The sequence below is a fragment of the Xiphophorus maculatus genome, chromosome 1, assembly GCF_002775205.1.
Source record: "Xiphophorus maculatus strain JP 163 A chromosome 1, X_maculatus-5.0-male, whole genome shotgun sequence".
Lineage (NCBI taxonomy): Eukaryota > Metazoa > Chordata > Actinopteri > Cyprinodontiformes > Poeciliidae > Xiphophorus > Xiphophorus maculatus.
This window is the reverse complement of record NC_036443.1, coordinates 25,679,802-25,751,890: the sequence shown is the minus strand read 5'-3', so window position 1 is coordinate 25,751,890 and position 72,089 is coordinate 25,679,802. Positions and strand designations below refer to the sequence as shown.

Below are 72,089 nucleotides of genomic sequence, written 5' to 3'. Positions count from 1 at the left end.
ACTTTTGCTCTGACATCTTCACTCACTGAGTTCTATAACTCAAAGCTGTTAAGGATAAGGGTAACATGATGCTAATGCTATCTAGCAAAAGAGCCATATGCCATCTGAAAAGCACAAAGCTACTGCCAAGTGCCACAAAATGACCTCAGAAATTTTAGCTTTGGTCCCCTTCATTTGCTTTGTCCATCTCTTGTGATATAAGTCTTAAATTTTATTCACATGGTCCGAAAAAAGTTTTTAATTTGAGTTGGTGAGACCTGCATAAACCCCGAAAATAATACATTTATCCCAAAGGAAGATTAAATGATTTAATGTCATCTAATAGCATGAAGAGGATTCTCTTAAATTTATTAATATAAAGTGGAGACCTTAAAATGTCTTAAATTGATTTTTTTTTTTTTTTAAATAAGTTGGCCTTAAATATGTAAATTGCAGGTCTTATTTTTTTGTGGCATTACTATTTAATCTCATTCAATGTAGTTTTATTTTTTCTTGCAGTATATTACTGCTACACAAACTGAGATGTGCACAGACATCTTCAGTGCATTATGATGATTCAAAGCAATTGCTAATAAGTAGCAACCATAAGTAGCTAATAGCTAGCTGCTAATAAGCTAGCTATCTTTTTTACATCCACTATGGGTACGTAGAAATTTATTTATTGGCAGTTGACTGGATGACGTTCGTCTTCGCCATTGGCTCACTTCTGTTGCCAACTGGTACAATTTATTTATTTGCCGTTTTCTTTTGTACATTTCTGTTGTGCTACAGGTCTTAAATTCCATTCATAATAGTCTTAAAAAGTCTCAAATTTGAGTTTGCGAAACACTGAACAAAAGTGGATTCTACAAAATCCTATTTTTAGAGCTGGCAGGTTTCTAAAATGATACCCACTTTACTTTTATATCACGGTAAAATATTTATTGTAAGCATGTAAATGCATGCTGGATTGAGTAGAAAAAAACGGATTGGTTTATAACTATGGCAAACAAACTCAGCTTTACACAGTTGCAGCCAGTGCAAATAAAAAGAAAAAAGGTGAACAAACATCACAAAGTAAAACCAGTGCATTTTTAACCTTCAAAAACACAAGCAACGGATCTTGTTTTGGTATGAGAAACACTTTGATGAAACAGTGCATTCAGTTTCTCCAGGCGTTCAGGGCACTCAGTTTTTATCTCCGTCTCCTCAAACTGTTACTCAAAAAACAGTTCAGCAGGAGCGGAGCAACCATAAGTCCAGTTTTTGTGGATAAAGCCCCAGTTTTAGGGTGCGTCAGTATTTGTTGATGCCAAATATCCGTACTCCGTGAAGCTGCGGCAGCTTTGGGATTAGGACGGTCATCAGGGAGCATGTGTTGATTAAAAAATGCGTTGCATCGTATTTCGTGTAGAAACTGGCAAGAATGTGCCTGCAAAGAGAAACACGGGTCAGAATTCACTCGAATGCAACGGCTTACAAAAATATTCATACCCCTTGAACTTTTCCAGCTTTTGTCACTGTCCTCCCACTCGCTTCAGTGTATGTTAGTGAGTTTTCGTGTCAACAGACCAACACAGTGCATTGTTGTGAATCAGAAGGAAAATTATGGATCATAAGTAAATAAGTAGGTAAAATGTATTTATACAGCATCTATCACAGACATTAAAATGACAAAATGCTCCAAAAAGACACAAACAAACAATCCACAATATAAAAACTGACATAAAACTTTATGTCTTTAGCTGCTTCTTCATAAAATGATGTGTTAGTAAAGGATGAAGTTTGTGGTTCTAACCTAAAGGAAACACAGAGAGGTCAATACGTTGGCATGTCAGGAAGCTTGGATTAGAAAGAATCACTTCAAAAATAAAATTCCTGATTCCTGATCTCAAACAGTCTTATTTAAAATCAGCAGCTTAATTTAATTTCCAAACAGAAGGCCAGTTATTCTGTCACGATAAAGTTTGCTGGACGACAAATTGTCCCAGTTATTACGATAAATGATGATATCGTTGTTTTGAGACCATTTTGCAAGAAGACATTCTCAAACATCAAGAGGCTTTTAGTTTCTAACAGATATTTGGAAGACATTTTAAATATCCAAAATAAACAAACAAAACAGCAGATGTCTTGATGACATCCTGTTTGCGCCCAGCGGCTCGCTGACTGTGACGTAGAGTCGGCTGATTTGCATTGAGCAGGTAACTCGGCACACGTGGGGGAGAATCTGAAAGCCAGGTGTGAACACAATCCGACAGCTGCCCACGTGTGATGACTGACCCAAACTGGGAACATTACACCAACACCTGATACGTCACAAAGCCACTGGACAAGGTGCATTCCCCTCTGTGTCTGGTAACTTCATGAATCCTCTTTAAATGACACTTTTTTTCTTGTACATTTGATGCAACCAAAAGTGTGTTTGATCTGTCATCTGCTGCCTTTTCCTCACAAAATGCACAGAATTTAAAGTTAAAAACAGCAGGTTGCTTTATTAGAAAATATAAAAGAGGAGGATATACAAATTAACCATTAAAAGGAAAAGGAAGCGCATTTTTATATTTTTGTCAAGGACTACGGAAGCGTTTCACTGCCAGAGATTTGACGTAAATTCAGGAGCCGTTTCTCATCCAAATGAGAAACTTTCTCGATTAAACAAGAAAGTTTAATCACATGATAAATTAAAATAAGCTCTATAATCTCCATTTTAATTATTAATATTTTTACAGATACATCATAATCCATTTTATTTGTGTTTTTTTATTTCCATTTGTTGTTTTTGGTTGTGTTTTATTTTGGAGATTTAAAATGTCTTCCAGTTCCCAGTGTATTGGTCTTTGAGAGCTTGCATTATTATGCCATTATAAATATATTACTAAATTGTCTCAAAACAACATTAATGTTTATGGCAATAATTTATGGAACAATGTATCGCGCAGTAAAATTTGTTCCTGACAGGCCTAGTGGACTAGAAGAAACCAGATGAGAAGGAATCGTAGTGATCAGTCTTATTGATTTTTAACAAGTCATAATCTATAAGCGTATTTCTATATCTATATGAAGCAAATCACAATCCCAACACTCTTGGCTCTGACTACACATTCAAACTAATTCCTCTACAGAAGCTGCAATCAATACTAAAGGCCGTTACTGTAAGTTGTGCTTTCTTTTTATTAGCTCTCCTTGTTTTGTTATGATGTTGTGACGATGCTGTTGGCTCCCTTTAAAACTGATCCGTTATTACTTCCGTAAACAGTGCGCTGCTGTGTGACGGCTACGTTCTTCCCCTGTGCATGTGGGTCACACAGAAGTCTGACTGCGGTCCAGTTTAATTAGTATGAACAACTAAAATATAACATCAGATTTTAGCAAAAAATTGTAAATGAGCAACAAGACCTGCTGTGTGAACGTAACTGAAAACATGCAGCATACTGGCTGTTGAACTAGACTTGTTCACCCCTGGTTTAGATTACAGATGCATGATAATTATCAGCCTATAACAATTATTATAATGATCGTCCACTAATTTATTAATCGATTAATCATTAACCAGTCAGAGATTCAAAAAAGGTCATTTGCTGAAAGAACAACAAATTCTGTGCGGATCTTAATCAAAAACTGTACAAATAAAAATTGTACAGTTAATTTTGTTAAGCACGATTTGCTGTCTAATTATTAAATTGATTAATCTAAAACACAGATCAAACCTACATTATATTGATAAGTTAAGCTTTTCACATGGTGATGTCAGAAGTACTTCTTGAAAGACTTGAGGCTGTAAAGTTTTACGCAAAGGCTGTGAAGTAATGAAACAATTAATCAGGTTAATCGCGATTAATGAATTATTGAAATAATCGTCAACTAATTTAGTAATCAATTAAGCATTAACTGGAGTTTTTGCTGAAAAAACAATATACTTAAATGAGTAAATGAGGCTAAAAGTTTCTAAAAATATAAACATTTTGCATTTAAGATTTTTAAAAAATATGTTTAAATATGTTCTACCCAAAACTGGAATAGTTTTAGGTTCACTTGGTTAAAAAGAATCAATTTAATCAAAAATTAATCGACAAATTAGCACTACACTGTATAGAGGCAACATGTTGATGTTTGAAGAATTTTTTTTGTTGTTGCAACAAATGTTCAAATATTCTGTTATTGCATTTTAGGCAATAAAATGTTTATTTTCCCATTTTAAAAAAAAGGAACTGAATTTGTTTATTTGCCTAAACATAAACATATCCAGTGACGTGCGGTCAGGGGAGGCAGGTGAGGCAGTGCCTCACCTGCCATCATGGAAAGAAAGAAAATATATAATCACAAAGTAATTTAAATTGTTATATTCATCCGGTGGTTTGTACTAAAAAATATTTATTTTTCATGTAGCTTCACCAATTTCGATTTTTATTTGTTCAAAATCGCTGAATTTTCTTATTTTCCCATTCAAATGCTTGGAAGCGATGCCGGTGAGGCAGCAGCGAGCTCTGCCTCACCTTGGATTGCGCAACCCCTGGCTCTGCGCTGGCTGCTAAGCGGAGAGAGCATGTTGCTGTACGGCGTCAATAAAATGGTTTAAACAAATTTAATATGTGAACTTATTTCCAATAATTTAGCTTATGTATATAATGTACAGTGCTTTTTGTCACCAACTGTGTTTGTGTAACGTGTTTCGTGTAATGAGCGATTATAAACGGCAGAGAACAGGTTCGAGGTGAGGCAGGCAGTTCTCTTGCCTCAAGGCAGGGGGCGCTCAAGATCCCAGACGTTCGTCTTGTTCACTCCTCAACTGCCGAGTAAGTGACAGAGAGCTAGGCTAAACGATTCGGGAAGCAAGTCAAGTGCAGCGATAGATTATAATAGAGATAGTGATTTTTTTCCTCTCGCTTATCCCGACTTTCGACATGGATGACTACATTACAACAATAAAAAAGTTTTCTCAAGTGGACTTTCAATCGAAGCAGGTAAGACAGTAATAACATTTGTTTTGTTTTGTTTTTTAAGGAAATGTGTGTTTTGTGAGCTACAGTTTGTATGTGTAAGGATGCAGAAGTGAAACATAACCTGTAAACTGCTGGCAATCTATGCATCTATTTGCAAATCTGATTCTGATGACGTCAGTGCCTCACCAGCTATGAACCTCACCGCACGTCACTGAACATATCATAATATGTACATATATTAAAATACGTATTTTAATATTGTAAAAAAAAAAATTGTTAAGCAGTTAAATGAAAACTCTGCCAAATGTGCCAATTTTTATCTGATTAACCACCAGAATTATCGATTACTAAAATAATTGTTAGCTAATTTTAATGTTGGTAAAATCCTCTCTCTTCTGGTTTTTTTCTGTTACTCATCTACTATCCAAGCTTCTTTAGGTCCCTACTTTCCCCTCCTGGTTTTCCCCAAAATTGTTCCCAGAATTTCAGAATTTTCCCAAGTTTAATTTAATCTCAACATCCCCATCAGTTAGCACACTGGCAGCCCTTTGTTGCGATACGTCCATTCAAGGAAACAATTAATAAAATAACCAACGGATTTGATTGGGTCGTCAAAACGAAAGCGAAATTGTGTCTGGCACAACAGACACATTTTTGCATTTTACCGGTAACAGATACTCACAGAACAATTGGTGAGATGGTGAGGAACTTGCGTGAAGAAGTGAACTGGACGCCGTAGTCCATCTGTTCCCAGTGCGTGAGCAGACGGGCTTTGCCCTGGTCTGGAGTTTCGAAGGGAGTGCCCTTCACTGTGTGTAGGAACAGGTACATCGCCTGGAGAAAGGAGCACAGGAGCGTCTATCACCCATCACAAACAGTTTTATGTTAAAACAGAGGCTCAGTTTGACTCCTGAGGGGGAAAAAACTGCATTTGTTTAATTGAACATTGAAAAACTGAGGAATTTCAATGTTATTAACCTGAGAGTTTCTGAGCTTAACTCACTCAGGAGCAAAAACTTTAAACATGCTGCAATTGCAATCGACTGTCCACCATCTTTACATGTAAATAACTCAATGCAATCTGCTGTTTCCTTTGATAAAAAACTTTAGCTACACTGTATTTAAAGGGGTTTGCATAGACGGTCAGGAACATGAAGGAGTCTTTATGAATGCTTACAACTGTTGTCATGAAGAGTCACTCAGTAAATAATGACACTATTAATGCAAAGTTGCACTAAAAGTTGCATTAAAAGTCCCTTATTTGGTCAATAATGACCCTTTTAATGCAAAGTTATATTAAAATTAGCAATAAAAGTCCATTAAAAGAGTCATTATTTACCAAATGACATGTCATGACAAGTCACCAAAACTTTTTAATTAATTTGAATAATAAACTCAATTTGACTACATTATTTGGTAACTAACATCAAATTGAAATATATGTAACTGACTTGAACTTATAGTGATTACAATATAAAGTATGATTTAATAAAACAAACTACTTTTTACTTATTTCTTTGGTGTTAAATTTAATTATTTTTTTAGATTTACTGATATTGATGCCTTCATAAGAAGAAAAAACTAAAAATAAGTTTTCCAATAACGCTCAGTTTTTGTTTTTTATTAACACTGATTGAAATTTATCGAGATGCTGAAATTTTTTTTATAATAAAAAATGTATATGGTACATTTCCACCCATACTGGGAATCTATCTCATTAAGCTGATTTTTTAAATAAAATGCCTCAAGATTAAATTTTGCTGGACCATAAATTGTCCCAGAAATTATTGTAATAAACAATATTTTCTTGAGACCATTTTCAACTAATAAAATAATAATAATGGAAAATTAATGCAAGTACACTCATACAGTACTTATTGTGCATAAACTTTAATATCCATTAAATGTGCATAAACTCTCCTTGAGCATCTACAAACAAATTCTAAAAGCCAGAAAATTTGCAGAAAGTGAAAACTTGTTTGCAGGAAAGTTGCCCCATAGATCATTTTTGGGGATTAAAAAAACATTCAGGGCCAAATTCCAATAAAAATTGTCAGCAGTTGTAGTTCAAGTCATTGACAATATTTATTTTTATTTGCGTTTGTAGCAGCGAGGGGGTTGCTGGTTCACCGCCACGCGCTGGCATCTGGTCTGAATGTGTGTGAAATAACAGAAGCGACAGGGAAACACCTGAAATAAAGGCTGGCTGTAAAAACAAAAGGTAACCGAGAAAATATAAACATAAACAAACCCGTTTAGATCTACGGTAAATATAAGCTCTATCTAGAAAAATTATTCAGTTTCATTTTTTCTCATGCAACAACCTAGAAGCTAACTGGAAGGAAAAGAATGCATAAATATCAACATCTGGACAAATAAAAAATAGGGAAAAAAAACCAGTAACTTCTGTGAAAGCTTCAAAAGGTTTGTTTGTGTTTCAAAACCAAATTTTTGTGTTACATGCAAAACGGATGGCAGAAACCTTAAATGCAAAATCAGCTGATTCTTCAAAGTATTGACTGACACAAACTAAATACAAATGCACACCACACTTATCAGATTTTATTTGTAAAGAATTTTGAAAACCCAGAAGCTTTCTTCTACAAAATCCCCACAAAAACAAATTAAAGTTTGTGGTTGTAACACGACAAAATGTAAAACGTTCAGCATAGCGATAGCATGTTGTGAAAGAAGCTGAAGTAAGGAAGGGAACGATGATTTTCACACAATAATCTATCAACAGATCAAATCATTTCTATTCTGTGCTCAGGTGTCAGTAGCTTTCAGACTGACCAGATTGTGGATGACGTTGGTGAGGGTCCAGACGAGCGGCACCGAGAAGAAAGGAATGCTGAGCAGAACAATGTGCAGAACCACGGTCAGTAAAAGATAGGTGAGCCATATTCCCCTGCTGTTCATCACCCGTGTGTTGGGGTTCACCTCACTGTGAGCTACGCCAACATTCATCTCTAATGGAAACAAAATAAAATTTAAAAAGCATGTAATAGTGTTTTAGATTTGAAGAACAGTTAGACTTCATGCTTTTTGTCTCTCTGCAGTCAGACTAGTTATCAAGCGAAGTGGAATTGGCCATTGGAAATGTTTTTATAGCTTTTTAAAAATTCTTCAAGGTATCAAGCTTCATAACTACAATGCACAACAACTGAATTAACAGCTACGGAAAGAAATCTCTTAGTTACAAAACATTAATTTTATAATAAACTATTAGGGTTGTGCAACAGCCTAGCAAATATGCACGGAAATTGTTCAATTCAGTTCAAATTGAGTTATTTTTATTTACATGTATTTTATTTTTACAAAAGCCATCTTCACGTCGCAAAACAAACACGTCCAATTCATATTCAGTCCCATGCAATCCAATTCAGTCCATTCATGGTCTTCCCCTTATTAGAACAGGCCTGAAACGACTAAATGTGATGAATCTATTATTTAAATATTTATGTGTAATAGAACACAAAAGCCCATAAATGTATGTATTGTATTAGCTTTAGGGTGTGTTTTTGTTTTGTTTTTTGGTTGTTGTTTTTGTTTTTTTACAGCGGGTACGACCCCGCCCGGTTAAATTGTTCTCGGTACTAAAAACACGCGCCTCCAAACAACCAAAGCTAACATAGTTAGCCGCAGTTTTCATCCGCTAACGGCTAACCACTAACCAGGCAGGTACAAACCACCGTAAATGAATCCGTACATTCAAGTATTATAGTTTCCTAACTATTCACACCGTAGCTGTACTTGTTAAACTCTGAACCGTTATAACATAAACGGAGACAACGTTCGTCAGATAACATCTACAGGTTTTTCCAGCTGTTTCATCAAACTTGTGTTAAGCGTAACCAGCTGCGGCCTACTTTATATTCACTCTAAGTAAGGTGACGCTGTGAGTTATTCTAATGATCCGGGCTGCATTTGGAGGGTTAAAACGTTACTTTTAACCGAAGCTAACTTTACCTTCCTGTGTTGTCGCAGGTCACCAGGAAACTTCTATTTTTCTTCTTCTTCTTCTTTATTAACCCCGCCCTCGCTGGTCGGGACTGGATCCTCTGGCTGCAGCGGTGAGAAGTGCTGCACTGTCCTGCCTGCACAGTTCCTGAAACACGTCGGATCAGCAGCAGGTCAGCAAGTTAAGAGGAGAAACAAAGCAGAAATACATCGTTACAACTGATACAACTAACCCAGGATGCACCCCAGTGGGAGCAAGAAATACTTTTACTTCATCGTAAATTCCCAAAGAGACACAAGGGGTTTGTGCCTGGTGCTGCTTTCAGGGACCTCAAAATCTTAACACATTTTGTGTTTGTATTCCATCTGGAAATACATAAAATACATTATACATAATAATTGTATACGTAAAGTAGTTTATTAAGGTTTCCCATTGCATTTAACAGTAAAACATACTTCTTCTGCAGCACTTTAAGGCGATTAAATCAAAATACAACAGTACAGTGTCACAAATAACCTTGTTTATTGCCTTGTGAAACGTATATCCTTAAGATATTTGTCACATTAAAATTACATATAGATTGGATTTTATTTGGATTTAATGTTGGGTCACGAAGTCCAGTCCTGAAAAGAATACGGAGAGATAGAAATTTATTTTATTGTCCCTCAGCAGGAAAATTCAGGTGACAAGCAAGCCGAAGCATTTACACAACAATAAAAATATAGAAAAATAGAGGAAGCCTGTCTTAATAAGCAATAAACGTATTAATCTCAGAATAAATTAAAACAAGCTTGATCATTTCAATTTGCATGATTGTTTGGTTTTTCGTTTCTCTCTTCCAAAGACAGGATGGAAATGGCCCTCTTTTTAAATTGCAGTTGTATTTACAGAGACTTTAGTATCCATTTTATTTGTTGTTTTGGTTGTTCTGTTTATTTATTTATTTTTATATATTTAAAATGTCTTCCAGTTCCAATATTAAATGTTTGTGAGAAATTAAAGTTTATAGATCTTTGAGACGGTGTACTTGCATTATTATGCCAATACTCTTAAAACAACATTATTATTGTTTATTGCCATAACTTCTGATAACAAATTTTGTTATCAGGCCTAAATAGAAGTAATAATATCTTACTGCACAGTAATTTAAAGAAAAAAGTGTGCAGTTATTAAAAATAACACACTACAATTCAAAGAAATGTACAACTATGATAATTTAAAATGATGTGCAACATGTGCATGTATATTTGTGCATAAATATACATGCACATACTACTTACAAGAAGCGGAAAAAGCTCTACAAGCAACAAGGATGATTATTTGAAATCAGAAAAATTGTACAAATATCAGCAGGAGGTAAACACTTGTTGAGTTGAGTAAAAATTTTGTAATGCAGTTCCCAAAAAAAGTGCAGATGTGAAAATAAAACAAAAACCTTTTTCAGTCAGAATTTAACCAGCAGTCCTACCACTAACTGCAGCAATGCTCCGTAATATAAAACTTTTGACAAATAATCAGAAAGAAATGAAATTGCGAAGACTATAATGGCTGTGTTTCTGCATCCTGAAAACTGTAAAGTTGTTTTCACACTAACAGGAACACAATAAAGCATGAGCTCAGTCTACAGTAAACAATAACGTTTCATGTAATGCCAGAATAATGCTGAGAAGACTATTTCACCAGGTGATCTCATACAACAGCTGATTTCCCCATCGATTCTATGAAAAGCAGAAATACAATAACATAGAAAACAACAATGCAAAATAAAACAAAGACAACAAAGAAGTTTAATTCAATAGTAAAGCAACAGCGTCTCATTCTCGGCGAAGGAAGAATCTACTTGAAACAAAGAAGAAAACATACAATTTCCGACACTATGAGGAAATTATTTCTCGTAACATGTAAAACAAATGATGTAATGTAGGAACTAACTGCAATGATCACTTCTGAGGTATGAGAAACGTCTCCGTTTATGTCACAACGGTTCAAAGTTTAGCTACGGTGTTAATAGTTAGTCTGCTGAGTCCTGCATTTTTACAATTATTTAATTTGATGCAGCTTATTAATACAGCAACCATTGCCTCAATGCGATTTAAAAGAAAAACTCAAATAGTTCATTTCCAATTATATGCAAAACAAATGAAACTCACACAAATCCACTCCAACCGTATAATTTATTGACATACAGTTCTACGTAATCCTAAATATAAATGTAGTCTCTATCCGCAGTCATTCATTTTGCAGCTATTCCTCCTGCTGCAAGCATGTGGGGATTGTGGAGAGGAATGAGTCTTTCTTAAAAAAAAGAAAAAATACAGATATTTATGAGCAGTAATGAAATTGTTTCCCAGTAGCACATAACAATAAAACTAATAAGGTAATTAGGAAGTGTGAGCCATCAAATGATGTAATGTAGGAACTAATTGTAGTGATCTGTTGTTTACATTTGCAGGAACTCGAGAGACACAGGCTTGCTGACTCTTGCATTTTTATATTTATGCAATTTCACAAAAGCTGTTTTTAATATAACCTCTAACTTTGTGTGAGCTGCCATCTGGGGTTTTATTGAGTAAACTGATGCATTTTCCTTTCCTTTTCAAATTCACTTTATGCACTTTAATGTATTGAACACATTTTTTATTTTTTTATAAAAGACACTCAGGATGCTCTTTACTGTGCAAGATAAGCTCTGGTTTTATCCATTTCAGTTCTTGTCTTCACATTTCAAATATTCATCCTTTCATTCTTCTTATATTCAAACATAATCAGCAGTTTGCAGGATGAGGACTAACATAACCTCTGTTGCACCTTTTGATAATAACCGCCTTGATGACCGTATTTAATCTTTTGACAGAACCCGACTTCCTTCTTTTCTCTCAGCACAAATAAAATTGTCCTCATCTGACCTGAAAACATGTTTTGCTGTGTTTCTGTGTGATGAACTCATTCAAACCAAGTTTCTGTTTCTTTGAACACAGCTGCATTTCTGTGCAGAATTAAAATAAGACTTCGTCCTAGCATAATGCAGTGCACTTTTTGGAGGCAGGCAGTGTTTAGTAACTGTAGTTTTGCTGTTGTCATTACAGTAGGATAAACATTTCTCACATTCTGCAAAAAAATGTCAGGTTTTTGATTTTGGCCTGTCCTCACTGGGAACTCCCCAGCCTCCATATTTAAGAAACTTTATTGTAACTTAAAACTGTTAAAAGATACATGCTTAGAAATATATATAGTTGCAAAATCAAAAACTTTGCACCAAAGATCAACACCAAAATAATTAATTTGGTAATAAAAGATTTGTCAGTGGCTTTTTTTCTGCATTAAAACGAGATACTTTGCGTTCTTCCAGACAGGAAAATCTTAAAAAGTTAACCTATTTCAGTAAATACATTCAGAAAGGGAAACGTATGTCACATATGCATAGAGGAATATATTTCAACCACGTGTTTCTGTTTATTTCGAGGTCGTTAGCCCTCCAAAACTGTTTTACTGCAACTTTTTTTGAATTCCTGGACTGGACAATTGCTGTAAACCTGAAAACCCAATAAAAAAACTAAGTTAATTCAGAAATATTATTCAGAAATATACATAGTCGTTGCCATCCTCCTCAAGGATGGGAAGCAATAAAAGAACCTGGCTGGTCGCATATTAATAAAAAGTTGAGTGGAAGGAATAAATGTTGTAAAAGATAAATATACACAAAAGGGTAACAACACATCCTTAAAATGTCTTAAATTTATATTTAAAAATGTAAGTTAAACTTAAGTCTTAAATTTTATTGATATCATATATTCTATGTAGTTTTTTTTGTCTCGCTTGACTTTTCTTTCAGAAAAATGTTTGAGTTGCACCCAGATATCTTCAACTCAAGTCACTAGCTAGCTGCTAATATGCAAACCCTGGCTAACTTAGTTTGCGCAATTGAAATACAAATCAAAGATATTAAGAAAACACTACCAGTTACAATTTATTTAAAAAAAAAAAACCTCAAGTATTGGTTGAAAGAGAAGCAGTTATATATCCATTTATAATGTCTTCCAATGCTTATTTCTGTCTGTTAATTAGTTCTTTCTTGTGTAAATGTTCTTTTGTTGATGTTTTTTCTTCTTTTATTAGAACTATTCTAATAAAAGATTCTCTCCTGTGAATTTTATAGTGAGGTGTTTTGTTTATTGTGCTGGTGTGTCTTAGAACAAAGGATGACATTTAGCTATTGTGCTAATGTGTGCATATTTGCACTGCCATGAGTTGTGGTAATATTGATTAAAGTGAACTGTCCTAATCAGATAAATTAAATCTAAATATCTGGACTGTTGCTCAGTGGTCCAAAATCTTCTTTTCAGATGAAAGAAAAGTTTGCATCTTGTTTGAACATTAAGGTCCCAGACTCTGGAGGAAGAGTCGAGAAACATGGCGTCCATGTTGCTTGAGGTCAAGATTGAAGTTTCCACAGTGAAACCGACCAGGAAGTTCATGCTTCGTTCTGCTGACAAGCTTTATGGAGACCCTGACTTCATTTATCAGCAGGACTTGGCACCTGCCCACTCCACCAAAGGTGTCAATACCTGCATTATATCAGTGCTTGAACATGCTGATGTCAACCCAATAGAAACACTGGAGTGTGGTCAAGAGGAAGAGGAGAGACAGATGAGAAAAACTCTGCTATTAAAGCAATTTGGCTTCGTTAACGCCTCAGGTTGATCACTTCCACATTCATAAATGTTAACCTTTTTTCTTTACTGTCTTTCCATGTCAGTGACTTATTATGCTTCTCTGAACAGGTTTACAAAACATATTCATCACATTTTGTGCTAAATCATTTTGATATGATGAGTTCTGCCTATTGTGAGCTCCTTCCAGAATCAGCTGTTTTCGGGCACCTTGTCACTTTAAATCCAAAGTGTGCTGGCCACTCCCCCCCCCCCAACACTAGCTGAAAATGGCTGCAAACAGATGCGCAACTATACAGCCATACATCTTTGAAAAGCAGAAGTGGAACCTCCTGCACAACCAACAAGAATGCAGCCAGTGGGCTCTGGATGGTAAGTCAACAACAAAATGCTTTTCCAGCAGCCATTGTACAACACATACAGCGATAAAACCAGCTGATCAAATGTGCTGAAGCTCCACATGGGTTTCTTGCAGAGCACTGCTTGGGTTGCTAGGTAACAGGCATCGCCTGCTGATTGGTGATGTTACATTACACGTTGCAGGCTTTTGAAAAGGCTCATTTTTACAACACAAAAAAACATTAACTTGTTGCCAAAAACCGTCAGGGTGGGTGTTTTTTTTTAAGCACTTGGGCCATTATAAGGCGCATAAAGTGGTAAAATCAGCTGACCAAATGTGCTGCAGATCTTTGGGTTGCTAGGTAACAGGGACGGGCTTCACTCAGGTTGCTAGGTAACCACACAGTGTTTGTTGTGACTTAACAATGAGAAGGTTTTTGAAACGGCTCAGTTTCAAGACACCAAAAAGCATTGATTTTTTTAAATTTTTAGTCAAAAAACATCTGGATGTGTTTTTTTTATGCTTTTTTAGGAATACTAGAAACCCAAATGGAAGCACAGAAACATGCACAATGTGAATTTTGCACCATACGTCCCCTTTTTTCTATTTTCTAGAAATTTTCTCCACAAGCTTCTCGCAGCAGTTTATTGCACTTTTGGTCCAATACTCTTGACAGAACTGTGTTTAAATCTTCATCAATTTGCAAAACCTGCATTTCAGTTGGTTTAACTTATACTGTTTATAAGCAAAGTGTATTTTATGGCACTGATTTTATTGTTATTAAAAAGAAAACATTTATTTTTGAAGGCAGCGTGGGTGAAAATATAACTTTAATTTGGTAACATCATATTCAAATTTCCAATTTGTCACTGTTTAAATTGGCATAGATATATTATAAATTACATTATAACCTCTGACTCTCTAATTTAATTATATTGCCCGTCCACAAGATGCATATAAAATTAGTTTATTACAGACACCTGCACCTTTATGCCTGTTAAATAAGCTTTTGTGACACTGCACTAATGTTTGCTCAGTCAGTGCAGGAATTAAATACTGAAATAAAACGTTGTTGCTTCCAGTACATCGGCCTTTTTCTTGTTAGTGACGATGGCTGCCGGCGTTTCTCTATGACGTCGTAAAAAAGGATTTTTTTACTGCCCTGATTAGACTGGCTGACACACAAAATAATGTCCAAAGAACTCAGATGAGAACTAAAAAGGAAAATTTTAGATTTATAATTTCTGATTCAAAGATAATCGGTTTAAAATTTCCCACTTTGTTTGGAAGAAGGCTGCTTGTTTCTGCCAAAAGCGATAAAACCAGTTAGGTTTTGGTAGTAATGTCATTTCTACACATGTTGGGCCATGTTGATTTGTGCAACTATTTTCCATTAAATTAAATAAATCATTGTTCAAAAACAAGCCTTTGTATTTACTGAGGTTACGTCTATCTGATATTAAAATGTGTCTGATGATCTGAAACAGTGGAGCAATACTTTTTCACAAATCTGCATTTGCATAAATGTCCCCAAGCAAACTACACCACATGCTGTTTTTACAACCATCCACGAGGTTTACTTCAGTTTGATACTTTGACCACTCTAATTGACTAAACTGGTGAAGTTCAATTAAATTTGTTTTGGGTTTTTTTGGCCTGGTTGAGGTTGATCCATTCCAGAAGCCTAATTTTAACCTCCTTTTCCAAAAAAGCAGGATGTGTGTTTATGTGTGTTTGACAGAGTGAAACCCAAACCGTCGTCTTCAGATAACAGGAAATTGGAGGATGATGAAGAAAAACCTCAGAGCTGCAAAGCCTCAAGTCCCTGGAAAATACTGAAACACCACTGAAGTTTAACATATGAACTTTATAATCTGTCCCAAAGATTATAAAAAGGTCAACAGGGCTCCATGTTGGAAACACAAACATTCAAGATGACAGTAAACTACAATTAATAAGAAAATAACAAAATTAAGACAATCCTATCAGGTAACTATGCAACTTTCAGGAAATAAATTAAAAAGACACTACTAATGGAAATATGCATTTTAGTAATATTTAATATATATTCAGCTCTGGTAAAAACTAAAAGCCCACTGCTCTGAACCCCGTTGAAAACCTCCTGGTTTTTCCACCAAATATTGATTCCTGAACTCTTCCCGAGTTAAAACATGAGTTTTGTTGTTTCTAAATGAATATCAACCTGTTTTCTTTGCTTTATTTGAGGTCTGAAAGCACTGAATCTTTTTTGTTATTTTGTCCATTTCTCATACTAAAGTTTTGCTTGTAACTTTGGAAACAAGTTGTCAGTAGTTCATATAAGAAAAGAACAATGTTCATTTTACTCAAATATAAACCTGTAAAATGTCAAATCAGAGAAACTGATCATTTTAAATAGTCTCTTTATTTTTTTTCCAGAGCTGTATAGATAAACAAATAATACACTTATTTCTTTATTTATTATTTATATCTTTATTTTATATGTAACATCACTACTAACTCTGTTATGCATCATAACTCATTTCAACAAAATGAACAGATTTCTGCTCACTGAATGTGTGGATTTATGACTTAAATACATTATTTTATTCCTCTATTTCTATGAATTTGTTCTTCATTTTGTTTTTATTTCATTCACTCTATGATAAATATGAATAGTTTATGTAACAACAAAAAGAAATCATGAATAAGGAGCAGAGAGAAACATAAACCTATATATAAAAATGTAGCTGTTTAGCTCAGAAGACTATTGCAGACATAAAATAAACAACAATGCTATATTGTTTCAACTTTTTCACATTTCTTTTAAATGAAGAAAGACATTTAGATTGTTTTATCTTGCTGTCGTGTGCATTTAAAGAGATTATTCTGAATTAAATGTATGATCAGAAATCTGAGGACCCTTCTGCAGTACCTCCTTGGCCCTCTTATGGATCGTGCCCCCCATGTTGAAGACCTCTGGGTTAGATCTGAATCATATAAAAAATAAGTGGACTACGCTCAAACATTGATTCTCTACCAGAAAACTGTGTTAAGAAGCATTTAATGGCAGCGTATGTGAAAACAAATCCAGATTAAATTCCACCTTGTGCCATAACATCTTGTTTTTCATTATCATTGAAGCGAAAGTCAATTAAAAAAACAGAATATAGCACAAATAGGAGCTGAGGAGTTGTGAAATTTCTCCCTTCGTCTTGTTATTCTGGCTCGATCAAATCATTTTCTTCCAGTGAGTCAGAGGAGAAAATGCGAGTTTGTTGTCTGAAAAAGCAAACGTAGGAATTTTTTTTTTTTCTCAACATCCTAAATTTCTGTGGGTGGAACATGAGGGGTGGCATGAATTAACGAGTCTCCCAGGGAAGATACTTCCTTGTTGAAGCGTTTAGTATGAGCTCACGCTTCCTCTTCCCCTTTGAACGTGACACCTTCCTTTTTCTGGCTTTGAGTTACAAATGTTTTAATATTGCATAAAGTCCCAACATGAGCATGTCTGCCTGAATCAGAGGAAGTATGCAGGAAGTTGTGGATCTTCAAAGAGTAGGAGGAATGTTTTAGGAAAGCACAGCTTCCTTCTTGTCCTTCTTGTTTAGACTCATTCATTAAATATTTTTATTTTATGTTTTTTTTTAAAAAAAGGGAGTTCCACAGTCCAGGTAAATTCAAACATTTCCTTTGTCAGTGAATATTTTTCCTCAGAAAGGACACATCATCTAAAAAAGCACAGATATTTTTTTTTCATTATAAAAAATTTTATTATCAAATAAACAAAACAAGCCAAATTGGATTTCATAGATAACAAATAAATAAAATAAATATAATGTGAATAAATACATCAGATTCCATAGGAAATACAATCTTCCATGCAGTTATGCAGGAACAGAAGTGAAAACACTGTTCTAGTCTGATTATCAGGGACAAAAACCCGCACTGATCAGTATGATCATACAATCAGCAGCTGCAAACACTGACATGCTGGAGCTCAGGAGCATCTGTGAGCGGATCCCTCTGAGTGCTGAGCCGGATCACCTGCAGCAAACACCCGGGCGGTCAGGATGGAGAAGGAGAACAGCCTCTCCAAGGTGTATTGGCACACATACGCCTCTTTCCAGTGCTCAACAGGCTGATGCTCGGCTTTCCTCCCATGGTGCTCCTTTTGGGAACACAAAGCAATCAGAAATATATAAATACGTATTGTGTCCCCGCCACCACTCAGAGCCTCACAGGTTGTAGAGGAAACTTACCTTCTCATGCTTCCCTCCCAGCGACCTGACGCATTTCCCCATGTCTCTGTGCAGCTTCTTCAGCGCTGGATTCACGGTGCTGGTGAACTCAGAGCAGCTTTCAAATGCAGAAATCCTCTCCACTGCAGAGGCGTAGCTGGTCAGGACTCCGAAGATCTTCTCAACGCATGCCTGAAGAGGAACAGCGCAAAAATGCATCCTATTATTATAATCTAACAGTTCCCATCACTGCTGGTTTTTTTTGTTTTTTTTTAAATACTTAATTATTAATATTTAATTTACCGTAGACTTTTGCTTGAGGCTCTCAGGGTCGCACATGTCATTCGACTCAAGCCAGGCGATGGAGTTGGAGTAACGTGCAAAATCAGTTGAGCCGTTTCGTGCCTGCAGAAGAGACACGCAATAAATAAATGGTGCAACTAGAAGGAATAAATGCAAAAATCAAAGGGAAAAAGTTCAAAAACATTAAAAATACATCCGTTTAAATTCGTTAATTGTTGATTTTCTTAACTTACAGTTAAATAACACTTATTTAAAGTAATACTGACCTTGACTGAAGCGATCCTGGCATATTGGTTAAGATCCTGGGAGCTTCTCCTGGCCTCAGCGCAGGCGTCGTGATGCCCAGCAGGAGCTGCTGATGCTGCGATGAGAAACAGGAAACAACCAGCGAGCGAAGCGAGGCAGGAAGACATGCTGACGTTATAGTTTTTCCCCTTGTAGCAGGTGAATTGTTTGTTTTGGTGTCTGCTGAATGTGTTTGAATTTTAGGTTTAAGTTGGCCGTCTTATATAGGTGGCCACGCACACGCACACCTCTGGAGGTGTGGCCACAGCTGGATTTTCCTCAAACCCTCATACCTTCATAATGCGTAATTTAAACAAGGACACTGAGCGGCTCTGTTAGTAATAAAACCGGGTCATTTACAAATAAAGGTAAAAAAAAAAAAAATCCCCCGACGTTTTAAAACTGAGGATGTGTCAGAGTCAATAAAACTATTCACCTTCACCTGAATTAAAATAAAAGAAGAAGAAGATTACCTTTTAACAATTTCAAATACAAGCAGCGAATATCAATGTTATTAAAATTAAAATACATGAAACAAAAACCTCAAACTTACGTTGCATTATCTATCTATCTATCTATCTATCTATCTATCTATCTATCTATCTATCTATCTATCTATCTATCTATCTATCTATCTATCTATCTATCTATCTATCTATCTATCTATCTATCTATCTATCTATCTATCTATCTATCTATCTATCTATCTATCTATCTATCTATCTATCTATCTATCTATCTATCTATCTATCTATCTATCTATCTATCTATCTATCTATCTATCTATCTATCTATGAGTAATGCTACTTCAACCTATTTTTACTCAAGTAAAAGTAAAAAGTAACTGAAAGTATTTGGTAAAAACGCTCCTCAAGTTCTGAGTAACTGATAAAAACATCAATTTATCATTAGACGAGCCAAAATGTAAGGAATTTCAGTATTTTAAAGATCAAAATGAAAATAATTCATGTAAATAAAATAACTACAAAGTAACACGATCAGACAAAAGAATTAATGAAACTTTAACATGAACTCATAAAGTCTGTGTTTGCTGAATTTATGGCTAAAAGAAGCTGAAGTTACTCAGAGGGTCGATTATCCAGAAATTTTACTCAAGTCAAAGAAGCGATACTTCAAAATAAAATTACTCAAGTAAAACTGAAATAAACTGAAGTAAATGTAACTATCTATCTATGTATCACTAATGAACTTCATTAATAAAAGTAATTATTTCATCATGCGCAGTACAGAGGAAGTGAGAATAACCGTTAGTTACCTTTTCAGATCATAATGAGCCAGTTTATCCACAAAGAAACTTCCCAGCTCTGCCCTCTTCTCTACCAGAGAAAACACATTGTTTCTGCTGAGAAAGTGGGTGATGAGGGAAGGAATCAGAAGACTTCCTTAATTTTTCCCACGTGTGTGTGATGATAATGACTGGTGATGATCTGATCTGACTAAGTGGACAAGTTGCAATTGGCGATGACTAAAATGGGGGAAGACCTCGTATGTCATCTGTTTGTTTGTCTGAAATCCTGTAACAGATGAAGAGGTTTCCGTGGCTTCTAATTTATTTCAATTACCAAAGAATTATTGAATGAAGTTAAAAGAAAATTACAGCAGGTGGAATATACTGTTTTCCTGGGAAAATTTTTAAAATTCTTGTCCATTTTGTAAAGGGACAAAAATCTAGACCTTTAATTCATTCTGCAGTCTGTATTTAAACCACAAGTAACAAAAATGTGTTCAATAGCAAAATATTTATACATCAAAATGATCTGATACATTTTTTGCATATCAAATATAGTATTACTAATAAAAACTAACTGCTCTCATGTAGTACTTCCTGCAGAGGTTTTGCCTCATTTTAGATTGAATTATTTTTAACACAATATTTGCTCTTGTTCTTTTTATTTGCTTGTGTAATAAAACTAAACCAATGAGCAAATAAACAAGGATCTCCGGTGTCTTAAATTAGCTATAGATAACATGTGTAGCAATCAGCGGAGCACTGTTTGATTAATAATAGTCCTGACATCCACAAAGGGTTAAAAGTAGAGCCGCTGCGCCTTAGCGTTGCCATGGAGATGGAAGACTGGGACAATAATAATAAAAATAAATCTAATAATAAAAACTCACATAATTCATCTGACTAATATTTCAGAATTGAATAACATAGTGCATGGAGAAGAAATATAAATAGCTGTAAATTAGTAGAACATCAATTCATAATTTCCAACAAGTTGCTGTTTGAATCTTTAAGACAAAACATTTTTGGCTTTGTGACGTCATTGTTCTGACATAGAACCATAAATTACGTCATAAACCGTCACCGACTGTGTGAGATTAAATTTCCTCATCATATTACTTTTCCACAAAGATGCTTTAAGGTCACTGTGTTACCAACACCTGCCTGGCACCTGGGTTTTTTATTCGACCTAAGTAAACAAACCCTTCTGATACGGCTATAACGATTGCTCAGAAATGACTGTGTACGTCTTGTAAAAAAAATAAAATAAAATACACAGATGTGTGTTTTCTTTTGTGGCAGTGATCATTTTAGCTCTTACACACAGCCTACTCAGAGCTACAATTGTGAAGGGGAAAAAAGTTAAATTAAAAAAGTAACTTAATGAGCACTGCGATGTGTTAAAAGTATAGAAGAGATTAATCTGTCACCACTCTTCACTCTTCAAACTCTATTAAATGCTTTAAAACCAAACTAAAAGGGGAGCTTTTATACAATAGATTTTAACTCAATGTTAATCAGAGTTTGAAGTCATTTATGTTGTAATTTCTACTTGTTTTAGGGAAATTTTAGTCGATTTTCTGGAATTAGTTTTGATCATTTTATTGATTGATGTATTTTTCTTTACATTCTTTTCAATTATATTGCAAGGAAATGTTATAGGATTGAGTAATGAGTAATTGTTTTGTTAAAAACATTGATTTGTACATTTAATATTAACAAATGTATTAATATATTTATTTATTTTAAAATGTGTTTGTTTCTTTTGTTTTCCTTTCCTATTTTTCTTTATTTTTTCCTTCCTTTCTTTCTTTCTTTCTTTCTTTCTTTCTTTCTTATTATTATTATTATTATTATTATTATTATTATTATTATTATTATTATTATTATTATTATTATTATTATTATTATTATTTGTAGTAGTACATGTACTGTACAGTAGTATTTCCTCCTTTCCTCCCTATAGTCTCTTCTTCCAGTCCAGTAGGTGGCGGTAATCCCGTTAACATCTCCCTGCCGTTCTGGAACAGGATGCACCTGGAAGTTCTGCTGCTCTTGAACGCACCGCGGTTTGCTCCGGAAACGTTTCCGTGTTATTGTTGTTGTGAGCAGTTAGCATGGGCAGCTACATGTCAAAAAGTTTCAATAAAAGGTTCGTTAAGGCTTTGTATTGGCATTTTATGGATTTTATTTGAAAGATTTGTCCTAAGCATATTATCAGTAACGTTGTTTTTGGTGTAAATAATCTCATTATGTGCAACTGAGTGCAAACCGATGCTAATTTTAGTCCAACTAGCAATCCGCTAATTTTGCAGTTTTATTAATTACGCCACTTTTAGATTGATGCATAATGTCTATTTGCTGTGGGCGGTTAAAGCCGAAGTCAAATCCCGTCTTTGAAAATGCAATCTTCTCAAACTAGGGACATTCTGATAATTTCTTTTCCAGATACTGGCGTATATACTAGTTAAACTCTAACTTGATGGTGCAAAACTACGTACAAATTCCTTAAATCTCAGCTTTTAGTGAGTAAAAATGTTGCTTGTGGTGCTGCACAGTGACACATGGTAGCACTGTTGTCTTTTTGAACCTTCTAAAATCTTAATATAACAATAAAATACTTGTATAACAGTTACCAACCACTGCGATAGTGTACTTTTAATATTGAAGAAAAAAAATCTACGGAATGTGCCAATGTTTGTATCCGATTAATCAATTAACCGTAAGAATAATCATTTAATCGATGACTAAAGTAATTGCTAGTTGATTGATTTGTGAGTACATATTGACAAATGTGCTATGTGTTTAAATCAATCTTTGATTCTCCTTACAGGCTGCCGTAGCTCCCCCCATGATGAACTTTGAGGGTTTGGACCCTGGGATGGGTGAGTACCCAGCCGGCCTTCATGGGACTCTGGAGGCCCGGCTGGAGCCCGCCCTGGACCCGCACCTCAACCCGAGCTTGCTGCAGGGCGTGGAGCTGGACCCGGAGGGGCTGGCTGTGACGGTCCCTGAACCGGTGCACCTGATGGAGGGCGTGTTCTCTGAGCTCCACAGCGTGGTCTCAGAAGTTGGCATCCCGGTCACCGCAACCCATTTTGATCTCCAAGAGGAGATGCTGTGGATGGGAAACCACAGAGTGAGATCCTGAAGTACCTACTGCTTAATTTTATTACATTTATTATGTTTAATCGTCTTTCATAATTTCCTCTCCGTAGGGCCATGTCACGTCGTATTTTGGGCCGACAATGGGCCGCCATTCTTCTTTCCAAGTCCACGCCACAGATGACATCCGACACATTCAGAGCTTGGAGACGGGGGTGTTGTTCCTCTCTAAGAACAACCTCAAATGCTACACTAGAGGAGGCCTTGTTATGTTTGATTACCCGTAAGTGATGCAATAAATGTTTATTATACTGACAGTAATAGATTTACTACAAACAGCTTTTCCTGTTTTTTCCATGCACCAACCACACACTTCAATGTGTGGTTGGTATTGGGATTTTATTTGATAGATTGTTTTTTATTATTGTTTATTTCTTTATTTAAGGATTCTCATCAGTCTCTATTAAAGTAGAGACTATCCTTCCTGCAGTCCATACCACAAACATTACAATAAAGTCACATTTTTACAAACATCACAAAAAAGAAATGCCTAAAAACACAAACAAAATAAACCACAAAATTCAAATAATTTTTATTTTTATTTTGTCTTTTATTCTTTATATGTTGTGTTGTCTGTGTATCATCTTTGTGGACCATGAGTCTGTTGAATGAAGTAAATCAAATCAATCAACCGCCTCAATAACCTTAACATTATTGGTTAAAGGAGATCATGAAATACTTTAAAACACACAAACAAAATTAAAACAAAACATTTCTAAGATAGTTAAAAATAATTTACTTTGAGTATAAAATTCATCCATTCCAGCAATTCAATATTATTTCATTATGTGTTATAGATTTTTTAAGGTTATTTTTAAAATGTACATAATTAGCAATTAATGTAGTTACAGAAGGCAACATGTTGTAGTAAGCAGCGGCTCTAAATAGTTACAAAACAGTAGAGGCTCGTCTAGTTTTAAAAGCAGTTTATGTGAAGTCCAGATTTTGTGCAAAAAGAGAAAAAAGCTGCAAGCTTGCCTGTCACAGATTTTCATCCACAATCAGCATTGATGAATGAAATTAACATTCGTTATAAAATGACATCCCAGTTCTAGCATTGCAGCTTTATTTTGAACTACCTGCCATTTATCCAGATGTTTTTTGAAGTTTTTTTGCAGTTTATCCAGATGTTTTTTAGACCAGTGGTGTCCAAAGTCAGTCCTCGAGGGCCGGCATCCTGCATGTTCTAGTTCTCTCCCTGCTGATAGTAACAACCTTTTCAGCATGTCAATGTTCTTCTTAGGCCTTCTAATGAGGCATCATTAAACCAGAGAGAGAACAAAAACATGCAGGACCAGAAACTGCTCTAGACCAAACAGCTGAACAACGTGATGAAAGTAAAAGTATGAAATTCAATTCAAATATTGCATCCAAGTTATTAGGATTGCAGCTGAATTTGCCACCATGTGGTGATTGAACACAACATGTTGCAGTGAAGGTTTTAAAATGAGCTGACATGTTTTTCAGGATGGAGGAAGGAGCTGATATGCATAGTCTCCTGATGACGGATAACAACACTCTGCTCATGGGGGGATTACAGAACTACGTTGTAGAAGTTGATCTCAACACAGTTCAAGAAACTCAAAAGGTTGAAGCATTTTATGGGACTCATAATTAACTACGAGAGAAGTTTGAACTCATTTCATTGTCTTTTTACTGTTTGTGTTTTTATTAGTTTACAGTTGAGATACCTGGAGTCGCAATAATGCGTCAAACGAGTCGTTTCTTCTTCTGTGGCCACACATCCGGCAAGGTGAGGAGTCCTCCAGGATGCCGGTTTTAAAAAACATTAGAGCTGCAACTAACATTTATTTTAGTAAATGACTATTTTATTGACTATTCTGATGATTAAACGATTAATCTGATAAGTAAGTTGACACATTCTGACAATTTTTCATTTAAACCTTTTTATTCAATATTAGAAATACATTAAAATATGCAAATAAACAAAAAATTCAATAAATTTTTAAGTAATAAAATAAACATTTCAGTACCTAAAATACAATAGCAGCATTACTGTTGGGAACAACGCTTGATCAAATGCAACAAAGTTAAAAATATACTTCCAACATTAACATGTGGAAGTGTTGTATTTGACTTAACAGCAATACAGTGCATGGCTGATCTGTTGATTAATCTTTGGATTAACTGATAAATAATTAGATATCTAAAGGTGCTTAATTGGAGATTTTTTTGCAGAATTTGAACCAGGTGAAACTAAAATGGTGCCACTTGAGGAATTATGGGTAAAAAATATTCACAAACAAAAGTTAGTTTTTTATCTTGAATGTAAAATATATGTATATACAATTTTTTTTAACATTTTGGATAAATATATGTTCCAAGTGTGTTGTTCTGTACATGCCAGATAACGATTAATTGATTACTGAATTAGTTGACTATTATTTAAATAATTTGATTAATTGTTTCAGCCGTAAAAAGGATGCGTTGGTCCATTTTTGTTTCTCACATTTGCAAACCTCTTGCAACAGGTCACCCTTCGCGATCTTCGCACCTTTAAGACGGAGAATGAGTTTGACGCGTTTTCCGGCAGCCTGTCGGACTTTGACGTTCACGGAAACCTCCTGGCTGCGTGCGGTTTCTCCAGTCGAGGCCTGAACGGGTTGGCCTGCGACCGTTTCTTGATGGTCTACGACCTCCGCATGATGCGAGCTGTTACTCCGCTTCAGGTCCACGTGGATCCCCTCTTCCTGCGCTTCATTCCCACCTACACATCCCGCCTGGTCATCATCTCACAGACAGGTATTTCACCCACAAACTGAAGCTGTTGTTGAACTCCATCGTCCTCCTTCCAGGGTTTGTACAGGTCCTTGAAATCCTTGAAAATGGTTGAATTCCAATTAGGTGTTTTCAATGTTTGGAATGTGCTTAATTTCTGCAGAAAGTCCTTAAAAGTGCTTGATATTCAAACTACATAGTTTTATAATTTTAGGCTTGATTAAAAGAATAAAATTAGAAAATGTAATTTATTTTCATACATAGAATAAAAAGACACATTTTCATCTTCATATTTGAATTTAAATTAAAGCAAATTTTTCTTGTTTCAATTCAGTTAGAATGACCAAAATTATTTCTATTAAATAATTATTATTATTATTAGAATGAATCGTAATAATTATTAATTATAATTAATATAATAATATATACAATTATAAATTATAATTTGTTATTATTATGACGATTAGTAGTAGTAGTAGTAATAATTAAATAGAAATGATTTACAATTTAAATATTATTTAGAAATTATAACAATTAAATAGAAATTGCTAAAAGCCTCAAAACACAGTAAGGACATTTTTTAGAAAATCCTTTGTGATTTTCTTTATGCATTTAATTTGTTTGGATTGTTTCAATGTTACCAATATTCCTAATTTCTTACAGACTTAATAATGTGTGTAATTTAAATAAAGGTTGGCTTATATCATACATTATTGAAATGGCTTGATTTTATTTTTTTGTAAAATTAGTTATTTTTTCTAGGAGCAGTCAGGTGTTCAGGATGAGTGTGAGAGACATTTCAAAACAACATTTTGTTATTTTTTTGTTTACCTTGCACCTCCTGTAGAATGTAAAATATTCCCACAAAACAGAATTTAAATGTTATATAATACTGAATTGAAACTCTGATTTTTAATTCATTTGAATTGTTTTAATCTCCAAAGTCTGGTGCTGGAAAAGTTTGAAACTCACCTTAAAAATTCTTGAATTTTACTGCGGCAAAAGTGTACAAATGGCGAGTTCCTTTTCAAACATTCAGTCATCTTTTTGAGTGTCCAAGCTGTCCACTTCCTGATTCTTTCTCCAGGTCAGTGCCAGTTCTGTGAGCCCACTGGTCTTGCCAACGTGGCGGACATTTTCCACGTCAACACTGTCGGTCAGCTGCTCATGAGCTTCGACGTTTCGTCGAGCAAACAAGCCTTGGCCTTTGGGGACTCGAGTGGGTGTGTGCACCTGTGGTCTGACGTCCCAGAGGTCTCCTTCAATGACTACTCTCGGGAAACAGACTTTCCTCTGCCCTGTCTGGTGGACACATTGCCTCAGCTGGACTGGAATCACGACCTCCTGCCCCTTTCTCTCATTCCTATGCCGCTAACCAGCACCGAACCGCTGCTGTCAGACTGGCCCACTCCCCTGTCTACACCAAGTCCCAGGTAAGATCTGATCACAGGCAACAGCTGCTGTCGCATTTCTGCTAAGATCTGAGATTTAAGGTTTGCAGATGAAATCCATTGAAATGTGTGTCTCACTTCAAAAATATAAAATCTTACCAAGTATGTTTGTTCTAGTTTCTAGCGCAAATATCTTGGCACGCTTGAAATAAAACTTAAAAGTAACTTTTCAGCCATATTGATAAAAAGTACTAATTCCAGTGGCAGATTATTTCATCTATGAGATGGGAAACGTGTCATCTTGTCTTTACCAGTATGAATAGTACACGTGTATTGGGATCACAACATTCTGCTGCATCAGACTGAGATGTCACCATTTTATTTATATTTATTTAAGATTCAACTCACCATACTGGAATGAAATATTAAATTGATTAGCAATAACCAAATTACTTCAAGCTTCCAGTTTTACTTTCAGTTTCAAGCATTTATCATCCCGATATGAGTGGATCTTCAGAGCTTTAGCATAACGTTGCATTGGTGGCATTGCTGCTGTTATTGAACAGCATTTATGGTTGCAGATGCACAGCATGCATGGCCTGTAACAGCTGTGGCAACATACTTTTTTAAATTGTCCAATAAATTTTGTGGCATAATTTCTCAGCTGTTGATCATAATAGTGTTGGAAATATTCTGAGTCATTGTACTTTGGGTTTTATGTGTTAAACAAACACAAATATTATCTAACTGTGGAAAATGATACATAGTTTTCAACTTTCTTTTTTTTTTTTTTACAAATCATAAAATCACTCCATAGTATTCATCTCCTCTGAGTCATTTCTCAGCTGCAGATTTTTTGCAGTACGTCTCTTAACAGCTGGAGACTGGCATTTTTACCCATTCTTCTTTGCAAAACATATTTTTTCATGTAGATATTCATATTAAAATAACTGTGTACCTGATTCCTTTTGTTGGGCAAACAAGGGCATGGAGGAGGGCACCTAAAAAAGACCCTGGTTCCTGGAAAAACACAGTTAAAAGGTTAAAAATTATGCTCAAAGGCAGAAGATGCTTCCTGATAAATATGGTGTGGCTAAATGTAACGTTTCCCATCATGTTTTAGGAAGGAGTTCAGACTTTGGTATGAATAAAACTCAACATTCTCGACTTCTTTCTCAAGATGTACAACAGGAAGCAGTGAACCTGGGGCATTGTGCCACAGAAACCAAAGGGAAGTGGGAAAGAACTAGCAGAAATCACAAGTAGATTGTGCTTTTTTATTGTTTATTGGTCAGCTGACTATTAAGGAAAATGTAACATAATCAGTCTCACTTTTACATGTTTGTGAAGTCATACAAAGGAACCAAAACGAAAACTGTAACTGGATTTTGGCTTCATAATATTATGTAAATGTGGAACTGATGCTTGAGTTTTATTGTTCTGTTGCAAGTGACATTATTTACAGTTTCTATTTTACATACTCAACAAAAAGGAGAAACAACACAGATATGGGGAAGAAATGGCTGAGATTTAGCAACAGTGTGCATAAAGCAGACGTCAGAGTGGTGGTTTTAGTCATGGTGTTGCGTGATAAAACATCTGAAAACACGTTTCTCTCCACAGGCGAGCTCCTCCGGTCGACCCAGAAATCCTGCGCACCATGAAAACCGTCGGTTTCATCGGTTATGCACCAAATCCTCGAACACGCCCTCGAAACCAGGCAGGAAAAAACTACTTTAAATTCTCCTCCTGAGTTCAAAATAATCCCTGTTTTATTAGGTTTTTATTTGATGGAATCAGCAGTGCCACAGATATTAACAACTCTAAGAAATCCCTATTAAATAAGTTAAATAATAAAATGTGTTCTGTACTTTTTAAAATTAATCGGTGCATTTAGAAACTTCTAATTAGTAATCCACAACTTAAATTTAGTATAAAAACAAATATGAAAATATTTATGCTTTCTAAAAGCACAATCTATTCTTTTCCACCTGAAGATATTGATTAAATCATTAAAGTAGTAAGAGACACATCAGTGTTAATCAAGGCTTTCTATGCTGGTGCATAAAACAATATCATTTATTTAAAGGAATTTTAATTTGTTTACCAGGATTAAAGATTATTATGCGTGCCAACAAGTGTAAATAAATAAATTAGGACTGCAGGTAACGATGATTTTAACAATCAGTTATTCTATCAATTAATTAATTAGTTGATAAGTCCAGACTGAAAACTTATTTCTTTTCCCTTCACCACCATTTAAAATAAAGGAAAAAATAGTACTTAATTGATTTTAATTTGGGGGAAATTGCTGCAACTGAAATTAAGTATGTTTTGGTTTTTGTTTGTATTATTAGTTTCTGTATTTATAGTCATTTGATGTTTTAGTGACAGTTTTATTATCGTATTGTTTTTTTAAAATAAAACTTAATTTTATTTCTTATTTTATCATTTATCTATCTATAAAGTTGCATTTATTGTGAAGCACATTGGTCAGCTGAGGCTGTTGCATTTATGTAACATTAATCAATATTTATATGGTATTTTTATATAGCACTTTTAAAAATTAATGTGCTACATAAATAAACTTTGACTTGACTAATTGGACAGAAATTTGGCACATTTTGCAGATTTTACATTTAACCCCTTAAATCCTGTTTAGTACCATATTAGAAATATATTAAAAGATACAAATGAACAAAATTAATTTCCTTTTAAAAGAAAAAAGAAAAATTTTATTGCCTAAAATGCAATAAAATATAATTCCCTTAGTGAACGCTTGATAATTTGTAGCAAAAGATGAATCTGCAGCTAAAAAATACATTTAACATTAACATGTGAAAAGCTCAGTTCTTTCTGCTTGACTTGAAATCAATACAGTGTAGGGTTCATCTGTTGATTATTTTTGGATTAACAAATTGATAATTGGATGCAAAATGGTCTGAACGGAGATTTTTCTTTTAAAATGCAACTAGAGGAGATTTGAGTCAAACGAATTTATAGACAGAGAAAGTTTTTTATCTTAAATGCAGCAGTTTTGATTTAATTACCACTCTGACTGTGGTTCTTTTATTAAATTGCCCTTTTTTTGTCTGTATGCTCCAGTTAAAAATCTATTTCTAAATTAGTTGACAGTTACTTCAATAATTGAAGATTATACATAAACATTTGGCTGTTGTTTAATTTTTTTTGCAATGTAACATGTTGATTTCAGGTTCCTTATAAGATTAAAGACGTGGAGCTCGATTACGATAATTACAACCAGGTTCCAGAGTCGCCCATCGGACGTGACGAAGAGCCGCACCTCTGCATGGTGCCCAAGAAGTACAGGAAGGTGGGAGAAGCTAAACGTCACTCTGTTTGTTTGGAGAAAACTTCTTCTAAACGTGTTTGTTCTGTTCCAGGTCACCATTAAATACTCCAAACTTGGACTGGAGGACTTTGACTTCAAACATTACAACAGAACTTTGTTTGCGGGTCTCGAGCCTCACATCCCCAACGCCTACTGTAACTGTATGATCCAGGTAAAGGGCGCGAGCGCTCCGGTCCAGGTTTTGTGTAGAGTCGTGTTTTTAACGCTGCTGCTGCTGTTCGTTTTGGTGTTTCAGGTATTGTATTTCCTGGAGCCGATCAGGTGTCTGGTGCAGAACCATTTGTGTCAGAAGGAGTTCTGTTTGGCCTGTGAGCTGGGTTTCCTCTTCCACATGCTGGATTTGTCACGAGGAGATCCGTGTCAGGTTCGCTTTTATTCAGGACCCAACATTTAGGAAATGTCAGGCAGGAAAAGTATTTACAGTTCTGAATGAGTGAGAAAAAAGAAAATTAGTTTTTGTTTATAGTTTAAACTTCAGTTTATTCCTCCTTCCATCATCGTTCTTTTCTTTTTCTTCCTTGTTTTCTTCTCTCACTTCTGTCTTTTTCTTTATCTGCTCAGCTTGTTTTGCTTCTCTCCTTCTTTCATTCCTTCTTATTATCCTTCCTTCTTCCCTTCCTTTTTGTTTCCTTCTCATCCTTCTTTCATTCTATCTGTCTACCCTTCCTTCCTTTTTTGTTTCCTTATTGCCAGTCCATCCATCTTTTTTCCTTCGATTGCTTTTTTTGCTTCCTCATCATCCTTCATTACTTATTTCCTCTTCCGTCCATCCACCAATTCATTCTTCCTTCCTTTTATTTTTGGTTCCTTATTATCCTTCCTCCCTCATTTTCTTTCCCCTCCCATGCATCCATCCTTCCCTGTTTTGTTTCCATCCTCTTTTGTTTCCTTCCTTGTTTTGTTTCCTTGTCAACTTCCTTTCCCCTTCCATCCATCCATCCTTAATTCCTTTTTTGTTTCCTTATCATGCTTCCTTCTTCACTTTCTTTCCACTGCCATCAATCCCTCCCTCCTTTGTTTCCTACATTTTTTGTTTCCTCTTCATCTTACCTTTTCCTTATCATCCATTTATTAATCTTTCCTTTCTCTGTTTCTTTATCATCCTTCTTCTTTTTTTGTTTTCTTATTATACTTCCTTCCTCTCTTCCTTTACCTTTCCATCCATCCTTCCTTTGTTACATTCCTTTTTTGTTTCCTTATGATCTTTCCTCTAGTTTTTCCTGAAGGTTCAGTATTTAATCTTTGACCACTGTGGGAGCATCTGCTCTAAATTCATTGTTCTATTTTACATTAAATTGAGTAAAACGTTTAACTTCATTCTGGAAAACTTGTAAAATGTGTTGAAACTCGTCAATCTTTCCAACATTTACTAAAATAATCTCACCCTGCAGCCGTAAGTTTCCTAACCGTCCAGCTCCTCATTTCTAGGCCAGTAACTTCCTCCGCGCGTTTCGTACCATCCCCGAAGCCTCGGCTCTCGGTCTCATCCTCGCCGACTCTGATGAGCAAACTGGGAAAGCCAAACTGGGACGCCTGATCCAGAGCTGGAATCGCTTCATCCTCACCCAGCTTCACCAGGAGACTCAGGAGCAGGAAGGCCCGCAGGCCTACAGGGGGGTCAGCAGCAGGTCAGAGGTCAACTTCTACCTCAACGGTGGTTATGCTCTGGTCCAAACAGGAAAAAAATAAATGTTTTTTTTAACTGGTGTCAGCTCTCTGGGCTCCTCTGCTGAGTCGGCCATCGGGAAGCTGTTTGGCTGTGAGGTGGAGAACAGCAGCCTGTGCCGCTGTGGGAAGGAAACGGTGCGATCCTCGCTCACCTTGCTCTTCACCATGCATTACCCAGAGCAGAACTCCCAGGGTGAGTTTCCCACATCCATCAATATCAGCTAGGAATGCAAGTTATTAATTAACGAGTTCATTGACCGTAACGGTCATCTAACGATTAATTGATGAGTGGCCATTTTCTCTTGTATGAAAAGGGCTAAATTTCTCATAATGCACTGAATTAGACAAAAATACAATTAAATTTTAGCATTAATTTGTGTCCGCTCTATTAAATACTGGCTGATTAAACAGAAAATTCGTTTTTTCTTGCATTATTAAATTTAGACATTTTTATAAAACATAACAAAACATCAACCTCTAAAGTTGCTGGATAGAAAAATAAAAGATGAAAATAACAAAATATGTGAAACACTTAATTCCCCATGAACAGAGAGATATTCATAAAGAAATACAGAGTCTGAGTCTCTTTAAGGACTAGTTATAACTCCAAGAAGCGCATTTACTCGTGACTAAAGTTGGGTGGTAACTATTTACATTTATTAATGTTTAGGATCACTATTACAACATTGTACTTTTTACTTTCATTATGAAGTATCACTATTAATACTTGAGTAAAATTTCTGGATTCTCTACATAGAGTAACTTTACTTTGTTATAACCAACAATTCACGAGACACACACCTGCAGTTTTTGTTGAAGCTTTATTATATTGAAAGAAATTAATTTGGATTTTTTTTTAAACCTGATTGTGTTATTTTGCAATTGTTATATAAATTCTTTTAATTTAGATTTTTAAAATACCAAAATTCTCAAATAAATTTATATTTTAGTCCTTCTGATGATGTCATTTTTAATTATTAAATGACTGTTTTCATCACTTAGTACTTTTTTATTCATACTTGAGTGATTTCTTGGACGGCTATTCTCACTTGACTATTTTTGACCACTCTACCCACCTCTGTTTAGGGAAGCCCTCAAAATCAACAATAAGTAAATTATAAAACTAGTAATCATTTTTCTGCGTTGCATCATCCGTTTATATTTTTTATCTCGCCTTCGTAGCACTAGCACATCAATAATTTTTGTGTGAGATGACTAAGTCATGCAGTTCGGCTGAATAAGCGCTATTAAGTTGATAATTTAAGGAGCTTGTGTGTTTATATGTCAAAGCAGAATAACATAAAGTGCCTTTTGCGCAACAAACTCCGTTTGGACAGTTTTATTTAACTGCTGATAGCGCCATCTTTGTTCCTGCCTCCGCTTAAAATGACCCGCGGCGCCCTCTGGTGGATGGCGGCGGAATTACAACACTTAAAGAAGGTCTTAGGCAGCGGACGTTATTAGTTAATATATTGGAACTAATCTATTAATTTTGTGATATAATTATTTAATCAACTATTAATCGACAATTAAACTTAAGTTGATACATTTTTTGCATCCCTAGTGTCAACATTTTTTCTTATGAAGCGAGAGCGGGCACAGAGTATTAATTTCATTGTGATTTTGTAGATAAAACAGTAAAGGAGTATGACTTTGCTGAGATTCTGAAGAGAAGCATCTGTTTGGAGCAAAACACTCAAGCATGGTGTGAAAACTGTGAGAAGTACCAGCCCACAGTGAGTTAAATCTCAGTACATTAAATGAACTTGCACCTAAAGTCGACTCTGTGGCGTTACGATGTTTTTGTTCTCCGTTGCAGGTTCAAACACGCAACATAAGGTGTCTGCCGGATGTCCTGGTCATAAACTGCGAAGTAAACAGCGCTAAAGAGGCCGAGTTCTGGAAAGTTCAGGCAGAGGTGAACAAATCTTAGTTTGTTTTCTTTTGTGATTCATCAGGGAGTTTTATTTGCACTTACATAATGGGGATTTTTTTTGTTTATCTTTACAGTGTGCTTACAATAAGGCCATGCAGAAAGAGGCCATGGAGCCTGCAAAGCGTACTGAGCCGCCACCCATGCCTACAGAGTGGTGCTTGGAGTATGACACCTTTGATTGCTCATTTTGTTTTTCTGTTACAAAAGTATGCAATAACTAACTGGAGGGAACGTTCAGCTCTTTGACTTTATAACACAAAAACAAAACAAAAAAAATAAATAAAATCATTCTTTAGCAAGTCTAATTGTAAACCTAGTTGAGCTGTTGCACCTGGAAACAAGATGCCAATTTAATTAAATATCCCTTTGGGATCAATGAAATATTTTTGAATTTGAATCAAATTTCAATAAGAGAGCTGTTAGCTGAAACAAGGTAAGTTAAAATAATGGCAAATGAAGTGTGTTGAAAAAAAAGTTTAAAATGAAAACATATCAGGATTGGAAACCCATATCAGTTTGGTTTTAAAAGTCTAAGAAACACAACAAAAGAAATATTCTGAAACAGAAGTCGATATTTGTAGCCAAACTGCAAGAAATCAAATGCAATTCAGATCAAAAATACTAGAACTAGAACCACCATTAACACCAAAACCAGAGGTTAGTAATGCAAAGAGCCACATTTATGTTAGTCCAGCTAAATAAGATTACTTAGAGTCGGGAATGTTAGATTAACTTTAAAAAATGTTAAATTTTTGATAAATATCTACTTCTAGAAATTTGTTATCATTTTTACAGAACCCCAATTTATTTTACCTTTAGGTTTTAAAATACAGGTAAACATAAAACTTTTGCAGAAAAGAAGATGGGATGTGGGATGCTGAAATTTATGGAAAATGACAATTTTGTTAGTTTGACTTTATTAAACATAGTGTAATAAAAAAATAAATAAACATAGATACATACAAACAAAATAAATTTAAAAGAAAAGCAAGCGAAAGAAGAGCAGTTGTAAAGTATATTTACCCGTTCAAAGGAGTAAATAACGTAATTCCAACAAAAAATAGATTAACAACAATATCTCTTTATTTTTATTGCCATTTGTCGTAAAAAATTCATTCATTACATAAAAATTAAACTGCTTAAACCAGCGTTTGTTATAAAGTTATTTAAAACATTACGGTTTATATTTTTATCAAAATTGTAAAACAGCCGACTGAACACCCTCCCAGAGTGATCATTTCATATTTTTGTTAAAGGTTAAGGGTCATTTTCAGCAATTTTACTTCATAAAGATGAAGAAATTGGAAGAATTTTACATATTTATGAATGTAATTTATAAACTGTAGTTACTGACTGGCTGCTAGCCTGCAGACTTGACTCTGTTTGGATCAGTGAGTGTGATTTAACTCATTCTGGATTCCCGTGTTTGCGCAGTGGGGAGGAGATCTGCAACACGGAGGGTTTCACCTTTGACACCCGGGCCGAGGATCTGCGGCACGTCTGGATCCCCGCCACCCTCAAGATGTCCATCAGCAAAAGCCAAGGGCTGGAGATTGTCAGCTGGTCCGAAAGCGACGAAGTGAGGGTAGAAACTATTATTATCATGGCGTTCAGATTTCTGTGGCGGCTCAAACTCTTTATGATGTCTGCGGGCAGATCAGCGCTGCTGATGAGGCGGACGGGGTTTCCCTGTACGACCTTGTGGTCACCGTGCCGCACATCCAGGACGCTCGCACCGGCGGAAACCTGGTCGCCCACATCAAAGTGGGCGAGACGTACCATCAAAGAAAAGAGGTAAGCTGAAACATCAACAACAACAAAAAAGTTACACAGTGTCTTTCAAAGCTAAGCACGCATATTTTATCAGAATATAACCAAAAACATATATGGAGTTTTATTTAATTATGTGATAACTAACAATTATTTTAGTAACCAGTTATACTGACAATTAATCAATGAATCAAATAAGAAAATTAGCATAGTCTGCTGATTCTTCATTAAACCACGTATGCTTATTTTATACAATACTAGAAATGCACTTAAATATGCAAATAAACAATTAAATCAAGAATTTAAGACTTTTTAAGACCATTATGAATGACATTTAAGACCTGCATCACAAGGGGAAAAAGTACATACAAGATTAGACACGTCAAAACAAAATGTAAGACATTTTAGGGTCAACTTACATATTTTCTAATTAATTTAAGACATTTTAAGGTCTTAATTTTAGATATATGAATTTAAGACTTTGTAAGGATGTTTAAATTTCTTTTTTAAATATTGCAAATTTTATTGCCTAAAATAAAATGTTATTTTTATTTTAGGTGTACAGGGTACTTTATTTTATAAAGAGAATGTTACTGATTCAAATATCAAACCAAAAATCTGTGTAAAGGCTTTGATGATCACAAACCAAAACTTGTGTATTTTATGTTCAGCCACTGTGTTTTGTAGCAACGCTGGGTTTTAATGAATGAAGACATGTTTAGGCCTGTAATGAAGGCAGTTTACGTAGCGCAATCATCATGTTGTGTTTACTGATGCAGAAAGTCATACATGCTTTATGTGTTCGTGAGCCCTGGTGTTTTTGTTTTTTTCCTATTTTAACATGCAGGGTAAAATAGGAAGCGGTTCTGGCACTAGGAGCCTCTTAAAAAATGAAACAACACACACACAAACGCGTTTGGAGACCAAAGAACAAAAAGAAAGAAAATAAGAAAAAGAAAAAAGAAAACTTCCTGGTTTTAAATGATGTTTGTATTTCAGGGAGTCACACACCAGCAGTGGTACCTCTTTAATGATTTTCTAATCGAACCCATTGATAAGGTAGGATTTTACCACTTGTTTAGTGTGTTATGCAGCATCTTGTTTGCTGTCAGAATAAATGTTCTGCTCTGCTGTCGACTAAAGACTGAAGCTGCTCAGTTTGACGTCAGCTGGAAAGTTCCTGCCATCCTCTACTACGCCAAGAGGAACTACCACTCCAGATACGACCTCCGCAGTAAGTTAACCTTTGATCTGGAGGATTTATGTTTGACTTTAAAGTGGTTCAGATCCGATCACCGTTTGGGTTTCAGTCAAAAATCCCATTGATGCCAGCGTTCTGCTGACGGAGGCGTCGCTGGCTCGGAAACAGAGGAAGAGTCACGCCACCTTCATCCCCCTCATGGTCAGCGAGATGCCGCAGGCGGGCGACCTGGTGGGGCTGGACGCCGAGTTCGTTACGCTCAACCAGGTGGGTGGGATGGATGGATGGATGGATGGATGGATGGATGGATGGATGGATGGATGGACGGTCAAATAAACGGATGGACAGACGGACGGTCAAATGAATGGATGGTCAAATAACCGGATGGATGGATGGATGGATGGACAGATGGATGGATGGATGGATGGATGGATGGATGGATGGACAGATGGATGGATGGATGGATGGATGGATGGATGGATGGATGGATGGACGGTCAAATAAACGGATGGACAGACGGACGGTCAAATGAATGGATGGTCAAATAACCGGATGGATGGATGGATGGATGGACAGATGGATGGATGGATGGATGGATGGATGGATGGATGGATGGATGGATGGACGGACGGTCAAATAAACGGATGGTCAAATAACCGGATGGATGGATGGATGGATGGATGGATGGATGGACGGACGGATGGATGAACAGATGGATGGATGAACAGATGGATGGACGGATGGATGAACGGATGAACAGACGGTCAAATAAATGGATGGATGGATTGAGAGATGGATGAGCGATGGATGGTTTTACAAATTAATGGATGGCTGGCTGGATGGATGGATGGATGGATGGATGGATGGATGGATGGATGGATGGATGGATGGATGGATGGATGGATGGATGGCTGGCTGGACAAATTGTCGGACAGATGGATTTCCTGGTAGTTTTATATTAAGTATTATATTGTATTTGTATGTTTACGAGGCTTAGTTTGTATTTTATTTTATTACTATTCACTAATAATAATTAAGTAGCTAAACACTTTATTCTGATCACTATTCATATTATATTAAACAACATCATAATGATTATGATCATTTTTACCACCATCGGACCTCCATAAACAGATTTTAATTTTTTTACTCTGGGAAGTTTTGGAAAGAAAACTTTAATTCTAACCTGGCGTTTTGTGGTTGTAAATTATATTAGAGATTAAATCATTAGTTATTTAATAAAACACAACTTTTCCTTCAAGTTTAACTTTTTATTTAAACAGTTGCCACAGACCAGGGAATTTATAGATATTTACAAAAACAAGACAAAACATGAAGCTTTCTGTTCAAATGCCTGCGACTGTTACGTGTCTGATTCTGTCCAACAGTAACTTTGCATTTTCTAATCCTTATCATAACAGTAAACATTATCCTCTAATATTTTCTTCTTTAGAGAAAAATACTAGAATATAGCATCATAAAATGAACTGAATGATCTGACTTTGTCTGCAGGAAGAGGCAGAGCTGCGGAGTGACGGCACCAAGTCCACCATCAAACCCAGTCAGATGTCCGTAGCCAGGATCACCTGTGTGAGGGGCCAGGGGCCCAATGAGGGGGTCCCCTTCATCGACGATTACATCTCCACTCAGGAGCAGGTGAACAACACCCTGATTCCTTCATTTATATGTTTCCTATTAGTGCGGCAGACAACTGAATATTTCAGCAAAATATTTTACAAGAACCTAACTTGGTACAGATGTTCCCAGTTCCTTGCTATGTGGGGAAAAGAAAGTATTAGCCTATGACAAATTCAAGATGGCCGCCATTGTCTTCAATGAAAATTTGTTCTAAATGTGCCAATATTTATCACTGTGTTGTCAAAACATACAGAGCTGACCCCATAGAAATTATATCCACTTTTTATTTTTCAAGATGGCCACCACAGTTGTCATGGAAAACACCTTGTTAGATGATTGTGTTTGGTGTTAAATAATAGCCTGCATATTTCAAAACATAGAAATCGTATATATATTCTTTCTTTATCTCGTGCTTCCTTTTTCTGGACATTTTTCAAAATGGAGAAAATGGAGAATATATGTTAGCACTAAAGTCGACGGCAGCTATTTTGGGCACAGCTAACCAAAAGAATTAGGTTCACCAACCACTAATCAGCTAATCATGAATCTTAGCTTTACTAATGCTAAACTGATAAACACAAAAACATTAGTGAAACCTAAAGCCAAACAGCTAAACACAAAAGTCTTAGCAGAAGCTAATGCTAATCCACTGAACACATAATATTAGCAAAAGCTAATGCCACACTGCTAAACACATAAACAATTAGCAAAAGCTAAAGCTAACCATTGAGACGACTGTCTCACACTTCTTAATCTACTTCCAGTTGGTGACTGGTGTAAAACTTGCAATCAGCAATGTCCTCAGTTTTGGCGGCCATCTTGAAAAATGGCCGTCATCCTGAAATTCAAGTGGCTAATGGGAAATATGAAAATCATAAATTTATGGCCTGAGGATTGAACATTTCTATTTTTATGCTTGTGTCTGCACTTTAAATATTTTTCCAGTAATGTGCTGCACTATGTTGCTTTGGTCCGGTCCATCACTGAAATAAAATATTAATATTTCTTGTCAATTACATGCATCAAAACTGAAAATTCCCATATCATTTGGTCTGTAAATGCATCAACTAACTGCATTAAGCTGCTGAGTTCAAAACTACTTCCTGCATTAAGTAAACTGCAGCACCTTCTTTTTTTCTATGCTTATTACATTCAATTGTTGAACAGAAAACATGGAGAATCTAGTTTTAAGGTGTAGTTTTTTCTTTTAGGTGGTCGACTATTTGACGCAGTACTCCGGCATCAAACCAGGAGATCTGGATGCTAAAATTTCCTCCAAACATTTGACCACACTGAAGTCCACATACCTAAAGCTTCGCTTCCTCATCGACACCGGCGTTCGCTTCGTCGGCCATGGTTTGCAGAAAGACTTTCGGGTCATTAATCTCCTGGTAGGTTGAGGAATTTAGTTACTTCCACCTGAGTCAGATTCAGTAATGTAATGTTAAAACCTTTTATTATGTAAACTCTGAATATTTGGTGTCTTTAAGGTCCCCAAGGATCAAGTTATCGACACGGTCTACCTTTTCCATTTGCCCCGGAAGAGAATGATTTCTTTAAGATTCCTCGCTTGGTATTATTTAGGTGAGATGATCCAGCATTTATAAACGCCACAGAGCCGAAGTGACAGACATAAATCTTAACATCCATATATAATCTGATACTAAATTATCCGACTGCCATGTTGAAAACTGCCTGAAGAAAATGGTTTCATGTCGAAGGAAAACATAAAGATCTGCGTGGTTTTATATTTAATGCTGTGATTATGTTTATATACTAACAACATTGTTGAATGTTTGGATATTTATTTCGATTTACACATAGGTTGACACAGAATTAAAATTCAGCTTAAAGTCAAAATCTGAGAGAAAAAAAAGTCAGAATTCTGAGATTAAAGTCGGAACCCTGAGAAAGAAGTGGAAATTCTGAGGAAAAATCTGAATTCTGAGATTAAAATCAGAAACGTCAAATTAAATTCAAAATTCTTAGATTAAAAAATCAAAATCTGAAAAGAGGAAACTGAGACTAAAGTAAAAATTATGAGATTAAAGTCAAAATTTTTGGATTAAAAAGTCAAAATTCTGATTAAAAAGTCAAAATTATGAGATTAAAAAGGAAACTGAGATTAAGTCAAAATTCCGAGATTAAAAAGTCAGAATTCTGAGAAAAAAAACTGAATTATTTTCTTCAGTGGGCTTTATCCTCTTCTGTAGATAAGTGCACTATATATAATAGACCAAAAAAAGATTTTATTTTTTCCAGTGAATTGCACCGGCTCCTTCATCTCAGCCACCGTCTCATCTCACGCTCCTGCACTTCTGGAATATCCGAACTGGAAATGAATAATGCTGAAGTGGGAATTGTGAGAACCGCTCATTCCAGATTGTTGTCTTTGTTGTGCCGCTAGATCTCAACATCCAGGGGGAAACCCACGACAGCATAGAGGACGCACGCACCGCCCTGCAGCTCTACAGGAAGTACCTGGAGCTCAGCCGCGGAGGTGGGAGCGACGAAGTAAGGAAGGTCCTGAAGGGACTCTACGAAAAAGGCCGCCAGCTGGACTGGAAAGTCCCAGATTCGGATACTGGAGACGGTCAAGGTAGAACAAAACGGCACCAGAGAGAAATGAGCAGTTTAAAAGAAAATTCTCTGAACTGAGTGTCTGCTACCTTCAACAGGTGCTGCTGTGTTTCCCTCAGTGATGGGGCTGTGATCTGACCTCTGACCTTACACCACACTGGATCCGCTGTCACCAATCCACTCGTTTTATACTTATTTCTTTTTGCATTATGTTGAGCAATATTGAATGTTTGTACAGTTCATTTCAACTGGAGAAGCTTCATTATTGAATCAGTGACCAAACAGTTTCACTCTTTTATGTTTTGTATTTCAAAATAAAAGTGTTAAGTTAAAAAAAATATATTCCTAGTAGTATTTTTTTACCATGTTTTTTTGTCTAGATTTTAGTGCAAATATCACTAGAAATAAGACAAAACTAACTTACATAACTTTTCAGCGAGATATAGGGGCTTAAGTCAATAATCCCTTAATATTGATTTTAAAAAGCACTAGATTATTGGGATGTGCTGTGGTGGCGCAGGGGTTAAGCACAACCCACATAAGGAGGCCTTGGTCCTCGACGTGGCTGTCGCAGGTTCGATTCCCGGCCTGGTGACCTTTGCCGTATGTCTTCCCCCTTCTCTCATTACCCACTTTCCTGTCAGTTAACTATCAAATAAAGGCCACTAGAGCCAATAAAAACCTTTAAAAAAAAAAAAAAAAAAGCACTAGATTATTTCACCTATAGCAAGGTGAACGTTTCTCAATTTTTTAAAACATTTTCTAAAACTATAATTTCATGACATTTACAGTTTTAACAAATATGTAAAAAAAAATTATATACTGCAACTTTAAAGCCAAAATTGTCAAAGAAAAAGAGTCAAAATAAACTCTGAACAAAGATCTGTTTAAGCCTATAAAGGTGATTTCAGGCGTTACTATAATTAAAAAGTATTTTTTCCCAACAAACTTCAACTAGAAAATTTCGGAAGAAATTTAGCCGGGGCCTGCCAAGGCGCGCCCGTCGGGCATGGGCCCGGCGTCGTCGCGCCACAAATCGGCGTCGACGCCAAAGGACGCCGCGACGTGATCAGTGGCACGCGGAGAACCGCAAGAACGTTAAGCGAGGCGGACGTGCACCGTTCGGTACGATTTAAAATGTTGTCAAGGCTTTTATTTTGGAAGTTTTGTTAACCTTCATTTCAAAGGGCCAAACTAATCCCATGCGTAATAGTCCTTGGGTTAAAATAGTTATATAATGCTCAAAACACAAGTAGCTGATGTAAAAATATTCAAGGCTTTTATTTTGAAATTTTCAGTATGCTTCATTTCAAAGGGCCAAACTAATACCACGTGTAACAGTGCTTTGGATGAAAAAGTCAAATAAAGCCAAAAAGAGCAATTACGTCATGTAAAATTATTCAAGGCTTTTATTTTGAAATTTTCAGAATGCTTCATTTCAAAGGGCCAAACTAATACCACGTGTAACAGTGCTTTGGATGAAAAAGTCAAATAAAGCCAAAAAGAGCAATTACCTGATGTAAAAATATTCAAGGCTTTTATTTTGAAATTATTATTATGCTCCATTTTAAAGTTCCAAACTAATCCCATGTGTAACAGTGCTTTGGATGAAAAAGTCATATAAAGCCAAAAACAGCAATTACCTGATGTAAAAATATTCAAGGCTTTTATTTTGAAATTTTCAGTATGCTTCATTTCAAAGTTCCAAAGTAATCCCATGTGTAACAGTGCTTTGGATGAAAACGTCAAATAAAGCCAAAAACAGCAATTACCTGATGTAAAAATATTCAAGGCTTTTATTTTGAAATTATTATTATGCTCCATTTTAAAGTTCCGAACTAATCCCATGTGTAACATTGCTTTGGATGAAAAAGTCATATACGGCCAAAAAGAGCAATTACTTCATGTAAAATATTCAAGGCTTTTATTTTGAAATTTTCAGTATGCTTCATTTTAAAGTTCTGAACTAATACCACGTGTAAGAGTGCTTTGGATGAAAAAGTCAAATAAAGCCAAAAAGAGCAATTACGTCATGTAAAAATATTCAAGGCTTTTATTTTGAAACTTTTGTTAAGCTTCATTTCAAAGGGCCAAACTAATACCACGTGTAACAGTGCTTTGGATGAAAAAGTCAAATAAAGCCAAAAAGAGCAATTACATGATGTAAAAATATTCAAGGCTTTAATTTTGAAATTTTTGTTAATATTCATTTCAAAGGGCCAAACTAATACCATGTGTAACAGTGCTTTGGATGAAAAAGTCAAATAAAGCCAAAAAGAGCAATTACGTCATGTAAAAATATTCAAGGCTTTTATTTTGAAATTTGCAGGATGCTTCATTTCAAAGGGCCAAACTAATCCCATGCGTAATAGTCCTTCGGTTAAAATAGTTATATAATGCTCAAAACACAAGTAGCTGATGTAAAAATATTCAAGGCTTTTATTTTGAAATTTTTGTTAAGCTTCATTTTAAAGGGCCAAACTAATACCATGTGTAACAGTGCTTTGGATGAAAAAGTCAAATAAAGCCAAAAAAGAGCAATTACGTCATGTAAAAATATTCAGGGCTTTTATTGTGAAATTTTCAATATGCTTAATTTTAAAGTGTAAAACTAATCCCATGTGTAACAGTTACTGAGTTAAATCAGTTATATACAGCCCAAAGCAGCAAGTAGTTGTAAAGGCCAGTTCTCAGTCCTGATCTGTTTCAACTGAGGATAGATAGAACTACAACGATGCGTATTCGTAGTCCTAACCAGCAGCCAATAGCCTCTTGAGTTCCGTTGCTATGGCAAATAATGGTCTCAGCAGGTGTGAGCTCTGAGCTGTGAGCTCTCAAACACACAAGTGTGTTTGAGCAAACACACTTTACTGAAAAAAAGCATTGGAAACAAATCCTTCTTGTTCGGGAACCGTAATACATATTCGAAAAGCGTTTTAAGCGTATGACAGTTCAATGTGTCTTCTGCGATAGTCCCGAGATTCATATCTGTACCTCACTCAGAGCATTTACAGTGATGAGAGAAAGAAATGTTGTGCCCAGATATGAACCGAGGTCGGCTGTCACTCTAATATGAGCAAAAATGAGAAACTTTGGGTCGCTTAGAGGCAAATTGTGGACAAACCATAACTGGTATCGACGAGCCGTCTTCACTTTCGAAGAGATCACAGACGTATCTACAAAATGAAATTTGAATGGCATTTCTAGGTGAATTTGTGACGACACAGCAAATCCTCAAAAATAGGGTATTTCTAGGATTTTTCCCATTGAGTTATAATGGGGTTTTTTTCGTAGTTTTTTGCGAATTATGTCGCCATGTTAATCCCGAATCCCACCAAAAGTAATAGCTGGAATGGCGTGAATTTTCTGCACGTTTTGATACCTCTTTTGTAGGTGTGCACGCAGCGGTATGAGCCGCATTAACGGTTACGGATGAAAAATAAAGAATAATAATAATAAAGAAACTTTTCTTGGGAGAATAGCAATAGGTTCCTGCCATTGCTTTGCATGGCAGGCCCCAATTACTCAGTGGAGACGCCTGACATTTTGGTTGGGAAATCCTGATTTTGCAGGAAGTTGGCGGACTTGCTGCTCCAGCTTCACATCTAGTTCTTCTGTACAATACCGCCATCTGCTGGCTGGATGTGGTATTGCTCATCTTTCATAACGAGCTTCTCTACTTTAGCGCAAACAAACATATTTCGGACGGAAACATTTAAATTTTTAGGTATTTAAAATGAAAAAAGTACATTTTATATTCTGATGGCCCAGTTTTACGACGGAGTATTAAGCCACGCTAAGAAAATGAAAATTACGAGATGTAATATTACGAGAATAAACTCGAAATAAACAGTATGAAAACAATAGGCTGTCGCTGCTCGGGCCTAATAATGAGTGGAGAATAAATGAAGTTGAAATAATGACTCCTCTGTTAATGTAACGACTTTATTTTCGTATTATTTGTACCTCCGGTAATATAAATACTCTCATAATACTTTGACGTTATTTGCATTTTTTTTTAGCATCGCTCTAGTCTAGTGAGATTAAAATTTACTAATAGTGAATTTTTGACGTAATCTAATAAAAAAAACAAATTGTAAGGTTACAAAAAATGACCTTTAAAAACAAGAACTGACTGATTTAAACTTTGAATTTATTCTGCATCTTTATTCACATGGTAAAATATATATATATATATACAGTACTATTTCCCCATCTCCCCTTATATCTGATTCAATGTGTCCAAGAAAACGACAACTAAGGTTTTTACCTCTTAATAAATTACTCATTTGAGGGTTTTCTTTTATACTTACAAAGGTCACCCTTGCTTGTTTTGTCTTGCCATTTTGTCGAATACAAAACTCCAGGATACACATTTGGTATTGCAAACAATTTTATTTGTAGTAAATGAAAAGTGTGCCATTCAGTGAGAGGGAGAGAGACGGGGCTGGACTGTCGGGGACGGTCGATGTCTTTGGTCCGTACTGTGGTGAAGGACAAAATGTCAGAGGGAGAGGAAGGGACAAGAAAAGGCACTTGAGTTTACAGTTGAAAGAATGAATAAAACTGATGTGTTTGACTTCAAATATGCCTAGTATGAATATCACATACAAAATGCCCAGGTGTGAGCAGATAATCATATAGCTACATACATGTATGTACAGGAAAGAGTCAGAACTAAAGCAGGGTAGGAGGAAGAAGTAAAAAAAATAAAATGAGTTAAATTTATCTGCTTTAGATTTTTTATTTTTTGTCATATTTGTAGCAAAAGCCCCAAACGTTTCTGGAGCCTGGAATGTAAAACGCAACATGTGGATGAGAGAGAGAATCCAGCGTTTCTCACAGGTTATCAGAGGATTTGTGTTCGATGTGTCCTGCAGTTTGATTCAGTACACAGTGCGGCCCGTTCTCAGGCAAAGAGCTGATGAGGAGCGGGTGAGGAAGGTTGTAGCACTTGATACAACTTCAGTAAATATGCATCTTTTGTGATTAAAAAAAAAAAGAAACCTGGATGAGTTTTTTCACTCCATGCAAAAACAAAACAAAAGTATCTCCCTACTTTTGCGGTAATTTTCATGATTTTTAAGTCTGTTCAGAGTTACTATTAAAGCTGCATCCACTCTGACGGATAAATACGGCAAGTTTTAAGTTCTAAATCGAAACAATTTCAGCACAAACGGCAACGTCTGAGCATCTGTGGATCACATCCAGAAGCCTCTAGTTGGCTACATTATCATAAACTAGCTGGCTGCTCACAATACCATCATATATGCTCTAAAATCTTATGAGAAAGCCAACAATCATTCTCCCAAAAAACAACAAAAAAACTACTTTCAGTCAAGCCTAATCACCATTTATTCATCCCCATCACTATTTTCTCCACAATAATCACTAATTTAACTTGTAAAGTAAATCTTGTTTTTACCTTAAACTCCAAAAAAACTAAAAAGTAAAAAGAAAAATTAGGAAAGAAAAGGAGCTTAAAGATGAATTTTTCCTGTCCCGCTTGAAGGAAGACGACATGATAACGAGATGAAGCAATAAAGTAACACCACTGGTTTCCCACTACGGCTCTGCAGCTCGCTCTATGTACATAACTACATCAACGTAAGTGGTGAGGAATCACCAGGGAGTCGGCTGTCTCTTGAGAAAACAGGTCGTGACAGAGGATCGGCTATGAGGTATTCACCAGTGTTTTGTTCTCAAACTGGACACAAAGACAAAAATTTAACCCCAAAAAGCTGCTTGAAGCAACTCCTTAGCAGCCGCGGAAAGATGAAATCAACACCCGCCCGAAGCGTTCGATCATCCTATGAGAACTTTACTTCTGCAGCCGGACAATAAGAAAATAAAAAACAAAAATACAAATCCTGAAACCCAGGTTCGGGCAGAGACATCTGTGTTTGCAGAAAGGCAAATGTGAAGTCTGCGACTAAAGGCAAGCAGGACATTATTATGCCACTCGTGTGGATAAAAAGAAAAACTGAATAAAGCAAGGAACTGGGCGTGCAGGAAAACATCCAGCTGAATAAATGCTCTGGATTATGAAATAGCATGTGTACACCAAAGCCTCCTTCATTAATAGTTTACAAAAAGAAAGAAAAAAGAAAGTTAATGAGCTCTCAGTCAGAAAATAATGGATCCCGCTTCAGGCGAAATTAACAGGAATAGTCTCGACTCCCTACAGACATGGAGAGCAAACAAAGCGATCCAGCAGAGAGAAATGGAGCGAGAGCCTCTCTTTTATCATCATTATTTTTTCTTATAAAAGTTAAACTACTCCTTTTGTGTCCGAACATTAAGCTCTGATTTACAGTTTGATATGTCTTGTTTCCACCTAGCGAAGACAGACGACAGACGTCTGTAGTGTTGATTGCATGTCGGAAAGCCTCGTCGAAGCTGCAACTACTTTTTCACTTCCACACTTTTTTTACCCCCCCAAAAAGCGAAGGCATTGAAATGGTTCTTGGAGACAAAAAAACAAAACCCAAAAAAATTCAAATCAGAGAGCTGACGGCGCAAAAAAAAAAAAAAGGAAAGTACTAAGAGTTCAACTTCAATAGTGCACGGATTGTTGCAGGTAAATCGCGAGAGTCTCGGTAATGACAAACGACGGAGAGCCACAGCAGCAGAGGCTAAAGATAGAAAGTGTCACGGAAACCGAGAGAAAAGAAACGAGAAAAGAGACAGTCAGAGCTTTTCAAGTTCAAAGAATGAACAGAGTGTTGCAGAGCGGCGGCACTACAGCTCAACTGACTGAAATATGTAAACTTGTATACTATTCTTCATTGAAGGGCATCGGGGTGGAGGGGTAATGGGGCGCTTTGGGGGTGGAAGGGCGGTAGTGGATGGGTCTGATTGAGTGAGACGGTTTCCGGTGTCAAGGGCAGTGCGTTCGAGGGAGCCGCTGGGGCAGCCCGTTGTGGGCGGGCCGGTCCGGGTTGTGGGGGGGGTGGGAGGGGCCCCTGGAGCTGTGGGGCTGCTGCGAGGACGGGCCGGAGGAGCCGGCGTCGCCCTGGTAACGGTGGCTCCCGCGCCCGGCATTCCTGTCATGGTGGGAGCTGCCGTTGTACCGCTGGCCGTCCGAGTGGTAGCCGGGTCCCTGGAAGGTTCGCCTGTTTCCCTGGAAAATCTGAGGACAAAATTAACACAGAAAAGTGAATAAATTGAGTTTTTAAAATTCTTAAAGTTTGTGCCTGTAACATGACAAGATGTGAAAGTTAAAGGTGAACTATTATGCTTCCTTGAACAGGTTAGGATCGGTCTTGTAGTCAATAAAAAGCAATTTAATTACTTTTTTTTTTTTTTTTAAACAGAATAATTTTTTTGAGTTGTTTTTAGGGCCTCCTGTCACTTTAAATTAGCTGCTGGTGGTCACGCCCCCTACTCAACATTTACACTCACATGAAAAAAAATGGCTGCAAACAGAGGCGCAATTATACAACCATACATCTTTTAAAAGCATTAGTAGAGGCTCCTGCACAACCAACCAGAATGCAGCAATTGGTTTCTGAATGTTAAGTCAACAACAAAACACTTTTCTTTTTCAGCAGCCATTGTACAGCACATACAGTGGTAAAACCAGCTGACCAAACATGCTGGAGCTCTGTTTGGTTTGCTAAGTAACACAGTGGCCATTGAATGTGACTAACCAGGATGTTTGTAAAGCAACTAGTTTTCCAGACACCAAAAAACATGAAGTGATTGTTAAAAAACAGCTGAGTGTTTGTTTTGTTTTTCTATCTCAAGTGCTTAAGTTGTTTTTAGTAGCAGTTGAGACCCAAATGGAAGCATAAAGAACATCCAAAATGTTTACTGTTTTTTTTTGGAATTTTTGTGATGGAATAACAAAGTGGGAATTCATTAAAAATAGACATAAATTAATCATTTAATTTATTTGTAGGGCTCTCAACATTGACACAACCAATTAATCTAAATTGTTTAATGGGATAATATTACATAACAGATTAATTGCATTACCTAGTGCAATTAATCCTTCCACACGAAAAGAAAGAAAAAATTCCTTTCGCACGAAGAGGGTTACTTGGTTCAGAGCAGCGCGATACACGGTCTTGTACTGCGGTCAACAATGCAGAGTCACAAATGTGAGTGAAAAGATGAGCGAGGAGAGTCGAAGTGGTGTGCCAAGCAGAAATTTCACTATACAAGACAACCTGAGTTTGGATAACAGTTTAGTTTTACCAAAACAAAAGTTTTCACAAAATCAAGGCAGGAGATATTGCAATGATAACTTATCCTTCTCCTGAGGCACAACGTGTTTATAATTAACATTAAACAAAATAAATTTTAAATATATCCTGAACGTAAAAACCTGGAAAACTGAGATGTTTGGTTTGAGACAATAAAATATTTTTTAAAACATTTTGAAAATGTGCATATTTACATTAGTAGAGTGAATAACCCCAACGCCAGAGAGTGAATAATCTGATAATTTTAGTCGACTGACTGCACTATTTAATTGTTACAAATAAACATCTGAAAATTGTTGCGTTTATTTGCATTCAACACTCAAATCAACTGACTCTTTCGCTGCAGTTACAGTCAAATTTTCAAATCTTTACACTTTTCTAATTGGATAGAAGGCCGACAGTTACAAAGTCGGCCTTCTGTCACCTGAAGAACATTTCCAGGATTAAAGGACTAATGTCTCAGCCAGATCTAGAGAAACTCATCCATGCATTCATCTTCAGTCGTATTGATTATTGCAACAGCATCTTCACAGGTCTGTCCAACAAATCAAACAAACAGCTGCAGCTGATCCAGAATGCTGCTGCTGCTCGAGTTCTCACTAAAACCAGGAAGATAGAGCACATAACACCAGTTTTAAAGTCCCTCCACTGGCTCCCTGTAGCTCAAAGAATAGATTTTAAAATACTGTTAGTTTATAAATCACTGAACGGCTCAGCACCACAATACATTAAAGATCTGCTGTTGTTGTATCAACCTTCCAGACCTCTCAGGTCTTCCGGTTCTGCTCTGCATCCCCAGAACCAGAACCAAACGAGGAGAAGCAGAATTTAGCATCTATGCACCACAAATCTGGAACAAACTTCCAGAAAACTGTAAAACAGCTGAAACACTGACTCCCTTTAAATCTCGACTAAAACCCACCTGTTTAGAGTTGATTTTGAAACCTAATTATGAATCAATAATCTGATGTGCAAAATGTTGTTGACTGTGTCTTCTATGACTTTGTAATTTAGTGTTTTTATGATGTAAAGCACTTTGAAATGCCTTGTTGCTGAAAGGCGCTATACAAAAAAATTTGATTAGATTTTTTTCATTTAGATCTGGACTTTGATTAGGCCACAGATTTCAGAAGTACTTTCTGTCCATTTAATAATTATGTACCACTTTTTTGCTCTGGAAATGAGATGTTTTAGAAGTACAAATGTGGTAAAGATGATAAATGAGTTTATTTCTTTCTCACCTGTTTGACTGGAGGCGGGCGGTTTTCAGCAGGGGCGGTTTGGGTCTGGGTGGGAGGAGGGGTCTCCGTTTGGACTGGGCTGGCGACAGAGGAGGATGTGGAGCTGCAGCGGGAACGGTCCGAGTAGCCCGTACGTGGATGGTACACTAGAAGAAACACATTGAGTCAGAAACAGTAAAACACGATTCCTGCCTCATTAACAAAACTGACTTTTGGAGATTTAAAAAGCTTAATTTAACCACAAACAGTTATTCTTTGAGAATTAAGGGTTTCAAGAACCAGCAAAGTCTTTGTAGGTTAAAAATAAATGAACGTTTTGCTCAAGATAAAGCTGAGTGTTTGTCAGCCGACCAAATCTCAGAGGATTTTAGCCGGCGTATGTGTGAAGAAGCAGCAAGACGATAAGAAATCATTTGATTTTTAAGATTGTACTTTAAAATTTCCTCATCATCAGTTGCTATAAACACATTTTCTCTGTCGCTCTCTGTCAATAAGTCCAATGTATTGAAGTTTAGCATCATGATCAGACAGGTGTGAGCGTCTACTGCGACTGATTTTGGCATTAGTTGCCTTAATTAACTGAACAGTAAACAGACAGGAAACTGGGTGAAGAAAGAGGGGAAAACATGTAGCGAATGGCGTGATTACAATGTTTTCACCCAAAAACAAATAAATAAAATAAATCCGATTTATGCCACGTCCAGATGTCGTTCTAATTCCGATAAATATCTGATCGTTTCCAAAACGCCTGCCGTCTCAACTATTAAACAGAGCAAAATTAAAAGTGTCTACATGTGGATAAGAAAGATAAAACTGGACTTTCGTCCATATTTTAACATGAATAAAGAGAATAATAAAGGAACTAAAGTGCTGTACCTGATCCAAACCTAGAGATGCTCGTCTTCAGTGGCTCAAGGTCAAATGTAAATCTTAAAGCTTTCCCAAGGTCCTCGTCGTATTTACGTTCACTCACAAAATGCTGAAAAAAAAAAAGATAAAATTCTCTGCTTATTTCAAGCCAGAATGTTAAAGACTTTTGTTTATCTTGCGTTATCCCATAAAACAAAAGTTAATTTAAATAAAGCAGAGTGAAAGTCTAGCAGCACCTTGATGTCGGCGCGTAGCTCAGTCAGCTGCTCCTCAGACATGGAACCGGACCGGTCCGTCAGCCGCTTTAGCTCCTCCGCTCTCTTCTGCCGAGTGTCCAGAATCATCACTGCAACACAAAAAACAGAAACTCAGAGAGAGAAAACAGGTTTAATTATAGGATTGGATCAGTTTAGATATCAGATAAATGGTTTCACAGATTACACCGGCAACTTGTCTTACAGAAACAACTACAGGCTGCAAATATTTGCATTATAGCAAATTTCAAAGAGGTGCCCAGTATTAAAAATGTTGGAGTAACGTCTCTTTCCTGCAGAAAACAAAAAAATATCAAAGTATAAATTCAAATGAACCTCCGAGTCCTGTGAGGTTTCTAACACAAAGCAATAAGGAAGAAATGCTCCCTTCACTGCAAAAACACAAAACCTTACCAAGTATTTTTGGTCCAGTTTCTACTAGAAGTATCTTAGTTTTTGTCTTAAAGCATACAAAATTACAAGTAAGTTTTCAGCAGAAAATACAAGCTTGTTCTAAGTCAATAATACCTTCATTTTGATAAATAGCTTCACTGGCAAATTCTTTCACTTAACATGAGAAACATGTCTTGTTAAAGCTGGAATAATCTTCCAGTGGAACTAGTAACTTCTTTTATTAATATAAAGGAATTATTAACTTATTTCAAGCTCTTATATTTTGCTGAAGAGTTGCTTGTAAAATAGTTTTGTCTTATTTCACGTGGACTAGGATATTTGCATTAAAACTAGACAGAAATACTTGGTAAGATTTTGTGTTTTTGCAGTGATTTCTTCTCTTGGTGAGAGAAGGAGCCAGGTATCCATATAAAAAAACATTTTATTAACTCTGGTGCCTTTTCCTGCTGCTTACATCCCTGTTTTGTAAATGGATAAAGGGCAGCCAGCGACCCGACCGGTCTTCAGCTCTGCACTTCAAACTGATGCATTTTCAGATCCTGCAGGAATTTTCTCAGAAATGGGAGCTGCAGAAGGTTTTCTACAGTCTTCACACCCATGTGAATTAAATTAACCCTGGCTGGCATTCACCGGTTTTCACTCTGTGGCCCCCTAGTGGCAGGTACTGACTGCTGCAGAACAGCAACAACCTACAAAGCAGCAGCAGTTATGGATCGCGATTGGTTAAAAGTTGCTCAAATCTTAACATTTCTTCAAGCGCAGCAACTTAAAACACATTTCTTCTTGTATTTTAATGTTACAGCCACCATTTGGTGTTAGCGAAGAAACAGGACATGTTTTAATCACTCTTGACAGAAGGGTTTATATATTAAAGCAGACAGCAGAGAGCCATAGCGTATTTCCAATGTCAAAATAGAACTCCTCTTTAGAATGCCCAATTTTTTCTAGATAATTTCCTAATTTCTATAAATACAGAAATGCAAGCTGAATGTAGGGCCAGGAGAGAAAAAGACGGAGGAATGACTGAACAGAAAGATGTATGCAGGAATAAATATGTGCATAAAAAGGCAGCAGCATAAATGGAATAAAGCATTTATTTTGTCCTGATTTGGGAAAAATATTTGTTTTTCCAGAGAGCTTGTAGGATATTATTCATTTTAGCAAAATACAGATTATAGATGATTTTAAAGAATGAACTTCACCTTTTCTGCTGCTTTCTGTAACCAGATAGTGAGGCATTGATTTAAAAAAAAAAGTAATAATATCCCATCAGAATAAACATTTTTATAACACAAACACAGCGCAACATTAAGGGGTAAATTTTCAAGAAACCACTTTGGCTCTGTTGAGGAGGAACTCAAGTTTCCACTCAATTCACTGAACACCTTGCACAAAGGCAGCATTGAGTCTCCCTCGACACCTGACACTATTCAGCGTTTCCAGGCCTCAAACAGACAAAACTCCACACCGAGAGGACAGCGGAAGAGAGAATGGCCTACTTATACAAATATGAAGCCCTGCTCTGTCATGTTACACACACAAACACACAGGAGGACGCTGCAGGTAGATCAGCACCCTCAGGGCACCGCTGCACTTTTCAGGAAACTGGGACTTGCTGTTCCACAACAATCTCCGTTACTCCTTCTGGGAATGATTTGGGTCAGATTCTTCAGGGCTTTCAGTCAGGTGATCATATGATGGAAGAATACCAGCAGCTCTGGTCATCAGTGACGAGCGGAGCGCAGCATAAAAACACTTAAAAACGCAGCACTTACTGGCCTCAGCTTTCACTTTGTCCATCTCTGCCAAAAGAGTCACTTCTCTGTCCATTAAGCTGAAAAGAAAACAAGACGACAACGAGTAACTCACTGGAAAACACACAACTTTTCTCAATTATAATAGCAAAACAGTTTGGAGCAGGAATGCTGCCACTATTTAAAAACTGTCTAAAGTTTTTAAATTTGTCTAAAGACAAGGTAGATTACTACCCTCTAATTAAGGGAGGATATAAATCATTGCACCTTTAAAATTTTAGATCATTTAGGTTTGTTTTAGAAAACATTTATGCATCCATTAAGGCTGGGCCTGTCACAATAATATTTTTCTGGATGATAAATTGTCCCAGAAGTTACTGCAATAAATTATAATATTGTTGTTTTGAGACCAGTTTCAAGTAATATAGCAGTAATGGCATAATAACGCAAAGATTTCTAAACTTTTATTTCTAATGAATATTTAGCACTTTAACTGGAAGATATTCCAAATACCCAAAATAAATAAAACAAAATACACAAAACTACAAATAAAAGTGAAACAGAAGTCTCTAAACTAAACTCTCCTTCAAAAGAGGAGCCAGTCGAGATTAATGCAGAGAATAATTTTCTCATCCCGTCTTTGGGAGAAAGAGAGAAACAAGAAATGGAAATTGAAATAGTTTAAATTTATGATGTAATTAACTGATTTATTGTGACACTAGGAATTATTAATTAATTAATCTCACTATTGTTGCAAATAAAAATTATTTTGATAATTCTAACTGACCTAAAACGAGAAGTTTGGCCTGATTTAACTTTAGATTAAATCGATAGAATAATTGATTGCTAAAATTGTTTGTTGCAGTCCTGATCTACAATTATTAATTTAATTTTTTTAACTGAACAAGTGAAATAAATTCACTTTTCAACAATATCCCTTTTTTTTAGTTGTATAAAAAGGTCTAAACTAGTCATAGAAATCACCAAAGTGGGAAAACAAAAACTAAAAGTATTTTACTGCATTGGAAACATTGGAAAACACTGCAGGGCGACGCATCATAGCAATAGGTACAGTCATGTTTAGACTCTCATAGGATTGTTTTCCAGTCTGGAATCTGTGATCAGTTTGTTGTTCTAATCAGTTTGCTGACATCATCACAGGTACCAACTCAGACAGGAACAAACAAAAAAACAAAAACAAAAAGGAGACATTGTTTTTGTGAACCAAGTGTTTTTGCCACCTTCCTGTCTCAGATGTCACAATTATCCAGAACTACTCAACAGAAGATGTTTTGTTGACTTAATGTAATAAAAGTGAAACTTAGTGTAATAACATGAAAAAAGAGAGCTGTACTCAAATTTACTACAAACTATAATTAAGATACGTTTTAGATTTTTTATATTGTACAAAAAGGCTTAATTGGTTAAATTAAAAAATCCACAGAATGTGACCATTTGTGACAGAATGATTGATACAATAATCAATTAATAATCGTTAGTTGCAGCCCTACTTACAACCAAAACCATAAAAATAAATTATGATGTCGCTGTAAACAAAATTGCTCTTTAAAAAAAGTCAGACTGAAATTTATTGCACTCCTCTTAACTATCCCAAATCAATCCACCCTCCTATGATCTGAGGAAATAAACTTGTTTTCAGCTAAAATTGTTTTTACATACTCAGTCATTGAGCACCAGCAGAATAAATCCAAATGATTAAACTTTGCAGGAGCTCAATCTTGATGTATTTTTCAGATGGCTGTAATTCAGAGCCAGCTGGGCTCTCTTCTGAATCACTTCCATCTCCGACGCCATTAAAACCCTCAGTAAGAGGACTTTCTTTTTCAGCAGGATCAGAAAGCAGATGTGAAGGTTTCACAGGAAGCCCACGTACCAGCTCTGGAGTTCAGCAAACGTCAGTTTCATCCTCTTGATGGAGGAGTCCATCTCCTCCTTCACCACCATCCTGTAGCGCGTCAGGGAGACGGTGCATCTCTGCAGGTCTTTCACCGAGCGGTCGATGTTGGGAGCTGAGGAGGAGAAACAGATTAATTTTAAACATCTGAGGAACCGCTGCTGTTCTCCGACTTAGGATAACTTTAACTAGAGGGTAGATTAATTTAATTTAAGTTAAGCATGCACAGATTCATGTTTTTCACTTTTGTTACCGATATCTGAGGTTTAGTATCGGCTGAAACCGATCCAATGCAGAAAAACAACGCTGAACTGACTAAAAACTTCTTTTTTAAGTAACCAGACATAAATGTACTGAATTAGAATAGAATAAAAACAGCCTTTATTGTCCTTCAAAAGGGAAATATACATTTATTTGATAACTCGGCACCTGTACAGCACCTTAAATACACCAATAGATTCACAAGTTTGGTCAAAACAACACAGCTTTAATCTGTTCAGTCAGTGTAATTAGGATATGGCCAATATTGAATAAAAAATAAAATAATTCAACCTGACTAAAACAACAAGTTGACTATCTTAGTTAAAAGTAAACATAAACTGCAAGAAACCTTCGAAATGGTTCAGAAAGTGCAATTATGAACTCAAAGCATGACGTAGCTCAGAGCACAAAGCCCAGCCAGGGTTTCCCTCTGGGTACAGTAAGCCTGGCGGGCCACCAGGCTTTACTTGTGCCCCCACCAGACTTAGCCTTGTTAATTTATTAGGTTGTTTTAATGATTGCCTTTTTTAAGACTTTATAGTTTGTGTTTAGGTGTTAATCTTCCAGTCTTCCAAAAATGCATAACTATCAAATGATATTTTAAAATTTCTTGTCAACTTTAAACATTTTTTTAAATCAAAAATACAGCGTGTTGTTGGATAACTGCTGCAGCGCCATGAGCACTGGGGGAAACCCTGATAGAGCTCGACTGAATAGATCTGCCCTTATGGATGGGGCACATCGTCATGATACGAATCTAGAACTTTTTTCAATACTGAGACCGATACAGATATTAATATCTGATCGGTGCGTCTCTATTTTAAGTTACTTACCCATCTTTTTCCCTCCTGATGATCCCTGCTCATCAAAGGTGGCTGCTAACGAGGATGAGGAGGGATGAAGGTTTGAGCCCGTCCTGTGCCGAGGCTTGTTGCCTCTGGAAACTTGGTGGTGATTCCTTCTTCCCTGCTGGGGAGCAGGACTTGGAGCGCTAACGTTACTTTCTGCCTCGACACCTGTGAGAAGACACACTGATCGTTAAATCCTTTAGATGTTCGTTGTAGTTTCTGTTGCGCTTTATGTCTTTCAAAAACTCGTTTCTGCTGAAATGTGGGTGAAGTCTGTTACTGCGTTGTGTGGGTGAGCGGCCAGCTTCAGATACAGAAGTTCAACACGTCTTCAGAGTGAGAAAATCATGCCGTGATACAAACTAAGCTTTTAGTTAACAAAAAAAATTTTTAAACGCTCAGCAAGTGCATCATAAATTGTGATTTAAGCACAATTTAGGAAATTAATCCTTAGCATTAAGATTTTGCTTTAAGTATGATTAAAAAAAACAACCCAATTGTCAAAATTAACACATATAAACCATTTGTTTCAAGTACAGCAAGTAGAAAGTACTTGGGAGCCATAATGTTGCGATATAAAATGCTACATTTTATTGTCATTTACCATCTTTTTACCTGCTCAGAATTAAATAGAAACATGCAATATTTGAATGAAGCAAAAAACGGAGAACTTAAAAACAACTTCTGTTTTTAGTCCTGTTTAAGTACTGGGTGTTTTTGAATTTAAAAAATGGCTGGCAAAAGAAAAATACTGTGTGGTAACTTTAATTATTGTACATTTTTAATTTAAGGAAATAAACACTCAAAATAAAAAAAAATAAAAAATGCAGCTAGAAAAAGTTTTCCTAAATATAATAAAAACACATTTTCAACTACAACATGATAAGTTAATTCAATTAAAGATTTTTGTTTTATTATTGAGAAATAAGTTTCGGTTCACTGTTAGGACTGGGCAATATAGTTTAAAAATAAAATCTGTGAATTTATCCAAAATTCTAATTTTTATTGATTTTTCCACTCTTACTTATTTCCTTAATACAAAAAATAAACAAATGACAGAAAATATGTTAAAAAAAAGGTTTTTATTATAGTCATTCCTTCTGTCAGTTGAAATAAATAGAAGCTGTAAAACAAAAAGACATTGTGATTCTCTGAGCTATGGAAACCCAAGGAGTGGATTACTGAGGGGAAATAAAATCCCACATTTTCCAAATATTAAATCTTCAAAAACAGAAAATGTAATAAATATATAAACAAATCACATCACTTAGCTCTAGTCATGGTTTTTAGCTGAAAGATCAGCAGCCTCAACCTTGAACATCAAGTGGTTTTCGTTCGATACAAGTTAAAATTTTCCCTTCATATCAACCAATTCTTTGATTTTTTATTCCCCCCCCCCCATCAGATCTTAGAGGAAAACAACAAGCCGTTCTTACCCGGTGTTTCAGGTGTAGCGGGTTCAGAGTCCAGCTCGGCTGCATCCAGGGAGGCAGAGTCCAGCTGCTCGCTCAGCGAATCCAGAGACTCTCCGTCCATTACCGACCCGTTGGCGTGGAAGCCGTTCATCTCATCATCCTTGCTCTCGTCGGGCGACGCCGCCTCCGGCTGAGGCGCCTCTGAGGAAACCTCAGGCTGAGGCTTGGGCTTCTTTTTCTTCTTGGGCTGGAAATGAAAATAGTCACGTCACACACCTTTAATCCAACTCTAAATGTTGGGTTTGTGCACTTTTCCCCACAGTAACATTCAAGCACTTTCAAGGTAAATTTTCAAACTTTCCCAGCACCTCATTGGAGATAAAAACAATACAAATGAGCTCAAGAAGCCGGTTTTGATTCACCATTATACGATACATGTTAATATTGTGATAGTATTCTAGAGCAGGGATAAAATAAATTCAACAAAGTTTTATCTCTCACATAATATAGGTTTGGTAATTCCAACTCATCCAGACCAAGAGCAGTTTAGTCTGTTTTAACTTCAGACGTCAGCTGTGTTTCCATTACAAATGTGCGCAAAACTTTGTCAATATTCTTCTAATGTCATAAAAACTATTTCACAATTGCTGTGTTATTATTAAATAAGAAACAATTTAAAAATAAAAAAAATCACATGAATAAGTCTGTTCACGCGATAAGTCAGCTTAAGTCACCATCATCCACTTCCCGTCGACTCCTTTGTCTTTTCCAGCAGTAGTAACGTCCGATTGTTGATCACACGACTCTTGTGCTAAAAAGTGTTTCCATTGCAGGTTTGTGAAATACACAAATTTCTACACGGCCGAAAAACCAACTCATCATATCGCGAAAACTTATCAAAAAGGTGAGTTTTTGTAATTACCATGTTTCCATTAAGCAAGTTTATTTTCTTAATTCCAATTTGTGCAGTAATATGGTCAATAGAAACAATAGAAATTTGTTTTTATTAGGTGTATGAAAATATTTGGTTTCGACTATAAATAACGGTTTTGAAATTTGGGCTTTTAATCAAACGTTAGATTCAGGGCTTCTGCAGGTTTTACCACCTCAAATTTAAAACTTTTAAATGAATGATTATGAATAAAAATTAAGACTTACAGTACATCTCCACAGAAATGTATAAATTGGTGATAAATTTGCACGATAGATGCTAAACAAGCTAGCTAAGATACATTAGCAGTGATTTACCGTCTCAAAAATGCAATAAAGATGTTTGAATGCAACTTAAACTTTTGCCAGACAGAAAATCCCGCAAGAAAAAAAAAATACAAAGAAGAGTAAATAGTTCTGTCAAGACAAAATATAAGACCAACTTACTTAAAACATGAATTTAAGACAGCTGAACGCCTTCATTTTAACTGCATGAATTCAAGACTTTTTAAGGAAGCGCGAACACCCTGTAGATTGCATTTTATCAAAACTCTGCAGTTTGAATATCAGACACTTTCAAGGAATTCATATGAAACTTGTGATCTAATCGAAGCAAGAAGTAGAGAGAAATCTGTAATCAAGTGCATTTTACAAGTAAGTTGAAATGTAACTTTAGAAATGTAAACTAGCATCTGTGAGATAGATGAACATGCTGACTCAGAGGAATTTTAATTGCATGCTTTATTACTCTCACCTTCTTTTTGCTGGTCACATTCCACTCTTTCAGGATTTCGGCTGCACTCCCTATGGAGAAAAAAAAAAAAAAAGCAGAACACCAAGGTCACAACTAGTTGATTCAGTTGCACGTCAGAGCTTCAAAGTCTTGTAATACCGCCTTAAAATACAAACGCCCTGAGAATTTTAATGGATGCCAGGAAGGAACAAAGCAGCGTGACGTTCGTTCAGGACAACCCTGTTTCTAAATTTAACCCTGTGAAACTGAAGGCATGCAAATGACGCTCAACAGCTGAATTCAAAGCATGGTACGCCTGATGAAAGCAGAGAAATGGGCTGCTTCAGCTCACAGGCATTAGGGCAACGTGTCAGCACAAGCTGGCAACAGAAGTCTGTTCGTAAGAGAGGGGGGGGGGGGGGGAAGGAGGCGAAAACATGCAGGCGGGTTTGCTTGAAGTTTGAAAACAAAGTAAAGCCACTTATGTGACGATCCTTTAGTAATGTGAACTCTGAGATCAGCAGCAACATCCTCATACCTTCCAGGAACGCCTGCACAGCCTTGTCGACGCAGTTCTCAAAGTGCTGCAGCACCAGCACGATCTCATTGTTGCTTTTGTTGGGGACAACTGCCCTCACAGCACTGATCTGTGATGAAAGAAAAACACACCTTGAGTCCCGCTGCTCAGGTTTTACAGCAAAATGAATAAATATTTCATTCACTCACAGTTCACCCGTTTATCAACTTGCACTACATGCTCGCAGCGAAGGACAAATTTAAAATATTGGACGTATTTGTGTACGTCATTTGCATCGACTATATTTGTCCAACTTCCTGAAACGCTACACATTGAGAAAATAAAAACACTTACTAGCAGAGCAAACTAAAAGTTTTCTTCCTGTCCATAAAAGAAGCCCAACATCACTGAATCCATTAGCTGTAGCTCCAACCGGCAAACTTTTATATCTCAAGCTGAATATCCTGGATATCTGGATGTTGAATAACTCAAAAATATTCCCAGATGACGGGTGCGGCAGCTCTTATTTAAAAAAAGATCATGTTGCTTTTTTTTGCAACATTTATAGCCAACTGTAGCAGGAAAAAAGTACAGAGCGAAACTAAATGCAAACATGACTCGGCATGTGCAGGTCTGAGAACTTTCAAGTGTATTTAACCACAAATACAGGTGCATCTCGACACATTAGAAGTCAATTTATATGAGTAACTTAATTTAAGAAGAGAAACTTATTTAAAAAGACTCGTTTCACTCAGAGGTATTTTAAAGAAAAAGCTTCCAAGTTTAATTATTATGAGCAACAGCTGAAAAACAAAAATCCAGTTCCTTCAAATATGAATCGTATATAAACCCCAAATAAAAAATAGAAGTTAAAAAAGTCAATACTTAATTGATTCATCTTTTTTTACATCTATAAATTTTGACACAGGCTCAGATACAAGTGGTATTAAAAAAATAGCCCAATTCAAGAAATCCCTATTCCAAACAAAAATATCACAATTAAAACATAAAAAAAAAAACCCCACACACACACACACACACACACATTACTCTTATATTTATTCTGGTGTAATTATCTTCAAGGATTTAAAGTAGTTGATAAAAAGGTTTTCATATCTGAAAAAATAAAACTTGACATGCAGAATTCATGTCAAGTTGCATGATGACTAAAATATAACATCTTGCTAAATAGTTCACCAAATCAGTCCAATTACGCAAATGCAATGACAGATTTTGATAAAATGTGTCATGCAGCCTTAGACAAAACTTTACAGATTCACTAAAATGTTGAGGTCAGACGAGTTTGCTGATCAGTTAAGAACATTTATAAATAAGTTACTAATATTTTTTATAGAGTACAACGGTTTAGTTTCTATGTGTGTTTTGATTGATTTATTGCATTTTGTTTTGTTGGTTTATTTACCAGAAAATGATGTTGGGATGGACTTCGCTTCACAATCCTATCTCTCAAGGCAGCATGAGGCAACCATACGTTTTCCTTCCACTCAACTTTCTATTCATATACTACGATGCACCATAATTCTTTTATGGTTTACTCTCCTAGTACACAGACTTCTATAATTATGGAGAACATAGTTTGTGTATTTAAAAACCCTTTTGGTCAAACTTATACAATACTATTTTACTTTGTTTTTTGTTAAATGTGCTTTGGGTTGACATATTTTCTTGATGTACTTGGTGTTCTGTTTGTAATTTTCTTGATTCCTGTGGAGTGTCTGAGTGTGCAGACATAAATAAATAAAATGATTATAATTTAAATTGTCTCATAAATCAGCCGTAAGCCTTAGTTTTATGAACACTTAAGGTTTCACATATTGAATAGATTTACTAAATTAACTTATTTGCGCCTTACCTTGTCCTTCATCTTCTCCGTCATTCCTCCCTGGGACATGACCATTTTTGAGCGAGTATCAAACACCACACCAGATGTATCTATAAAGAAGAAAAGAAAAACAATGCAATCAGTCCAGGCCTTGACCCACATTTGCAAACCACAGAAGAACATCATTTGCAAAACAAAAGAAGCCCCAGCTATCTTTGCAGAGATATCCTGAAAAAAACATATTACACATGAATCCTAATCGCATCAGAGCTGCAGATTATTTGGAAAATCTGTTTGTTTTTATGTGCTCACATATGTGCATACAATTTCCGTAAAATAAGGATGCAAACCTCTTTGAACTGTGGAGGTTGAAGAACTTTTTGTTGAGGCATTTAAGCACAAACACTTGAGCTAGCAGCACAAGCAGCAAGCACTTCAGCGCTTTTGTGCATGATTGGTTTGGAATCAGAGTCTGACTCAAATTACTCAAAGAAATACATAAATGGAGCTAGAGAAGACCAACTTCGAGGTCTGCAGTATCAGTTTAAAAAACCCACAAAACGGTGAGTGGAAGAAAACAAATCCTATGAAGATGCGAGCAGAGAATTAAGGCTGACAAGCAAAGTCCAAAGTTAATCTACGACCATTAAAAGATGGAAACTGCTGAGTCGCAGTCAAGCCGTCTTTCTCATGCGATGAAAACACGTTGATGTCGGTGTAAACACTCAAAGCTGAGATTCTCCGAAAGGAGCGCAGCTGCATCATTTGACTCCAAGGAAATTCACAAACACAACCGAACTGCTGAGCTCGAAAGTTAAAGTTTCACCAGAAAGACATTTACAAGACAAACGCCGGTACGTACCCTTCAGACTGTTTTTCTTCGCCATCGTCGTCATGCAGAAGAATCAGAGTAAAACCGAAATTTTATCCTTTCAGTATAATATTTATCCTAGTGTTCAGACTGAGGGCAGCTCTTGATAAAAGGAGATCCCAAATAAGGTTTCTAACTGGCAGGCGAAGTGGAAGAACAAGGTTCACATCCAGACCGTCTCCACTTGGGCAAAGACAGATTTTCCCTTCCAGCAGTCGACTTGATCCGACCTGTTGGAAAGAAAAAGATTCAAGAAAAGAAGGTTATCTGATAAACACAAAAATATAAATGCAGCAGAAATAACCACTTCTTTAGGATCTGCAAACTAAATGCGACTTAAAAAAATAAATAGAAATCCATTTCCTCTGGCAATGCTGCATAAATGAAAACCAGATTTCAATGAATTATTGTCTGTCTTGAGAAAGTCTGTCCTTAATAACGTCCTTGGCAGAACCGCTGCATTTCATTTCAAGAGAAGAGTCAGTAGAATCAAATCCTTGAAGGATTTTTTCCCCCCTTGTTCACTGCAGGATTCATGATAACAAAGATGACCCATCGGGTCAGAACCCTCACCTTTAAAGTCCCGGATGTTTGATCCGTTTAACGCATCTGGGAAATTAACAGATTATCAAAAAATGTAATAAACCAGCTCCAGGAGTTCAGAAATGTCTAATCAAGAGGACTGCTACCTAAACGAAAAAAAAGAAAAATGCTTTTTGACCTTTGGACCTTTTTACAACTCTGTTTCACAATAAGTGAAACAGCTGGTTAGATTAGGACAGACCAGAAACTCATAAAGTGTTATTTAATTTTGATGGGATAAAAAGACAGAAAAGGAAGTAGATTATTTTCCACTTTTTAACTTAATGTCCATCCTGGCCTTTCCGACGCTCTCACCAGACATCTGGAAATCTGGAACCAGTTTGCAGGCCAGCCGTTTCCCCTCTTTAGGTTTCTTTTTCTCTTGAAAAGGAAACTGGTCGGAACAAACCAACACCTTCTTCACGAGGACCTGGCATGTCACGGCCCCAGTTCCACCACACCTTCAGACGTCAGACCCACGTAAGCACAAACAACAAACGACGCAGCAGCCGCCGCTCATGCCAGCACTAGGATGCATCCTGTTTATCAAGAGGGATGGTGTTCGAATATTCAAGCAAACCGGGTTCACTCGTGTGTTTAAAAAAAAGAAAAAAGGAAGCATTCAAATTAAACAAAAACAAATTAAACAAAAGGCTTTAAGAGTGAGTGATATGCAGATTTGAGGAAATAAAAACTGTTTAAAAACCAATGAGATCATTTGCATGAAAACGTTGTTTATATGTTGCAGCAACACAAAGCAATCTGTTGCAGTTTGAGCCAGTTCTGGATATAATGTTGACATTTTTTTATATGTTTTTTATGAGTAACTGGCAGGTATCGTCTGCATGGAGGAAACTGTAAAACTATATAAATGAAACTTAACTACACCCTCACATAAATCAGACTTCAGAGTTTGTTGGCTGATTTATTCGACAATAAAATAACAATTACATTTCTCCACCAACAAATCTATAAATTATGATAATGCGAGTTTGAACCAACCCAATGATGCATAAATCCTTACATTCCTGATGCTATTTATTTTAATATATATATATATATATATATATATATATATATATATATATATATATATATATATTAACATTGCGAATTTAGATGAAATTCTCAAAAAGAAAAATAATTGACATTTAAAATCATATATTGTTTGCTATAAAAAAATTTTCCATTTTTATTTAAAAAAATAAAATAAACCTATATTGGCTGACTGTTTTCGCCCCCATTTTAAACGAGCACCTGTCACCTTTATGATAGGAGGAATTTTGTCTTTATTGGCAACTCCAATTGGTAATTTTCTAGGACTTTGGCAATAGACAATTATATATTTAAATCTTTTAAATCCAATTTAAATGGACACTCATAAGCTTTCAAAATTGGTTAAAAATATACATTTAAAAAATATGAATATTTTTGATTGAATAAACTCAAGCAGCACCAAAAACTGCAAGAAATACACTGAGCTGGAAATAAGAACTGGAATATTTTCCCTTTATATGATTTGGAAAAATTCAGATTGTTTTTTCCTAATTTATCAGTTGCATTAAATCTATAAACACGTAAAAAAAAAAAAACAGAATGTACATTTTAATTAATGACCAGATAACTGTTAAGGGTTTGCATTTTTGTGCATAAATGGGGGTAGTTATTTAAATTTCCTACATTTTCTATAGTATTCAGAACTACTGCATGTTTTCCTTCTAATTTGTTACAGTTTTTAGAAAGAAAAATCTGGTTAATATTAGAATCAGCTGTTCAGATCTTAGAAAAATCAAAAAGAGGTTGTAAGGCCTGATCAGTGCATCTGAAAATAAAAGGAAATCACTTCTTCAGTCAAGTCTGAGAGATTACACAACATAAACCAGAACTACTCTACATTGCAGAGAGTTATTAACTATTCAAATTAATTTATCTGATGGGTCCAGTCCAGGTAGGTAATCAATCAAGTCGATAAAAAATAGGAATTGTAAAGCTTGTAAAGAACAATTCATCTTATTCTGCAGCTCCAAACATTCAAAGCAATGTTTTTATTAAAACTCTTCCTCCGTATTCAAACGTCCATATGTTTTTCTAGCCTATCTGCCGTGAAACGTATCCAGACGGCGTCGCTTTTCTAACAGAAATCATCTTTTGTGGAAGCAGCTTCGCGACAAAGACTGACTATCTCCCAACCACACAGCCTGTCTGCTGGGAGGTGTGAAATCACCCAGTTTTCACCAACTATGCGCCCCGCAGCCTCTATAATTTCCCCCCCACACTGAAGTTTTTGTTTGATTTTTACCTGAATTTGACGGATTTAACTTGGACAACTACAGGGTGCCTTTATTCCAGCGCCCCCTCATCACTAAAGTCCGTAGGTTACCGTTAGCCTGCAAATATTACCTAACGTTTTATGACTAGCTCGGTGAAACTCAATATCATCGACTGGTAATTTATCCCACTGTTAGCTTTCCAGGACAAACAACCACTGACTGCAACTCGCAGCACTCGATAGAAATGATTTATTTCACCTTTCCACAGAGCATTAGCTAATATTAGCTCGCAGCTAGCAGTCTGTGCTGAAAGGCTAACGACCAGTGAGATAATCAATTCTGCCGTTACAAAAAAAAAAGAGACAGAGAGAGAGTCGCAGCTGCTAAGCTAAGTATCTGCCTGCTTTAGTTAAATAAAGAAGCAAACTATGTTAAGTCCTCAAAGATACTAAACACGTACCTGGTGTTGGCAGCGAAGTGGACGGTAGCTTCTGGAAAGAACTTACTGCAGTTCCCACAGCAGCCAGCCGTCTGTAAAGCCAAGCAGTCTGCTGCTGTGGCCAATATTTTCCTTCAGCGAAGCTTCGCGGTTGCCAGGTTGGAGGCGGACAACCCCCTTTTAATACTCTGAGGAGTGGCGGAGGTGTGTATTGTACTAAGTAAAAGTAGCACTACCTGAACATATTTTTACTCAAGTAAAAGTAAAAAAAAAAAAGTAGCCGTACAAGAAATGACTGGACTAAGAGTAAAAAAAAGTATTTGGTAAAAGTACTGAGTAAATGGTCAAAACATCAATAATTGAATATTTAAAAATTATATTGGACCAAAAATATCAAGCTATGTGGAAATGTTGGTATTTTAAAGACCAGAATGAAAAGAGTTAATATAAATAACAAAATCAGATAAAAAAAAACGTTATTCCCAAGCAATTTCTTTCAATATAAAGCTTGTGAGACTCACAAAAACTGCAGGTGTGTGTCTGTTTCTGGAGAATTTTTGGTTAAAACAAGTTTGTTCTGCATTCAGTAAAGTTATTCACAGTGGGTAGAGAATCTGGAAATTTTACTCAAGTAAGAGTACCTATACTTCATAATGAAATTACTAAGGTATTTGAACTGAGTACATGTAACAAGTCAACTCTACTAAGTAATTAAGTTTGTCTATAATGCGCCTTTCAAAGAAAAAAAGAAAAAATTGAATTTTAAAATTGCAAATTTACAAAGCAAGCGGGTCCAATTCATATACAGAAATATAAAATACAATTGATCCAATTATATAAAATCCAAATTATCCCAACGGGGGAATTAAATGTTACAACAAATCATCTAAATGTCTTCAAATACTTTTTGATGGTGATACTGTGGGTAGCAGTCAGAGTTGCAATGAATATGAAGAGGCCTCTGACTGAAGACTGTTGTATGACAGTTCCATGACAGTCATTACAAACCAACAGCTCAAATTCTGGTGTGGAGATATTTTACAATAACATGTCCTGGATCTCTGTGTAAAGAAGAAGTTGTTTTTATTTCCTTCTTCCTCTGTTCTTTGGTCCTGCTCTGCATCAATGAACCTTCCTTTTCAACTGCTCTCTAATTTGGTGTTGACGTTCAGGTATTATTTGAGCTTTTAATATGCTAATTAGCTGCTCCCAGCCTGTAAAAACAATATGCTGTTGCCACGGTTACGCATCATAACAATCTAAAAAAAAAATCTAAATTATTTGAAAGCTAGTAAGAATGATTTTAATAATGCTACTTACTATGAAAACGTTCATCGATAACATTTTCGGTTGCTAAATTTTGCAACAACACAAAAGCCCAATAATTATACCGATGTGTAAAGAATTAACTTTAATAAATGCAAGTTCTCTTGTAAGTTGTCATATGTTTTAACACTGTTGTTTTTTCCTTAACAACGGGTTTGAGAGTCCAAATCTGGCAACCACACCGTCCACGTCGTCATTTCCGAAGCCGAAGAATAGGGTTCGCTTGGTTCGTGACCTTGCACCGCCCGCCTGAGCTTTTAGTACATGTTTGTTGCAGTTGCCATGACCGCTCTCACATCGACTGAAATAACAACTTTCAGGGAAATGTTAAAACAGCGGTAGCCGAGCTGCTGCAGCGCGGGATCGAGCCGAGTGAAGAGAAGTTCTGGAGGATAAATTAAAAGGTTCTGAAAGCCCGACTGAGGAAAGCGGAGAAGCGTATTACATCAAAATGGCAACCCCCTATGTGACAGATGAATCTGGTAAGGCTGTTGCATGTGGTAGACATTTGTTCAACTGAAATCAGTTTCATTGAGCATACCCACAGTCTCTCGTGGACATGTGTTTTCTATCTGCACTGCTCAGAGTTTTCGATTTCAATCAATGCATTTAACTCGCATATTGGGTTTTAATGTTAGCTTAGCCTGCTAGCTAACACGCTATCTGCAGAGCTAGTTAGCTTTTTGCTATCGCTCTGTGTAATTTACACATGTAAACATTACTGTGAATAGTAAACCTCCTCTTACCAGGAATACATATACCCACTCACAGTGAAACTTTATGTAATGATGAGCTTATAACGTACATGGAAGCCGATTTTGCAGCCTGCTAGCCTAAGTTAGCATCCGGTGTACAACCCCCCCGCTATCGTGAAGGATTATATTTCAATTGAAACGATATTTTCTTACTTTATTAGATTTTATTTAAGTTCAATTCTATTAACCCCTTATTCTTTTTAATAACACGACAGACTAATGAAGCTTGTTAGCTTTATACCTGTTTCATTGTGAATACAGCCAAGAGGGTGTATGAATAGCTTGTTGGTTAATATTGTGGCTCTAAGGATGCTATTAGAATTACTTTGGTACCGCCTGGTGGTCAGACTGTGAACTACAAGTGGTTCATGGAAACCGTTTAGGCTTAATCGCTGCTCTGAAAATGTTGTTGAAAATGAGTCTGTATACTCAGCGATAACTTGATTTTTAAATTAGTAGAGGATTATTTCAAGAATTGATTTATCACGCTTAATCCGGTTTAAGCACTAGTCTGAAAGGAATCAGAACAGGTCTTTCCAAAAAGTGCCTTTACTCACTTAATACATGATTTCATAAGTAGAAGTGGTTTGGATAGGCTTTTCCCTTAATAAATACAATAATAATTCATAGGGTAAGTTAATAAAAGATCAAAGTTTTTTTTAAATTTTGGATAAAATGATGGAAAAGGTTCAAAAGCTTTCAAACAAGACAAAATGTTCTAAGTATATATTTTATTCTACATTTACTTGGGATATTAAGTAGAGTTTGATCTGAACAAATACTTTTTCACAGACCAATAAAAATAATGAGATAATACTTTTACAGCACCACTAGAGGGCCAACCAAAGCCTTCTTTAAATCCTTTTTTTCCCTCAGGGAAATACATAGCTGCAACTCAGCGACCCGATGGGACATGGAGGAAGCCGAGACGGGTGAAGGATGGTTATGTCCCCCAGGAGGAGGTCCCCGTGTAAGTGGAAGTCCTCCCTCTCTCTGCTTTACACGCACACAGTAATTATAAGCTGGTTTTCTTACACGTGAGCCGATGCCAGACAGTGTCTCAGCTCCAGAATTACTCAGTTTATGAATGAGGAATGAGGCAGGATGCGGCTCAGAGACCTGCTATAAACAACAGGCTTTTCCTTGAAATTTTGTGTAAGTTTGGCCTCATGAAAGGAATTGACTGTTTTATATTTTCACAATGCCATTTAGCCCTGTGCTTCTTTTATCCAAACTTTTAGAGGAGATGTTTTTTTTGTAGAGTTACTAGACATCTAATCTGATGATTGATCTGATCTCGTTTATGATTTTCGAAGTAGTTTGGATTAAAAGACAAAAAAATGACACATTCTACAGATTTTTCATTTAACCACTTTGTCCTTTTTTAAATACAATATTAGAAATGCATTAAAAGAGGCAAATAAACATTTATTCAATTAATTTTTTTAAATAGGAAAATACATTTTTATTGCTTAAAATTCAATAACAGCTTCCCATTAGTGCACTCTTGATCATTTGTAGCAAAGGATGAATCTGCAGCTAAAGCTAACATAAGCATGTGAAAATCTCAGCCCTTTCTGCTTGACTTGATATAAATATAACATATGATTAATCTGGTGATTATTTATTGGATTAACCTATTAGTAATTGGTCAGCAATAGGTGCTTACAACATTTGAACCACATGAGGCTAAAGCTATGCTACTTGAGGAGTTCTGGGTAAAACATATTTGCAGACAGGTTATTTTCATTTTAAATGCAAAGTGTGTATTTTTTTTAACAGTTTTGGCTGGCTATTTCAAAAAATGGCCTTGTTTAAGTCTGTATACTTAAGTTAATAATTAATCGATGACTAAATTAGTTGACATTACAGTTTCCCCCATAAAACTTGCTAAGCCTTGTGGTAGGTGCACTATAGTTTTTGAGTTAAAAAATGTTTAACAAGAAATTTGAAAACACCAATGTTATTGGAAGAAGTTAAAAAAGACAAACATTTTTAAAAAAATCAGAAATAAACAAACAACACTTAGCCTGGTGGGGATGTAAGTAAAGCCTGGTGGCCCACCAGGCTTATAATCGATTCATTATAATCAATCCGATTAGTCATGTCAGCCCTAGTTTGGATTAACTTATTTGCTCATACTGAAAGATGGTCAAAACAACCGTCTTTACATAAATTGTTTTTTGTTTTTTTTCTCAGGTATGAAAACAAATACGTCAAGTTTTTCAAGAGCAAACCCGACCTGCCTCCTGGCATGAGCCCATCAGAAGCAGCTCCACCAAAACAGCAGCAGCAAAAGATACCCGGCTGTGCGGACAGCGAGACGGCCGGTCTGTCAAAGTCGGCGAAACGCAACATGAAACGCAAGGAAAAACGAAAACAGCAGCAGCTCCAGGATCAGGACGGCGAGGCGGAGGTGGATGCAGTGAGCAGCGCCGTGGAGAACGTGTCCATCTCAGAGAGAGGCGAATCTGCCACCAAGACCCAGGGAACCACGTCGGTTTCAACACCAGATGAGTCTTCAGCAGCTGCAGCAGCGGGAGCTGAAAAGGCCAAGAAGATCAAAAACCTGAAAAAGAAGCTGCGGCAGGTGGAGGAGTTGCAGCAGAAGGTGGACTCGGGGGAAATAAAGCAGCTGACGAAGGATCAGCTGGAAAAGCTGGGCCGCTCTGAGACCTTACGAGAAGAGCTGGAGCAGCTGGAACGCGACTCCTGAACCGGAAAAAAACGGGAGAGTCAGACTAATCATGCAAATTGCAAACCGGGAAGGACCTTTGCAACTTCCAGAAACAGTTTCCCTATTTGACATCCATCATAAATGATGGCAGGAAGCGCAGCTCTAAGGACAGCATTTCTGTGTGGCAGACATCACACCTGTTTTCTTTAGTTTTAGTTTGTGACCCATCTGAAAATATACTTTTTAACTATCTTTTAAACAGATCATTGTGACTTGTTTTGTGCTTCTATGTTGTTTCCATTTTTGTATTTTTAATCCCATCTGGAACCACAGAAAATAAAAACACAAAACTTTGTGAAAGAGGGTTTAGTTTGCGTCCCCCTTTCTGCTTTAAACAATAGCCACACTGCAAAAATAAAAAACTCTTACTGACATTTTTTGGTTTAGTTTCTTAAAACACTTTAAATAAAACAGAACAAATTTGAAAGTAAATTTTCAACAAGTTATAGGAGTTTGTTGTAGGTAAATAATTCTTTAATATTGATTTCAAAAA

The 72,089-nt window shown here is 36.2% G+C and overlaps 4 protein-coding genes across 5 annotated transcripts in view; 2 read left to right on the top strand and 2 right to left on the bottom strand.

Moving 5' to 3' along the window:
- The window catches only part of ormdl2 (ORMDL sphingolipid biosynthesis regulator 2), a 9,910-nt gene extending 929 nt beyond the window's left edge, over positions 1-8,981 (bottom strand). The window contains exons 1-4 of the mRNA XM_014468728.2: positions 8,892-8,981; positions 7,716-7,891; positions 5,605-5,756; positions 1-1,411 (exon numbers count right to left, since the gene is read on the bottom strand). The exon at positions 1-1,411 is cut by the window's left edge and continues 929 nt beyond it. Of these exons, the coding sequence (XP_014324214.1) occupies positions 1,276-1,411; positions 5,605-5,756; positions 7,716-7,889 (462 nt within the window). The 5' untranslated portion in view covers positions 7,890-7,891; positions 8,892-8,981 and the 3' untranslated portion in view covers positions 1-1,275. The remainder of the gene's footprint in view (positions 1,412-5,604; positions 5,757-7,715; positions 7,892-8,891) is intronic.
- Positions 8,982-22,013: 13,032 nt separating this feature from the next.
- Positions 22,014-41,693, top strand: pan2 (PAN2 poly(A) specific ribonuclease subunit). Its single transcript, XM_005798905.3, has 26 exons — positions 22,014-22,102; positions 22,784-23,089; positions 23,169-23,338; positions 24,583-24,703; positions 24,791-24,868; positions 25,608-25,878; positions 26,942-27,287; positions 28,869-28,965; positions 30,460-30,579; positions 30,650-30,769; positions 30,854-30,982; positions 32,047-32,246; positions 32,331-32,479; positions 33,916-34,022; positions 34,106-34,204; positions 34,297-34,385; positions 35,657-35,801; positions 35,879-36,016; positions 36,992-37,051; positions 37,136-37,226; positions 37,303-37,460; positions 38,706-38,849; positions 40,043-40,222; positions 40,322-40,415; positions 41,239-41,430; positions 41,510-41,693. The coding sequence occupies exons 2-26, from the start codon at positions 22,802-22,804 to the stop codon at positions 41,542-41,544; spliced, it is 3,621 nt and encodes a 1,206-aa protein (XP_005798962.1). The 5' UTR covers positions 22,014-22,102; positions 22,784-22,801; the 3' UTR covers positions 41,545-41,693.
- Positions 41,694-45,786: 4,093 nt separating this feature from the next.
- spats2 (spermatogenesis associated serine rich 2) lies at positions 45,787-66,914 on the bottom strand. Of its 2 annotated transcripts, none has more exons than XM_005798952.3 (13): positions 66,800-66,914; positions 63,479-63,717; positions 62,647-62,726; positions 60,795-60,903; positions 60,278-60,327; positions 58,615-58,840; positions 57,164-57,346; positions 56,049-56,184; positions 54,176-54,234; positions 51,969-52,078; positions 51,739-51,841; positions 50,863-51,008; positions 45,787-48,543 (listed from the first exon to the last, which is right to left on the bottom strand). In XM_005798952.3, the coding sequence occupies exons 2-13, from the start codon at positions 63,510-63,512 to the stop codon at positions 48,292-48,294; spliced, it is 1,488 nt and encodes a 495-aa protein (XP_005799009.3). In that variant the 5' UTR covers positions 63,513-63,717; positions 66,800-66,914; the 3' UTR covers positions 45,787-48,291. The 2 variants fall into 2 exon arrangements, with proteins under 2 accessions (XP_005799009.3, XP_023192155.1); XM_023336387.1 differs by lacking the exon at positions 66,800-66,914 and adding an exon at positions 64,061-65,037.
- A 1,407-nt stretch (positions 66,915-68,321) lies between these two features.
- pym1 (PYM homolog 1, exon junction complex associated factor) overlaps positions 68,322-72,089 on the top strand; it is a 4,327-nt gene continuing 559 nt past the window's right edge. The window contains exons 1-3 of the mRNA XM_005798903.2: positions 68,322-68,586; positions 69,736-69,829; positions 71,059-72,089. The exon at positions 71,059-72,089 is cut by the window's right edge and continues 559 nt beyond it. Of these exons, the coding sequence (XP_005798960.1) occupies positions 68,556-68,586; positions 69,736-69,829; positions 71,059-71,575 (642 nt within the window). The 5' untranslated portion in view covers positions 68,322-68,555 and the 3' untranslated portion in view covers positions 71,576-72,089. The remainder of the gene's footprint in view (positions 68,587-69,735; positions 69,830-71,058) is intronic.

Bases quoted from the DNA above. Each gene is read 5' to 3' on its own strand.
- spats2 (XM_005798952.3), bottom strand. From the start codon at position 63,512: ATGACGACGATGGCGAAGAAAAACAGTCTGAAGG. The intron at 60,328-60,794 runs GTATGAGGATGT...TTTTCTCCATAG, and splicing joins TGTGCAGGCGTTCCTGGAAG to GGAGTGCAGCCGAAATCCTG. The intron at 57,347-58,614 runs GTAAGAACGGCT...GTCTTCTCACAG, and splicing joins CGCTACACCTGAAACACCGG to GTGTCGAGGCAGAAAGTAAC.
- pan2 (XM_005798905.3), top strand. From the start codon at position 22,802: ATGATGAACTTTGAGGGTTTGGACCCTGGGATGGGTGAGTACCCAGCC. The intron at 34,205-34,296 runs GTGAACAAATCT...TTATCTTTACAG, and splicing joins TCTGGAAAGTTCAGGCAGAG to TGTGCTTACAATAAGGCCAT. The intron at 40,416-41,238 runs GTGAGATGATCC...TTGTGCCGCTAG, and splicing joins CCTCGCTTGGTATTATTTAG to ATCTCAACATCCAGGGGGAA.